At 44.5% G+C, this 71,870-nt stretch overlaps 2 protein-coding genes and 2 pseudogenes across 5 annotated transcripts in view; 2 read left to right on the forward strand and 2 right to left on the reverse strand.

Annotated features, from left to right (window-relative positions):
* The first annotated feature begins 12,142 nt into the window (after positions 1-12,142).
* CENPV (centromere protein V) lies at positions 12,143-22,915 on the forward strand. 2 transcript variants are annotated; one of them, XM_055140661.1, is made up of 5 exons: positions 12,143-12,582; positions 16,430-16,528; positions 18,263-18,368; positions 21,383-21,497; positions 22,477-22,915. In XM_055140661.1, the coding sequence occupies exons 1-5, from the start codon at positions 12,230-12,232 to the stop codon at positions 22,599-22,601; spliced, it is 798 nt and encodes a 265-aa protein (XP_054996636.1). In that variant the 5' UTR covers positions 12,143-12,229; the 3' UTR covers positions 22,602-22,915. The 2 variants fall into 2 exon arrangements, with proteins under 2 accessions (XP_054996636.1, XP_054996637.1); XM_055140662.1 differs by having other exon boundaries at positions 12,148-12,582; positions 18,263-18,332; positions 22,477-22,907.
* An 11,043-nt stretch (positions 22,916-33,958) lies between these two features.
* LOC101554419 (histone H3.1-like) lies at positions 33,959-41,327 on the forward strand (annotated as a pseudogene).
* Positions 41,328-55,648: 14,321 nt separating this feature from the next.
* PIGL (phosphatidylinositol glycan anchor biosynthesis class L) overlaps positions 55,649-71,870 on the reverse strand; it is an 80,624-nt gene continuing 64,402 nt past the window's right edge. Inside the window, exons 4-7 of one of the 3 annotated variants that reach the window (XM_004616303.2) lie at positions 65,525-65,592; positions 62,099-62,130; positions 59,263-59,396; positions 57,317-57,550 (exon numbers count right to left, since the gene is read on the reverse strand). In XM_004616303.2, the coding sequence (XP_004616360.2) occupies positions 57,452-57,550; positions 59,263-59,396; positions 62,099-62,130; positions 65,525-65,592 (333 nt within the window). In that variant the 3' untranslated portion in view covers positions 57,317-57,451. Of the gene's footprint in view, positions 57,551-59,262; positions 59,397-62,098; positions 62,131-65,524; positions 65,593-71,870 lie in introns of all 3 variants that reach the window. The other 2 variants (XM_055140190.1, XM_055140188.1) reach the window with 2 other exon arrangements.
* LOC129405370 (small Cajal body-specific RNA 13) lies at positions 61,644-61,936 on the reverse strand (annotated as a pseudogene).

The raw sequence follows: 71,870 nt of genomic DNA on the forward strand, positions 1-71,870 counted from the left end.
GGGATGGGCATGAGGGTCAATGAGAAAGTGGGGAGGCATGAAATTCAATTCATAAAACTTTTATCTAGGTGAACAGGTGTAGGAATGGGAGGGGTAAATGCCTTGGAAGACATATTTATTGATCGTTTTGAAATAATTGTAGAACAACACTGGTTTTACTATAAATACTAAGTGTACTTAGTATGTAGGAAAATAAATACCAATAATTTGGAAGCCCTAGAACTTACAAATTAATAGGAGGGGATAAAGAAAATATTCTTCAACTCAATACAAAGGACTCAGAGCAAGTGTTAGACCTGGTACAAACCTTCCACGATAGGGTCCTGCTCTGCCAGCTACTCAACAACCTCCGGGTGCACTCCACCAACCTCAAGGAGATCAACCTGAGGCCACAGATGTCCCAGGTACTGCCCAGAGATGGAGGCAAGTGCATGTTTGTCAATGTGCAGATTATTACAACATGACAGTCTATCAAAAGCTTACATTCGGTAGCCTGGGAACACCTGTAAAGGCGATTAGAGGTCCCCCAAAAGCCTACATCCCTCTCCAAGAACCTGGAAAGCTACTGAGAGTATCCCACCTGCACAGCAGAACCTGGCAAGCTACTTGTGGTGTATTCAATATGCCAAAAACAGTAACAAAGACGATCCTCATTCCCCTGACCCTGAAAGAGCCCCCAATACATCATCAGGCTACACTAGCATGCGACGGACGAATGGAGATGTTACTGGCGCCTGCTCAAGCAAATAGATGAACAACGGGATGACAGTGATACAGTGCATACAAAGGAAAACAATAGAGGGGCTGGAATGGTAGTACAGTGGGTAGGGCATTTGCCTTGTATGTGACCTGCCCAGGTTCGATCCCAAGCACTATACATTTCGTCCTGTGAGGACCACCAGGCCTGAATGCAGAGTCAGGAATAAGCCATGAGGACTTTTGGGTGTGGTCTAAAAAAATACACACACACACACACACACACACACACACAATAGCAAGCAATTTAAAACACAAAGATTTCAGCTTAATATTGCAAGGAAGCTTAATTCTCCTACTTAAAAACAGACTGCAATGAACTTGTTAAAATTTTACTTCTTAGGAACTGGAAGATGGTCCTAAGAGGTTTAAAGTGCTTGCCTGGTGTGCACAAGAGCTCCAATTCAAGTCCAGGCATGAGTTAAGGTGGATGTGCCAAGATGACCCTTACAGCTCCACAGCACGGGATCCCTTGTGAGGTGGAAAATTCCACGTATTAGTTACCTATTATAATTTATTTTGGTCTTTTGGGTCGCACCTGGTGATGCTCAGGGGTTACTCCTGGCTCTGCACTCAGAAATTACTCCTGGCGGTGCTTGGGGGACCATAGTGGTTGGCAGAGATCAAACCTGGGTCAGCCATATGCAAGGCAAATGCCCTACCCACTGTTTTATCGCTCTGGACAAATAAAACTGGCCAAGCCTCACACATCTCACACATGAGTGAAGTCCCACGGAACCCAGGTAATTGGAACTTTGTGATCTTGGACTCTGGGCTCAATGGGACCCGGGAGCAGAGATCCTCTGCCTGCTTCCCCCAATCTCTGGTGACCCAGGGGTCACACCCATAAACCACCTCCTGTCAGCGCCAGATAATCTCATTGGCCACCCTCCAGAACTCACAGGTGCTTCTCCTGGAAGAGACCATAAATTGATGCTCCCATAACCATGCCACCAGACTCCATGCCAGAGGCTGTTTCCACTCAGGGTGCCCCAGAGGGGGGTGGGTGAGAGCCCTCCCCACCCCAAGGGACCCAGCCCGGGCAGCAGACCTCTACTACCCAACCTCCATCAAGCACCAGGCCACTTTCCACATGCTTGGGCCGAGCCTCACGCATGAGTGAACATATATTCCTGGGCCACGAAGCACATCATCATAGAGGGAAATATATATATATATGTACATATATATATACATATATATATATATATATATATGCCTCTCGGAGAGCCTGGCAAGCTACCGAGAGTATCCCACCTGCACGGCAGAGCCTGGCAAGTTCCCCGTGGCGTAGTTGATATGCCAAAAACAGTAACAATAACAGGTCTCATTCCCCTGACCATAAAAGAGCCTCCAATTGTTGGGAAAGACAAGTAAGGAGAGGCTGCTAAAATCTCAGGGCTAGGATCAATGGAGACGTTACTGGAGACCACTCGAGTAAATCGATGAATAATGGGATGACAGTGATACAGTAACAGTTTTATTTGGGGGGGGTGGTGGTATTTTAGGGCTATAATCAGTGGTGATCAAGGCTGGCTTCTGGCTCTATGCTCAGATGTGCTCGTGGAGACTGTATGTAGTGCCAGGGATGGAATCAGGGTGATTGCATAATATACAAAGCAAGTGCCTTAGCTCCTATACTATCTCTCTGGTTCCTAATTATCTATTTTCTGTTTGGGAGCCACACCTGGTGTGCTCTGAATTGCTTCTGGTGGGCATGGATTAAACTCTCACAGACCTTTCCCCCACATGCAAAGCATACACTCAGAGTTATCTCTGCCCCCTCTCAGTACATTACTGTGGATTTTTTTGTTCGTTTTGTTTTGTCTTGTTTTTTTTTTTGTTTGTTTGTTTTGTCACTAGGTTTTGAAGTACCTAGTGACCATAAGAAGTGCTAAAAATTGGTCTAGAGTCAGCTACATGCAAAGCAAATGACTTACCCACTATACTATCTCTCTGGCTCCTGATTACTTATTTTTAAGTAAGATTTTTTTTTAAGGAATGGATTAGCTATAGGTCCTATAAATATAATTAAAAAATAAAGTGGGATCACCAGATCGAAGGAAAGAAATAATAAAAATTAGAGCAGAAATTAATGACATGGAAACCAAAAAGACAATCCGAAAGATCAATGAAACAAAGAGCTGGTTCTTCGAGAAAATAAACAAGGTTGATAAACCGCTAGCAAGACTCACAAAGAAAGAAAGAGAAAGAACCCTAATAAATCAAATCAGAAATGAAAAGGGGGACATCATAACAGAAACCAGTGAGATTCAAAAGATCATTAGAGACTACTTCGAAAGTCTATATGCCACAAAACAGGAGAACCTAAAAGAAATGGATGGATTCCTCGATTCCTACAATCTCCCAAGACTGAACAAAGAAGACTTGGAATACCTGAATAGACCCATCAATGTTAAGGAAATTGAAACTGTGATCAAAAACCTCCCCAAAAACAAAAGCCCAGGCCCAGATGGTTTCACTGGCGAATTCTTCCAAACATTTAAAGAAGACCTGCTGCCTGTTTTCCTCAAACTTTTCCAGGAAATTGAAAAAACAGGAAATCTCCCAAACAGTTTCTATGAAGCACACATCTCCCTAATACCAAAAGCAAACAAAGACACCACTAAGAAAGAAAATTATAGACCAATATCCCTGATGAACACCGATGCGAAGATCCTCAACAAAATACTGGCAAATAGGATCCAACAACTCATCAAAAAGATCATACATCACGACCAAGTGGGATTCATCCCGGGGATGCAAGGATGGTTTAACATTCGGAAATCAATCAACATAATCCACCATATCAATAAAAGCAAAGATAAAAACCATATGATCATATCAATAGATGCAGAGAAAGCATTTGACAAGATCCAACATCCTTTCATGATGAAAACCCTCGCCAAAATGGGGTTTGGAGGAACTTTCCTCAAGATAGTCGAAGCCATCTATCACAAGCCTACGGCAAGCATTATCCTCAATGGGGAAAAACTAAGGGCCTTTCCTCTGAGATCAGGCACAAGATAAGGATGCCCACTCTCACCACTCCTCTTCAATATAGTACTGGAAGTATTTGCGATAGCTATTAGACAAGAAAAAGAGATTAAGGGCATCCAGATAGGAAAGGAAGAAATCAAACTCTCACTATTTGCAGACGATATGATACTATATCTAGAGAAGCCTAAAACCTCTACTAAGAAACTCTTAGAAACAATAGACTTATACAGTAAAGTTGCAGGCTACAAAATCAATACCCAAAAATCCATGGCCTTCATATATGCAAACAATGAGGCAGAGGAAAGGGACATAAAAAAAGCAATCCCATTCACAATCGTGCCCCAGAAAATCAAGTACCTTGGAATCAGCTTAACCAAGGAAGTAAAAGACCTCTACAAAGAAAACTACAAAAAGCTACTCCATGAAATCAAAGAGGACATGAGGAAATGGAAACATATACCCTGCTCGTGGATAGGGAGAATCAATGTTGTCAAAATGGCAATACTCCCCAAAGCATTATACAGATTCAACGCGATCCCTATAAGTATACCCATGACATTCTTCAAAGAAATGGATCAAGCAATCTTAAAATTCATATGGAACAACAAACGTCCAAGGATAGCTAAAACAATTCTTGGGAAAAAGACGATGGGAGGCATCACCCTCCCCAACCTCAATCTTTACTACAAAGCAGTAACAATTAAAACAGCATGGTACTGGAACAAACGCAGAGCCGTAGACCAATGGAACAGGGTGGAATACCCTTACACACAACCCCAAATGTATGATCATCTAATCTTTGATAAGGGAGCAAGAGATGTGAAGTGGAGCAAGGAAAGCCTCTTTAACAAATGGTGCTGGCACAACTGGACAACCACACGCAAAAAAATGGGCGTAGACCTTGACCTGACACCATGCACAAAAGTCAGATCAAAATGGATTAAAGACCTCAACATTAGACCACAAACCATAAGGTACATTGAAGACAAGGTCGGCAAAACCCTCCACGATATTGAAGATAAAGGTATCTTCAAAGGTGACACAGAACTAAGCAATCTAGTAAAAACAGAGATCAACAAATGGGACTACATTAAACTAAAAAGCTTCTGCACCGCAAAAGATACAGTGACCAGAATCCAAAGACTATCCACAGAATGGGAAAGGATATTTACACAATACCCATCAGATAAGGGGTTGATATCAATGGTATATAAAGCACTGGTTGAACTCTACAAGAAGAAAACATCCAACCCCATCAAAAAATGGGGCGAAGAAATGAACAGAAACTTTACCAAAGAAGAAATACGAATGGCCAAAAGGCACATGAAAAAGTGCTCTGCATCACTAATCATCAGAGAGATGCAGATCAAAACAACCACAAGATACCACCTCACACCACAGAGACTAGCGCACATCCAAAAGAACAAAAGCAACCGCTGTTGGAGAGGATGTGGCGAGAAAGGGACCCTTCTACACTGCTGGTGGGAATGCCAACTGGTTCAGCCCTTTTGGAAAACAATATGGACGATTCTCAAAAAGTTAGAAATTGAGCTCCCATTTGACCCAGCAATACCACTGCTGGGAATATATCCCAGAGAGGCAAAAAAGTATAATCGAAATGGCATATGCACATGTATGTTCATCGCAGCACTGTTTACAATAGCCAGAATCTGGAAAAAACCCGAATGCCCTAGAACGGATGACTGGTTGAGGAAACTTTGGTACATCTATACAATGGAATACTATGCAGCTGTTAGAAAAAAGGAGGTCACAAATTTTTTATTTAAGTGGATCGGCATGAAAAGTTTCATGCTAAGTGAAATGAGTCAGAAAGAGAGAGATAGACATAGAAAGATTGCACTCATCTATGACATATAGAATAACAGAGTGGGAGACTAACACCCAAGAATTGTAGAAACAACTACCAGGAGGTTGACTCCATGGCTAGGAGGCTGGCCTCACATTCTGGGGAAAGGGCAACTCAGAGAAGGGATCACCAACTATAATGTAGTCGAAGGCCATGTGGGAGAAGGGAGTTTCGGGCTGAATGAGGGCTAGAGACTGAGCACAGTGGCCACTCAACACCTTTATTGCAAACCACAATAGCTAATTAGAGGGAGAGAACAGAAGGGAATGCCCTGCCACAGTGACAGGGTGGGGTGGGGGGAGATGGGATTGGGGAGGATGGGAGGGATGCTGGGTTTACTGGTGGTGGAGTATGGGCACTGGTGAAGGGATGGGTTCCCGAACTTTGTATGGGGGAAGCATAAGCACAGATGTGTATAAATCCGTAACTGTACCCTCATGGTGATTCATTAATTAAAAATAAATAAATTTATTAAAAAAATAAAGTGGGATCATTAGCTAAGTTGAGATCAATTTTGAGTTTTTTGTTGGTTGGTTGGTTGGTTTCTTGACCATATCCTGCTCAGCTTAGAACTTACTACTAACTCTGTGCTCAGGAACCATTGGACAAACTATATACGGTGCCAGGGACTAAACCTGAGTTAGCTGCAGGCAAGACAAGTACATTACCCGCTCCTCATCAGGTAAAGTTAAAATCAAGACCATACATATTAAAAAGTGAAAATATAGTTATTATGGCTAAAGCACTTATCTTGTAAGACAAGGCTGAGAGTTTGATTTCTAGTGTCACTCAGATGCATCAAGAGTAATGCTGGCAGCTCTGTGATCTGTGATCCACAGCTATTTCTGCCCTCACCACAACCAGGTGTGTATAAACACCATAACTAAACAGGTTTCTGAGTGTTCTACTGTAACTTCTTACCTTTCATTTTAATCTTATCTATATGAGCATTTCCTCTTTTCTCCTTGTGAGCCTAGCCAAAGGTTTATCTTTTTTAGCCTTTTGAAGAACCAGTTTTTTTGGTTTTTTGGTTTTTTTTTTTTTTTTTTGGTTTTTGGGTTACACCCGGCCATGCACAGGGGTTACTCATGGCTTTTCACTTAGGAATTACTCCTGGCAGTGCTCAGGGGACCATATGGGATGCTTGGAATCAAACCTGGGCTGGTCGAGTGCAAGGCAAATGCCCTACCCACTGTGCTATTGCTCCAACCCCGAAGAACTAGGTTTTAATTTCATTGATTCTTTAGATTGTTTTCTTAGTTTTTACATCAGTATCTGCTCTGGTTTTTATTATTTCCTTCATTCTGCTAGTCTTCAGATTCGTTTGTTATTTTTCTCCAGTCATCGAAGTGGTCATCAAAGCCCTAGTCAAACAGGGCATTCAAACTCATCAGGATCCTCTGTGAGCTGTATTACGAATTCACCACCAGGATCTCACCATTCTACAAGGAAGTGATCATCGTTGTAAAGAGAGGGGTTCGGCAGGGCGATACCATTTCACCGAAACTCTTCAGTGCCACCCTCAAGAACGTCATGCAACATCTGGAATGGGAAAGAATGGGAGTGAAGATAGACGGTTGGCAACTACACCACCTCCACTTTGCTGATGACATCTTTCTAATAACACCAAACATTAGCCAAGCACCAAATTCTGGCTGACTTCAACCGTGAGTGTGGAAAGGTCAGACTGCTGCTGAATCTCACAAAAAAAAAATGTTCATGAGAAACGGACTAGTTCCTGAAATCTGGAACCATTTACTCTCAACAGAACAAACATCTCCAAATGCAGCAGTTATGTGTACCTAGGTCAAGAACTCAACATGACGAATGACCTGGCACCTGAGCTGCGCAGGAGGAAAAGAGTGGCATGGAATACCTTCAAGAGCGCTGAAGAAGTTGTTAAGTGGACAAAGAACCTTCGGCTCCAGGCACATCTTTTCGACTCCATTATTCTTCCTGCACTAACATACGCCTCAGAGACCTGGGCCCCACACAAACAGAATGAGAATGCTATTCGGGTTTCCCAAAGAGGAATTGAAAGAGCTATGCTTGGAGTATCACGTTTCATTCAAGTGAGAGAAGAAGTGAGTTCCGGCCCCCATTGATGATTGAGGATCAGGGACACTGCCTTGTTTGCCAAGGTGTCGAAAATCAGATGGGCTGGACACATAATGCGATTTGGAGATGACCGCTGGACTACAGCTGTTACCAACTGGATTCCACGGGACGTCAGAAGAATGCCTGATCGCCCACTAACACATGGTCAGACTTCTTCTTCAAGACCCTGAACGAATGGTTTGAGGCTCTTTGTGTTCCTGGAGTGAGCAGACGCCACTGGGCTACAATAGCACACGACAGGGATGAATGGAGACGTTACTGGCGCCCGCTCAAGCAAATCAATGAGCAACAGGATGATGAGTGATAGAAGTGATTGTTTCTCCAGATATTTAAGCTGTGCATTTAGGTTGTTGATTTTATCTTTTACTTCTTTCCTATTATAGGCCTGTATTACTATGAGTTTCCCTAAGTACAGCTTTTGCTGTGTCACATAGATTTTGATCATTTATTTCCTCATTATCATTAATTTCAAAGAATGTTTTCATTTCTTCTTTAGTTTCCTCTTTGATCCAGTACTTACATAAACATGTTGTTCAGTCTCTAGGTGTTACAGTTTCTCCGCACTTATTTTTTATGGTTAATTTATGTCTCCCTGGCATTGTGGTCTGATAAGATGTCTGGTGTTATTATTATTATTTTGAATTTTTGTAACTCAGATTTATGTCCTAATATGTGCTCTATCCTGGCAAATGTTCTATGTGCACTAGAGAAGAATATGTATTTGGCTTTTTGAGTTCACATCCAGGTGAACTCAAACTGGAATCTCATTCACCCTCTCTCTTGCCCCAGCCAGGCTGCTGGGTGGGTCAGCTCCTAGTCACGTGCAAGTATTACCGTACCCGTTCCTCACATTGTGGGCAGGTAGGATACCACAGAGTCCAAATTCACAGATAGAATACTTCTTCAAATCTCAGTTAACTTAATGGAGTAATTAGTTGAAGATCTTATTATACTCAAATATCACTCCATGGTAAGGGAAATAATCTGAACAACAGAGGTATAATGTGAGCAGTAGCCCTCTGGTTTATACAAGCAGAGCAGATCAGTACTTAGGTAACTGGGAATCTAAAGCGCCACCGTCAGCCCTTAAACTCAAAGAACAATGGGGAAGCAAAGGATCTCAGCGGCTCCACTGGGACATACTCCATGCAAGTTCTCAAAGTCATCAAAACTCTTAAGCTTGTGTTGTTGGTGAAATTTACTGAAATTCAGTCTATCTAAAATAGTATTAGGAATAAGTAAGCAACCATAGCCATCATGTCCTATCATTTCCCTCTCTAAAACTTAATGAGTTCTACCAAGCACTAAATACCCATTTCTCTCCAGAACTGTGACGCTTAATTAGTAGACATTTCTATTTTTCCTATGAAGATAGATATTCTGGGGTGCTGAAACCAAGTAGCAGTTCTGAAGCTTCTTCAGAGCTTAATTATCGTTTGGTGGAAACATCTGATAGGTGAGCATTGTAGAAAAAGAATGTGCCAATCTCATAAAATGGATTTAATATTGTTCATGATATCAAACACATAAAGACACCCCAGTAAAAAAAAATTGCTATATAAAGAAGGATATATTGTTTTCTCCAGAGTGTATATTTTTTTCTTCTTCAGAATATAAATGTTTTGGGACCAGAGAAATAATACAGTGGGCAAAGTGTTTGCCTTGGTTTGTTTCCCAGCACCACATACGGTCCCTGTGCCCTGCTAGGAGTGCTCTCTGAGCACTATTGAGTCTGGACCCAAAACAAAATAAACAAAAAAACATAAAAACACTATAGCACTGTAGCACTGTTGTCCAGTTGTTCATCAATTTGTTCGAGCAGGTACCAGTAATGTCTCCATTGTGAGACTTGTTACTGTTTTGGGCATATCAAATATGCCATGGGGAGTTTGCCAGACTCTGGTGTGTGGGTGGGATACACTGGGTAGCTTGCCAGGCTCTCCGAGAAGGGCAGAGGAATTGAACCCAGGTCAGCTGCATGCAAGGCAAACGCCTTACCCACTGTGCTATGGCGCCAGTCCATAAAAACTGGAGAGATAGCACAGCAGGTAGGGCGTTTGCCTTGCATGCGGCCGACCCGGGTTTGATGCCCAGCATCCCATATGGTCCCCTGAACAATGCCAGGAGTAATTCCTGAGTGCATGAGACAGGAGTAACCCTTGTGCATCGCCAGGTGGGACCCAAAAAGGAGGAAAAAAAAGCAATATAAATATGTTTACTATTTTCCTGGACTATGCAAGCAATACAAGTCAATATCGACATTTAAATCAGTTTGGGGATGTGACTTGGCAGAGCCCTTGCCTTGCATGTATGAGGCCCTAGATTTGATTTCCAGCACTGAAAAATAAATCATACAGAAATGTACAAGTTAGAATGTGAGAGGCCCTAGTTATTCTCTTCCTCTCTAAATAACCAGTGTAAATATTAATTTAGAATATTACTAGACTTCAAAAAAAGCTACACATTTGTATATCTTAACAAAAATGGGATCAGAGGATGGAAACATAGCTTAGTGGTGGAGAACTTGACTAGCATGTACATGTCCTTGGATTTGATTCCTTAGCACCAAGATTAAAAAGAAAAAAGGTTTCTCTGGCCTGAGGGAGATGCTCAAAGGTATGAAGCATGTGTTTTACATGCTTAATCACTGGCACAATATGATCCTCTCTTCCTGGTGTCATAGGGTTCTCTGAGTAACCAAATTTAGCAGGATATGGCCCAAAAACCTAGAGGAGGAAAAAGGAATAATTTCATATGCATTGTTCTGTAATCTTTGTCATACGGTAGCCTATTTTAATTTCAAACATTTATCAAAATGTCCCCTTTGATACTGTCTTGATTCCCTTGTGTGAAATGTTTGTCATAGTGTCATAATAATCCCTTGAATCATTGCCATAATTTAATTCTGTATTTTAAATATAAGTGGTTGGGACTGGAGAAATAGTACAGCAGGTAATGTGCTTGCCTTGTATGTGGCCTGCCAAGTTCGATCTTCGGCATTCCATATGGTTCTCAGAGCACCACCAGGAATGATGCTTGGGTATAGAGCCCGGAGTTATCCTGGAGCATCTTTGGGGTGGCCCCCAAAGAAAACAAAACAGAAAGCCTAAGGGCATGATAAACAAGAACAGAATAAAGAGAAAAGAATTAAGGCAGAAAACAAATAGTAGAAAAAGTAAAAGAATAACTTATTTGACTACATGCATAAAACAGCAACTAATAAGTTTAGAAACTATCTGGGTTACATCATTAGTCTGTGTGATTTTTGTCTTTTTTTTTTTTTTTTTTTGCTTTTTGAGTCACACCTGGCGATGCACAGGGGCTACTCCTGGCTCTTCACTCAGGAATTACCCCTGGCGGTGCTCAGGGGACGATATGGGATGCTGGAAATCGAACCCGGGTCGGCCGCGTGCAAGGCAAACGCCCTACCCGCTGTGCTATCACTCCAGCCCCGTGATTTTTGTCTTTTAACTGGTGCGCTGCTTAGCAAAACCATAATAATAAAATTTAGGGGGGTGTTCAATCACAGTTAAACATCTATTAAAGATCAATATTCTCAAGACTGATTCATAATGATTTAAGTACTTTAACTAGGTATTTTATGCATATTGCCTTAAACACTTGTTAAGACTAAGTTGAAGATGTGTGTCAGTGCGCACTTGGGGCTCTTCTGGGTAGAGGAGGAGTTATTCCGGATTCTGCTGGGGATGGAGCTGGGGTGGGTTGCACGCGACCGACCTGGGTTGGATCCCCAGCATCCTGTATGGTCCCCCAGCACAGCCAGGAGTAATTCCTGAGCATTGCTGGGTGTGACCTGTCACTGTCACTGTCATCTCGCTTGCTCATCGATTTGCTCAAGCGGGCACCAGTAACGTCTCCATTGTGAGACTGGTTGTTACTGTTTTTGGCATATCGAATACCCATGGGGAGCTTGCCAGGCTCTGCCTTGCGGCGGGTGGGATACTTTCGGTAGCTTGCCAGGCTCTCCGAGAGGGGCGAAGGAATCGAACCTGGGTTGGCCGCGTGCAAGGCAAACGCCCTACCCGTTGCGCTACCGCTCCAGCCCAAAAAGAAGGGGGGTGGGGTGGGGGAAAGGACTGATTTCGACTCTGGAGCAGGTAGCTGGAGCGCGGCATTTAAGAGCATTAGCTTCTTTGGGGTGCACAGTGGTTCTTGCAAGGTATGTGCTGTGCAAGCAGCCCACCCCGAAGAGGCGGCAATTCAAGGCCGACCCGGATCAGCAGGTAGAGGGAAGCGCGCTGGCAGGTGCCACTGGGCCCCGAGGTGCAGTCCAGTTATGCTGCGGGAGGCCCAGACGGGGCCCTGCAGGTGGTCTAGGGGCGCGGCCCCGGGCGCCGGCAGTGGGTCGGGTCGGCGTCGGGGCACGCAGGCGCAGCGCCCCCTGGTTGGGCCGGCGGCGGGCGGGCAGGAGCGCGCGGAGCGGCGGGGACGCGCTCACAGCGAGGCCTGCGCCAGGCTGCGGGCACCATGCGGCGGGCACGGAGCAGCGCCGCGGGCCCCGCGCTCCGGCAGAAGCGGCCCTCGGCCCCACGCGCCCCCGCTGCCGCCCCCGCCGCCCCTGCGCCCGGCGGTGCCCGGCGGTCTGCTGGCCAGGCCGCGAGCGGGAGCCGGGCCGCGGCCGCGCAGCCGTCGGCCAAGCAGCGGCGGGCCCAGGAGGCGGGCCCCGGGGAGCCGCCGCCCGAGCCCGCGCCGCCGCCCGCGACCCCGACGCCCTCGGGGTCCGCGCTGGACCTGGGGGAGCAGCGGGAGCGCTGGGAGACGTTCCAGAAGCGGCAGCGGCTCACGTTTGAGGGCGCCGCCAAGCTGCTGCTGGACACCTAGTGAGTGCGCCGGCCGGTTCTGCGGGCCCGCTCGGTGCCGGGCGGGCGGGCGGGCCGGGAGTGGGGCCGACACAAAGGTCTCCGGGAGGGCGACCCCGCCCGACCGCGCCGTTACTGCGCGGGGCTGGGGAGGCACAGAGGCGCGGGGCCGAGGAAACGGTCAGTAGTTTGGAGTCTGCGGCGGGAGAAACCCCCTCATTGTTCCCGGCTCCCCTCCGGGCGAGTGGGCTGGCGGGGGATTGGTCCCGGGATCCTGTGGGGCTGGCGGGGGGGATTGGTCCCAGGATCCTGTGGGGCTGGGGGGGGGGGGTATTGGTCTCGGGAATCCTGTGGGGCTGGCGGGGTATTGGTCTCGGGAATCCTGTGGGGCTGGCGGGGGGGGGGGGGGAATTGGTCCCGGGATCCTGTGGGGCTGGCGAGGGATTAGTCCTGGGATCCTGTGGGGCTGGCGGGGGGATTGGTCCCGGGATCATGTGGGGCTGGGGGGGGGGGGTGTTGGTCTCGGGAATCCTGTGGGGCTGGCGGGGGATTGGTCTCGGGAATCCTGTGGGGCTGGCGGGGGATTGGTCCCGGGATCCTGTGGGGCTGGCCGGGGGATTGGTCCCGGGATCCTGTGGGGCTGGCGGGGGGGATTGGTCCCGGGATCATGTGGGGCTGAGGGGGGGGGGGTATTGGTCTCGGGAATCCTGTGGGGCTGGCGGGGGATTGGTCTCGGGAATCCTGTGGGGCTGGCGGGGGATTGGTCCCGGGATCCTGTGGGGCTGGCGGGGGGTATTGGTCTTGGGAATCCTGTGGGGCTGGCGGGTTATTGGCCCCGGGATCCTGTGGGGGAGCGGGCTGGCGGGGGATTGACCCCGGGATCCTGGGGGAGCAGTGGGGTGTGTGTGTGGGGATTGTTCCCCCAGAGGCGCCCAGCGGAGGAGGCGTCTTCGGTGTATGCTCGGTGCTCCTGGCGCTCACCCCAAGTGATATTGCGGGAAGAAAACCCTCTCAGATGTCCAAGGAGGGCTGCATGTCCGCGCCGTTAGAAACAAGTTTTTGGTACCTGGCCTGGGTTGTCTCCACCTTTGATTTCATTTAGACCCCTACCTGTATATCAGTGGTATCAGAGAAGTTGTTTAGTGGCCCCCTTAAATGTCTGTGTTGGTGGGTTTGGTTTTTTGTTGTTGTTATTGTTGTTGTTGTTTCTGGGTCACACCTGTCGAAGCACTGGGGTTACTCCTGGCTCTGCACTCAGGAATCACACCTGGCAGTGCATGGGGGACCATATGGGATGCTGGGAATCAAACCTGGGTCCAGGGAGTGCAAGGCAAACACCCTACTCACTGTGCTATCACTCCAGCCCCTGTATTGGTGTTTTACGAATGAAAAACAACCAAAACTTGAGGGGGGAAATGCCCAATAATTTTCTTCTAATTACCCGAGGATTACTTTGTCTGTTTCAAAAAAAAAAAAATTTCTCTCAGAATGGAGCCTTCTCAAGAAGTTTTATGTGCGCTTCACTTTTTGATCATAGACTGAACAATATTTTGGTTTTCAGTTGGGGGTCACATCTGACACTGCTCAGGGTCTATGTCCAGCCGGGTGCTGGGGATTCGCTCCTGGTAGTGCTTAGGAGACGAGCTGGGACCTTTAGCATGCTAAAGCATGAGTTCCACCTGACCCTCAGCAGCAAAATTTTTTTTAATATCCATCCCTCAAATATTTTTTAGCATCTCAGGTGTGCCAATTACTGCTTGATATGGAATATATAAAGATCTTTGAAACTGTAAAACTCAAACTTGAAGTAAAATTTTAAGCAAACCAATAGTAACACAAAATTTAAAATGTTGACATAAAAAGACAATTTTTACCTATTATATTGGCATGAGTACATACATTATTAAAAGTAAAAGCCCCACTAAATTTAAATTAACTTTATGTAATAAGAATATATAACCTTTTTTGCTAAAATGTCATATGGAAAAAAGTAGGATTAGATAACAAATATTTTATTTTGGATCTCTTTGGGCCTTGATATTATAGTACACTTATTTTTAATATTAAACTTTATAATGTTTTAATTTTTTACATATTTACGTGTATGTAGAAAACTTTTAAATATTTTAAATTAACTGAATTTATCCTTAATTATGTTTTGTTTGAGGGCCACACCCAGCTATGCTTAGGGTTTACTCTGGCTCTTTACTCAGTGATCACTCCTGACACAGGGTTCAGGGGACCAATGTGGTGCCTGCAAGTGAACAAAGGTTGGTCACATAGCCTTACCTGCTATACTATCTCTCTGGCCCTGAATTTGTTCTTTTTTAAAAGATAGAAATAATTTTATTCACCTCTTCTAGTAACATTTTCAATTTTCTAGAAATCCACATAGGGGAATAATGAAAAAAAAATCTTGCAAAAATCATTGCACTCTTTATTATTTTGTCTTTCTTGTGTGGATTTATTCTTAATAACCAAATAAGTTGGTCCAGAGCAATAGTACAGTGGGTAGGACGCTTGCCTTGCACGCAGCTGATCTGGGTTAGATCTCTGGCACCTTGGGGCATTAAGTTCCCCAAGCCTGCCACGAATGACCCCTGAATGCAGAGCCAAGAGTAAACCCTGAGCACTGCTGAGTGTTCCCCCACACCCCCCAAAAATTTAGCAAACAATTTTAAAATGTTGGCAAACTTTTTGTTTGAGAAAGAATAGTGAAATATTTTCTTATTACTCATAAGTGTATTGCCCTTTTGGAAAACAATTAGATATTTATCAGATCCTAATGTTCAGTTAAGTACCTGACTTTTATATGTTTTAAGAGGATTAAAATTATATTACAAATCCATATACATGAGAAATACAGGAGGGGGATATAGAAAAAATTACCAAACAAACAATTGGGAGTGCTTATTTGGCTCTGGGCTACTTGGGGGACTATATGCAGAGCCCCTGCTATGACTCTTGGCCAATCAGGTTTGTGATTCAATGTAGGAGTCCGAACCTCTGTACCACCCAGCAGAGCTCAGGGGCCACCAAGACCCACACCCACTGGTTTCAGGGGGCCTCCAGGACTGCACCTGGCAATGCTTGGGGAACCTTGTGGTGCTAGGGGTGGAATCCAGGTGGACTACGTGTAAGGCACGCATTCTTGACCACTGCACTTTTTCCCAAGTTCGTGAATCAAAAAGAAAAAAAAAATCAGTTAAATATCCCTCTCTTAATTTTCCTTAGCAAGCTATACTATCTTTATTCAGTTCTTTAAGATATTTTTGGGTAATTTGTTTGATGACTGCTTAAGGTTAGAAAAGCTAGGATCCATGTCTATTGTATCTTGTTTACTGCTTTCTCCCTAGTCCCCCCAAAATGTCAATATGTATTTGACATATAAACAAAAATGTTTAGGGATTAAGATTCTCCACCCAATTCCTATGCTTGTTTTGAAATTTAATAAAATGTATGAAAATAAAGAGCTCGTGACAGGAAGATACTAAATCTTCTCTTTGTAAATTGAGATAACCTCTTCGAAACAGAAATTCAGCGACCAGAGAGATGTGCAGTGGGTGAGGCACTTACCTGGTTTATGGTTGACCTGGGTTCTATCCCCAGCCCACATATGGTCCTCAGAGCCCCACCAGGAGTGATCACTGAGCAAAGAGCCAGTATAATTCCTGAGCATCACAGGGTGTGGCCAGGCTGCTGCCCCTCTCTCCTCCCACTGAACAACACAAAGCAGTAATGCATCTGGATGTTGGATGGGAAAGACTTTGTCCATCTTGTCCAACAGTGAAGAAAAAGTGTGAGTAGTGCAGTGAGATTCTTCCCAACTCTTTAGAAATCTTATCTCTGTGGTTTCCTTCTCATTTAGTGAATATCAGGGCCTTGTGAAACACGCAGGAGGCTGCCACTGTGGAGCAGTTCGTTTTGAAGTTTGGGCGTCAGCTGACTTGCACATCTTTGACTGCAAGTGAGTGTTTCTCTTACCAGGTTAACTTAAAAGGAGTAAAGTGCTGAAATGCATTGCTCCAGAAATCACCCGGGGAGCTGGGGGAGAGCTGAAAGAGCATTGGCTATAAACATAATTACTGAGGCCAGTGATGGGTAAACTCTTACTATTCTTTTGTCCTTTTATACGTGCTTGAAGTTTTTAATAATACAAATTCTTAGAATGATGGGGAGACTAAAAATCACTTGAGTTTACTGTGTGTATGCATGTGTCAGTTGAGGGTGGGGATGAAAGAGGGAGAGAGAGGGAGCGAGGGAGGGGGAGAGAGAGAGAGAGAGAGAGAGAGAGAGAGATTGAGATTGAGATTTCAATCCTACAGCATTGCCCTGAGTGACACAAAGCAACATCCTCTGACAAAATTAATCCTCAGACTAATATTGCTGGTGGGTCAGGGAAAAGATTAGCAGAAGATGCTTAGGCTGGGCACTGAAAGAAAAGATTTGGCAGTTTCAGAGTTGGGGAATAGTGTGTGTGAGCCTGGAACCCTGACACTGCTCTTCGAAGAGGCAGCTAGCACTGCCAGGAGCTGGACAGCCTGTGCTTCAGCACCATCCCAGCACTGTGACCCAGCAACGACCACAAGCTCTGATTTCTGGAGCAGCACTTGCCATGTAGCTAATTATTCAGCAGTATTCAGCCTATTTTGCCCCTAGGTATTATGGTTACTTGAATTATGTACAGTACGACAGTGCTACAGTGCTACAATAAATGCCATGGATTTGCTTGAGTGAGCTAGTTTGAATTACTCAGACTCTACTATATTACTCACAGTGCAGGCCAGATTGGAGAATAAATACCACAGGGTAATTTGCTAGAGGACTCTACTAAATTAGAATCATTTAAAAGGTAGACTAGGGCTGGAGCGATAGCACAGCGGGTAGGGCGTTTGCCTTGCACGCGGCCGACCCGGGTTTGATCCCTGGCATCCCATATGGTCCCCCAAGCACCGCCAGGAGTAATGCAAAACCAGGAGTAACCCCTGAGCATCGCTGGGTGTGACCCAAAAAGCAAAAAAAAAAATAAATAAAAATAAAAAAAAGGTAGACTAATAAATTGAGACTTCTGGGGCTGGAGAGATAGCACAGCGGGTAGGGCGTTTGCCTTGCACGCGGCCGACCCGGGTTCAAATCCCAGCATCCCATATGGTCCCCTGAGCACGGCCAGGGGTAATTCCTGAGTGCAGAGCCAGGAGTAACCCCTGTGCATCGCCAGGTGTGACCCAAAAAGCAAAAAAAAAAAAAAAAAAAAAAAAAAATTGAGACTTCTGAGACTATTTCACTTGGAGCTAGACTTTCTGTGATGTGAAGATGGGGAGAGGAGAACCTAAGCTTGCCCATTTGAGTATGAATATTTGAAAAGCATTAAGATTGTATCAGTGCCTTAATGTTTTCCAAATGTCTCTGCAATCTAGCAGTTTCCTTTATCTGGGGGGTGGGTGGGTGGGTGGGGAGGATCGGGTTAGAAGTTGTTTAGGCAACTGACCCTGGGACTTGCAGGCCCTTTTATTCATGGAGTCCAGAGGCCCCAGATGGCCAATCCATCTGCTGAAGCTCCCTTCTCGGGATGACGCTGAAAGGGGTGAGCTAAAAGGGTGACCTCTGGGTGAGCGGCTCTTAGAACATACAAGCTCAGACCCCTTCAGGACTCAGAGGTTGTAGAGGGATATTTACAATCTGGAATGTGTTCTTTTTGTAGCTGCAGCATTTGCAAGAAGAAGCAGAATAGACACTTCATTGTTCCAGCTTCTCGCTTCAAACTCCTGAAGGTTAGTGCAGAGGACAGACTGAGTGCAGAGTCTTTGGTGAGCAAGAGTGTACTTTGGGGTACAGATTGTACCTGTGGGGTACAGAAGCAGAGAATGTGTCAGGGATTCTTGTAGGGGAGGCTTTAAATTCCTTTGAAATGTAGATTTTATGTTTATTTTTAAAAAGGTCATGTTGTTGTTGCCATGGGTGCTAGGGGTGCTAGGGATCGAACCCATGGAAAGTGTTCTACCACACCCTTGGTCCTTCTTGGCCTGGGGAGATATAGTACAATGGGTTAGGCACTTTCCTTGCACATAGCCAGCCCAGATTTGATCCCTGGTATCACATAGTGTGCCCCAAGCTCTACCAGGAGTTATCCCTGAATGTAGAGCCAGGAGTAAGCCCTCAGTATAGACAGGTGTGGCTCAAATCTAAAACAAAAGAAGAAGGGGATGGAAAAGCAGAAGGAGAGACAGAAGCCAGGGAGATACAGTGCAAAGGGCTGGAGTCTGTGCTTGGCATGCAGGAGCCCCAGGTTTGACCTGAGCACTGCCAGGATGACCTGAGCACTGCCAGGAGTGGTCCTAAAACAAACAGAGTCAAGAAATGTAAAGACTAGGGGCTGGAGCAATAGCACAGTGGGTAGGGCAAATGTTTGCCTTGCATGGGGCCGACCCGAGTTCAAATCCCAACATTCCATATGGTCCCCTGAGCACCGCCAGGAGTAATTCCTGAGTGCATGAGTCAGGAGTAACCCCTGTGCATTGCCGGGTGTGACCCAAAAACCAAAAAAAAAAAAAAAAAAGAAATGTAAAGACTAATTCAAAAGTTTAAAAATATTTTTAATTGTGGTTACATTGATTTACGTAATATATTTTTTCAGGAGTGTTTTCTCACACCTCTTCAAAAGTAGGTTGGCATACCATGGCCACCACGAGGTACTGAAATTTCTCCACCTCCATCTGTTGAAGCCCCTCTACCCTTTGTGCCCCTGTCTATCGCCTTCCTCGCTCTCAGTTCTGCAACTTAAACTCAGGTGTTGGTTTAAGCACCTCATGGGTGCTAGGGGTGCTAGGGGTGTTGGTTTAAGGTGATTCCCAAGTACCTCCTGGCATGGTACTTGGGGATCACACCCCCTCAGGGCTCTAGGGATCATGTGCCAAGGCTCGAACCCAGGACTCCAGCAGCAAAGCATGCTCTCCAGGTCTTTGAGCTGGATTCCTGGGTTCAAGAATCCTCTTTCTTATACTTGAGCAGTATTCCATTGTGTATGTATGTACACTATGTATATATGTGTGTATATATATATATATATATATATATATATGCAGTGTACTACTTTTTTGGGTGCCAGGGATTAAACCCAGGGACTCAAACATTCCAGACATGTGCCCTGCAACCAAACTATATCTTCAACACAGGTGAGTAGTAAGCTTGTGACTGGGTAAGAAATAGAAAAAGGTCTAAAAGTAGTAAGAAACTTCTATTACTTTCAACCACCCAATGTCCCTGGATTTGAACCATTATTTTTTGGAGAGCTCTTCATATTCACATCCATGCCAGCAGTAATCTTCATGTGTATATTGATATGCATATAAACTACCTATCTACAAATAGAAGTGAGGGACAGAGATATCTCAAGTAGTAAAGCATATCCTTCACAGGTTCACAGGTACATACTGAATTTGACCCCCAGTACCACATGACTCCCAAGCACTGCCCTGGTGTTCATAAGAACATCCAGGGGTCCAAAGCAGTAGTATAGCAGGTAGGGAGCTTGTTGTGTATGTGACTAACCTGGATTTAATCCCTGACACCACATAAGGTCTCCTGAACCTTATCAGTAATGATCCCTGAGCACAGAGCCAGAAGTAAATCCTGAGCAACAATGGGTATGGTCCCAAAACAAAACAAACAATCCGAACAAAGAATTTCCAGGCCCCGGCACCACCTACCCGGGCCTGTGCACTGAACCTGTCAGACCTTCTTTCCAGGCTGATCATTACCATTAGTGTCTTCTGTCCCTCAGCTCCTGCATCACTGGGTGGCCCCTATTAAGAGAAATAGAAATGGTGGTATACTAGACAAATCAATTTGTACCTTGCTCTTTTATTGATTTTATAATGAAGTGTAACTATGGAGATTGTTCCATACTGATATTAATTAGCAAGTAGAATTGCCTCATTCTTTTCAAGAGTTGTAGAATATTTAATTTTATTAGTTTTTAATTTTATTATTTCACCAGCCTTCTGTTGATAGACATTTTCAGTATTTCCAATCTTCAGCCTTTATAAATAGTATTTTAATATTTCTACACATTTGTATTAGATAAATATGGAATCCTATAACTCTAGAAAGTTATCATCTAACTTTTTGGAAATAGAATTTCTGTGTTCAAGGATTTAGGCATTTAAATTTTTTGGTAGATGTTGCCAAATTTTACCAATTTATATTCTCATAACTAATACATAAGTGCATATTTATCATTATTGCATTCACTTTTAAAACTTTTGCCTCCCAGCATTGAAAAGAAATGTTCATATATAATGTACATCATTTAATGGTTAAAGAACATTTTTTTTCTGTTCTGCTTGTTCATGTCCTCTTCCCAGTTTCCTGTTTCATTATCCATTAGGGAAATTAATTCTTTGTCTCAGATAACTGGATACCTGGTAAGTATTCTCTTTCTTAGTGTGTGCTTTGTAGATTAAATCAGCACTCTGGTAAGCTGCCTTCCACCATCTAGATAGGCCTCAGGAAGCAGGCATTTCATGGGGAATTTCAGCAGAAATTGCTGACTTGCCATAATCAGGGCAAGCTGGAGGCTGTAGTGCTGTGAGTAGACCTGAGAGAACCTGAGAGGTGTCCTATGCTAGCATGTGACTTCAAATGTGTTCCTGTCCTCAGATAGCCTCTTCATCTTTGGGCTGTTGGGCGTGTCCTTAGAAACCTGAAAACCTGACAGAAAGCTTTCCCCCACTGGGGGTTGTAAAAGATTGATTTCTTTTAAATAACCCTCCAAAAAATCCCTTTGTAAAAAGAGAACACTTATTTTTCTGTTTTCATCCAGGGAGCCGAGAGCTTAACCACATACACGTTCAATACACACAAAGCACAGCACACTTTCTGTAAGAAATGTGGTGTTCAGAGCTTTTACACTCCTCGCTCAAATCCTGAAGGCTTCGGTAAGTGAAAGGAATGGGCCACAAGCTCAGGTGGCAGGAGGGGTCATGGCGTTGCTCTGGGTTAACGTGGTGTTGGAAAGCTAAGCGCTGGCATTCAGCTTCCTGCTGAGTATGGTTCTTCTGCATACATATTTTCAAGAGCAGACTCCTCAGCAGAGCTTTTCTCAGTGATTGAATGTAAAACTGGATCTGGCTGTTGAGAAACCAGACAGATCCTGACTTCTCCTTTACTGGTACTGCCAGGGCTCAGTGCCAAGGGGGATGGGGAGGACAGTGAAGACATTGATCATACACCAATAAATGTTTTTGTTTGCTAGGAACACTAAGCAGGAGAACCTCTCAGCCCCTCTTTGGTCCTGTGTGGGAAAAGCCTGAGGGATGTTACTTGGAATGATATCAGTTGCAGTATGAATTGAGTGGGAATGTTGGCTGTATTTCTGAGGCAGTTGTCCTTCATGTAGGTGCTGCCTCCAGAATGGTTGAGGGGCACTGGGACTGTCCATCTTGAGTTTTATGTTTCGGGGGCTCATGGCATTACCCTTGTCCACCTCACCCCATTTCCTGAGCAGCTCCTGTTTGTTCCTCATCTGTCTCATGAGATCTTCCCGCCTTCCTTGAGGAATAGCAAAAGCTTTTGCTGAAGTATTAAAAAAATGTCTAGATGGGAAAGTATTTGTTAAAAGTTATTTAATTGTTAGAAAGCAATTTATTCCCTGAATTGTGAATTTTTCAAATTGCCACTCAGAGATCACTCTGGCTTGAGTGTTTTCTTTTGTACTTTAGCTTGGGACATAAAGATGTTCCACTTTGGCCATTCTGATCTCCTGAGAGTTGACAGTAATCGAGGAAACTGGCATAGTAAGCTTTAGTTACCACTTGAAAAGCCAGATTGGCAAGTGTGGGTTTGTCTGAGAGAAAATGTGATACCTGGTCTCACTCATCCTTGGAACCCCTCTTTTTTTGTCTCACTTTCCTTTAGGAATTGCCCCACACTGCCTGGATGAGGGCACCGTGCGGAGTGTAGTCATTGAGGAATTCAATGGCAGCAATTGGGAGAAGGCTGTGAAGGAGCATAAGACCATCAAGAACATGTCTAAAGAATGAACCTACACTTCTCCTCCCTGAGAAGGAGGAACTGGGGCTACCACCTGGCTCTCCCTCTACGCCTCAGTGGTGCTCGTGAATGTGACTGATCCAGTCTGCCAGTTCTGCTGGCCAGCAGATATCTCATTTTGCTCTAGTTACCACTTTCTGTAGGCAGCTCTTTGTCCCTCCTTGAAAAATCAAAATCAAATTTTGTCCCTCCATCAAAATTTGATGTAGGCTTGTTGACCTTTCTCTACCCAACTTTTGTGTGATCTTTTAGAAAAATAAATATTTTTAACATTAAAGAGGTTACTATGGTTTATCATTTTCTTTGCACATCTATTTTACTTCTGAGGTCAAATCATTTCATAGATCTTTGCTGAGCACAATGGTGAAGCTATATTGGGAGAGAGATAGGGTATAGATTCAAAGTAGAGCATTTGAGCATCCTTTTTCTTTGATAGGTAAGTCAGGGGCCAGAGGTGGGAAGGTGCTTGCTTTGCACACAGCTGACTCTACCTGGAATCCTGAATGAGTGAGCACTGCTGGGTAATCACAAACCCATCCACCCCTCCTTAAACAAACAAACAAAAAAGATAAACCAGCTAATTTACCATTTGATCATGTGAATGTTTAGATTATTGTCTCTTCTCTTCCCTTTGTTGCTGCTGCTGTGATAGCCAGCAGTCATACATGTTTGGTTGTGGTGCTGGCCAAGGGTCACATACTGTCCCCTGCCCACTGATTATTACACACTTCTGTCCCAATTTCTGGGCACACTAGGGGTCACACTTAGTTGGGGTGCTACAGCATATTCTGATGGTAGTGATTTCCTGGGGTTGAACTGGCTATAGTGCTCACACCTTTTTTTAAACTTTTTTATTTAGTCACTGTGAGATAGACCCTCACAAAGCTGTTCATTATTGGATTTCAGTCATACAGTGCTCCAACACCCATCTCTCCACCACTGTATATTTTCTAGTACCTGTGTTCCCAAGTTCCCTCCCATCACCCCCTGTGTAATCTCCAGGGCAGCTAGGGAGCCCCGACGGCTCTCTCTCTCTTACTGCCCACATTCGGTGGTGCCTCTTGCCCACCCGACGCAGCCAATGCCATGGACAGATGAAGGAGGAAATGAGGTTGGTGGTGATCAGTTGCCGTTTATTCCATTCTCCCCACGCACCTGTTCCAGTCTCACTGAGCCCTCATTCTAGTCTTACACTGCCCCTCATTCCTGTCTCCTGTCTCTCCTGCTCATGTCCCTGTGTTCCATTTTGCTGCTTCGTCTCTCCCCACACCTGCTCCTGCATTCTTCCCCTACATTCTTCTCCCTGTCCCCCTTGCTAGTCTCTCTATGCTCCCACCTTGCTGCCCTGCTCTCTCTCTCATCTCTCTCTCTCTTCTCTCTCCAATTCCTCCCACATTGAGGGTAGCAGAATCAACACATCAAAAGCCCTTCCTGATGGCCCATCAGGTTCAAGGGGTGTTGCTCCTCTCCTTAGTCTATTAACTTAATTAACATCTTAATTAACATCTTAATTCTACTTCTTAATATTAGTTATGTTGTATGAACACAGAGATACATTGAGCTTGTAGGGTGCTCTCCTGGGGACATCTCGTTATAGATCTCAGACTACAGTGCTCAGGCCAGATTAATCTTTCCTCCTAACCCTAGCAGGGTCCTAATCCAGTTATTACTTTTTGGATCATGACAGAATTTGTTCATAACCATGCTTTTTTTTTTTTCGCTTTTTTTGGGGGGTCACACCTGGTGATGCACAGGGGTTACTCCTGGCTTTGCACTCAGGAATTACTCCTGGCAGTGCTCAGGGGACCAAATGGGATGCTGGGAATCTAACCTAGGTGGGCCGTGTGCAAGGCAAACGCCCTACCCGCTGTGCTATCACTCCAGCCCCTGACCATTCTCTTATAGTTAAGTATTATGGTTCTTTGGCCAGGCCCATTTTGATGCCAGGGTAGCTCACAGCTTGCTCTGGGTTCGTCCAGTCCCTCATCGGGACCCTGCTTTGGGGGTACTAGGAAGTAAGGGCAACTGAGGCTTAAGTTGAGAGAACAGATGCCCGGGAGTGAATATCATTTGGAGTCAGTTAACTCCCAAGTTACAAAAGCATAGCATTAACTGTCTTCCTGTGTCTATACAAAAAAGGACATTGCTCTGAATTAACTATACAAAGGTCTTACAGAGAAGAGAAAAGCAATATTTACAAGTCAACAGAGCACAAAGAAAGAGGTTACAAATAAACACAAATGGGAGCACTGTGATGTGAGTAACTCAACCTAAGCTTCCTGTGGCAAGGCAGAAAGGACAAACCAATGTTATCCTGTTATCCTACAACCCCCCACCCCCAACCTCCTACCTGCATCTATGGCAGGCGCTTTTCTTCTCTCTCTCTCTCTCTCTCTCTCTCTCTCTCTCTCTCTCTCTCTCTCTCCCCTTTTGGGCATTGTGGTTTGCAATATTGATACTGAAAGGTTATCAAGAATATCCCTTTACTTATTTTTAACACTCAGTTCTTGTCCAGCATGATCATTCTATTATTGTCATACCGGCCTCTTCTATCTTACCTATCCTCCGCCCCACACAGACCTGTGATTAGGTCCAACCATATTACCAGTCCTCCTAACTCCTGTTTTCCCTTGCCATGGATTTTAGTCATATATATATATATATATATATATATATATATATACACACACATATATATGTATATATAACGTATCACAAATGAATGCAGTCATTCTATATCTGTCTTGCTCCTTCTGACTCATTTCACTCGCATGATACTCTGCATATTCATCCATTTATAGGCGAATTTTATGACTACATTTTTCCTAATAGCTGCATAGTATTCTATTGTGTAGACAGAATAGTTTCTTTAGTTTCTTTGTCTGTTTGTTCTCAGGCACTCAGGTTTTTTCCAGATTCTGGCTATGGTGAATAGTGCTGCAGTGAACACAGGAATGTGGATGGTTTTTCTGCTGCGTGTTTTTGGGTCCCCAGGGTATATTCCCAGAAGTGGTATTGCTGGGTCAAATCGGAGCTCAATTTCTCGTTTTTTGAGAAATGTCCTTTTCAAAAAGGCTAGACTAGTCAGTATTCCCACCAACAATGAAGGAGAGTCCCTTTCTCCCCAACATTCACACCAATGCTGGTTACCTTTGTTCTTTTGGATGTCTCTGTAGTATGAGATGGTATCTCACTGTTACTTTGATCTGCTGCTTCCTGATAATTAGTGATGAAAAGCATTTTTCAAGTATGCTTTTTGCTCAAAAAATTAGAAATTGAGCTCCCATTTGACCCAGCAATACCACTTCTGGGAATATATCCTGGAGATGCAAAAAAAGTATAGTAGAAATGACATCAGCACTTGTATATTCATTGCTGCACTATTTACAATAGCCAGAATCTGGAAAGAACCCAAATGCCCGAGAACAGATGACTGATTAAAGAAACTTTGGTACATCTACACAATGGAGCTGTTAGAAAGGATGAAATCATGAAATTTGCATATAAGTGGATCAACATGGAGAGTATCATGTTTAGTGAAATGAGTCAGAAAGAGAGGGACAGACATAGAAAGATTGCACTCATTTGTGGAATGTAACAGAATGGGAGACTTACACCCAAGAATAGTAGAGATGAATACCAAGAGGATTGCTCCACGGCTTGGAAACCGGCCTCACATGCTGGGGGAAAAGGCAGATAGAGAAGGAACCACCAAGTTTGGGGTGCTTGGAGGGCCTGCTCAGGATGGGAGATGCATGCTGAAAGTAGACTATAAACTGAATGATGGCCACTCTATTGCAAACCACAACACCCGAAAAAAGAGAGAGAGCAAAAGGGAATGCCCTGCCAAAGAGGAGAGGGTAGGGTGGGAGGGATGCTGGGAACATTGGTGGTGGAGAATGGGCACTAGTGAAGGGATAGGTACTCGATCATTGTATGACTCAAATGGAAGCACGAAAGTTTGTAAGTCTGTAACTGTACCTCATGGTGATTCATTTAAAAAATATAAAAAATAAAAAAATAAATAAAAATAAATGTGCCTTTTGGCTTCTTTGAGAAAGTTTCTGTTCATCGCCCCATTTTCTTATGGGATTGGATGCTTTTTTTCTTGTAGAGTTCAACCAATGCCTTGTATATCTTTGATATTAACCCCTTATCAGAAGGGTGTTGAGTGAATATCTTTTCTTCACACCTTTCTTTAGGAAGGGAGCCTCTCCAGCTGTTCTTGGGGCCCAAGGGGCACACCAGTGGAACCCATCTGTTCCTTTGTGTGTGTGCTGGGGGCTCCAAAGCAGTGCTCAATGACACTTGGCCAACTAGGGCAGTGAGTTCAGTGCTGGCCCCCAAGGATATGGTGCTGCTTATACACTGTAGTGTGGGGGACGCCCAGGACACACTCAGCAGTGCCCAGGCAGCCATCGGTGCCAGGGGTCAAACTGGAGTCCCATGCATGCAAAGCATGTACCCTGACCCTGTGCTAATTCCCCAGCCTCTGTCTCTTTCACTTTTTTAAGAAAGTAATATAGCATTATAACAGTATATATTTTTAAAGTTTATTTTCATAAAGTTGTTCACAATAATTACATCCAATATTTCAACACCAATCGCACCAGCATTACACCTTCCCACCACCATTATTATTTTGTATTGCTTGTTATGAATAGTATGAGATGTCTGTAAGGGTCTACCTCACAGTGATTCAACAAAAAATTAAAAAAAATAGAATGCTATGTTGCTTAGCTGCAAAACTGATAGTGCACTCCTGGGATTATAAAATTTTAAATAATTTGGGTCTGGAGACATCTCTGCAATGAGCTGCTTTGTTCCAAGGTTCATTTGTGAGTCTCTGGATCATGGACATTGATACGCTCAAATGGCACCTGGAGGCAGTTTGTGGGCATGACAACCAGGACCTCACAAGGGCAGAGAGATGGAAAGGGGTGGCTCATTCCTGGCTCCTGAGGCCCAGAGTTTTCAGTCACTGTTCCCACATGCCTGTGTTTTTCAGTGGGTTCATTCACTTGTGTGGGGGGCTTGGAAGTAGCCTGTGAAAATCAGCCATGAGGGTGGCGGTGATTGGGTTCTGAAGGTTGTGCGTGCCTGGTTCATTTGAAGGTGGAGGGCTGACACTGTCCACATCTGAAGTGCCCTGGTGAGATAGCTTCTTATTATATAAACATCTCTATTATACTACTTTTGTAATTGTTTTTGTTTGTTTCTTTGGTTGTATTAGGAATTGAACCCAAGGCCTCATACTTTGCTATGTATGCTATGCACTTTACCACTATAATTTTTGGTTTATGGTACATAGCACAGTGGGTAGGGCGTTGCTACCTTGCACGTAGCCGACCTGGGTTTGATTGCTTCATCCCTCTTGGAGAGCTCGGCAAGCTACCGAGAGTATCCTGCCCGCACGGCAGAGCCTGGCAAGCTACCTGTGGCGTATTTGATATGCCAAAAACAGTAACAACAAGTCTCACCATGGAGATGTTACTGGTGCCCATTCGAGCAAACTGATGAACAACGGGACGACAGTGTGACAGTGCTACAGTTACATATAGCTCTTTATTTAGAAATTTTTTTTAAATTGGCTTTTAAATTTTGTATTGGTATGAGGAAGGGGGTTCGCACCTTATCCTCAAAATAGATAACTATTACATAGAACACTTAATGACTAATCTATACCCTGATTTAAAATTCCATTTATTAAATGGTATGATTTCTGGACACGTTATTTGTTCTTTTGATGTTTTGTTGCATAGTGCCACAAATATCATAGTTTTAATGCCCTGAAGTGTAAAAAACTAAAGCTCGCCGAGGGGTGAGTGCACTCTCAGGCTCTCCGGGAGGCTCTGTCTCACCACCCGTGCTCTGGAACCGCAGTGTGTGGACTAGATCGGGACGGCCAGTGGTCAAGGAAAGGCGAAGAAAGAACGAGGACCAAGCTGGTTGCTGATTAGTTACCGTTTATTCAATCTTCCATCTTTCTCATCTCCCGCACTCCCAGCTCCGGCCTCTCTCTGGATCTACTCCACTCCTTTCTCTAGTCTCTCCTTCCTTCTCTCTCTCTCTCTCTCTCTCTCTCTCTCTCTCTCTCTCTCTCTCTCTCTCTCTCTCTTCTGCCTTCCTTGGGCTTCAAGCACTCGGATTTACATCCCAAAGACTAGGCTAGGCCAGAGTCTCTGGATCTACTCCACTCCTTTCTCTAGTCTCTCCTTCCTTCCTCTCTCTCTCTCTCTCTCTCTCTCTCTCTCTCTCTCTCTCTCTCTCTCTCTCTCTCTCTCTCTCTCTCTCTCTCTCTCTCTCTCTCTCTCTCTCTCTCTCTCTCTCTCTCTCTCTCTCTCTCTCTCTCTCTCTCTCTCTCTCTCTCTCTCTCTCTCTCTCTCTCTCTCTCTCTCTCTCTCTCTCTCTCTCTCTCTCTCTCTCTCTCTCTCTCTCTCTCTCTCTCTCTCTGCCTTCCTTGGGCTTCAAGCACTCGGATTTACATCCCAAAGACTAGGCTAGGCCAGAGTCTGGAATCTACAATGTCAAGTCAGGCCTGGCTAGCACCTAAAATCTGCATGTCAAAGACCAGCCAGGCTGCTTGTGAGAAAAGGAAAACTGCCTCTGAAATTATTTCCAGAAGGCAGCTGAAAAAGGGAAAATATTCCTGTCTGCAGTGCTGGTCTCCAACACTGAAGTTTTATGATGTGTTTTTAAAAACTGATGTGGAGACCTGGACTAGAGGGTAGGTCACACACCAGCCTGAGGGAGATGTGCTTTGGAGCCTCTAGTGGTTGCAGCACTAATGGGAGTTGCATCCCCCTGCCTGAGCACCTCTGAGAATGATCCCTATTAAAACATCATCTGAGGGGCTATCTCCTCTTAACTATCATTTTCTGTTCTCCTTATCGTCCAGACGAATTCAAAATAGGAGTATCAAGTACCATATAAAATTATGTTTGAATATTGATGAAGAGTATAATATGTAAGCTCTAAATTGGAGAGAACACACTTCTTACAGCACTGTTTCATCACCTAGGAAAGTAGCTTGACTCACTAGTTGGTTCATTTATGCCTCTCAGTCAAGTGTTTTAGATTTATAATCTTATAGGTCTTTATACATTTATACTTTGCAGTTACCTATTGCTGGTGCAGAAGAATGTTGCTGTGTTTTATATGTTAATTCTTATCCAGCCACTGGAGTCCCTAGCGACTGTCAGGATATTGCAGTTACTCAGGACCAGTCCGATGTGCTTTCTGGGAACTCACACACTGGGCTTTCCTGCTCAGCAACAATGCTGCCACCAGGTGATACTCAAAATGACTCAGGCCCAATTAATGGGAGAAACAACACTTAGGCAATTCTGAGCTGGTAGGCCCTGCTCACCAGTCCCAACCCCCTGAGATACTGCCCCTACTCAGACTTTATCAGATTATTCAGCCTTTAAATATTGTTTGCTAAAATTCCATGCAGATTTTCCCAATAATATTATCAACTTGAGACAGGAAGAACTTTGGCAGGAGGTCGGGGACACAGGGATACAGAGGAAGCCTTGACTAAGACCTTTACACTTTGATTAAACTGGAACTATGTTTCTATTGTCCTTCTTTGAGGAGCAGTAGAACTGCTCTTCATAAAAAAATGAATTAATTTTAATATAGATAAAAGTCACAATTGTTGACACAGTTCTGGAGTTGCAAATTGATTAGATAAAAGTTCCAATATTAAAACCAATAAGGATAAAATATCAATTATGTGAAAATTGTTATAGCTGATCATGGATTGTTAAAGCCTTGTCTAAGTATTTATTAAGCTGTTTATTGCTAGTTAAGTCTTCTGTATTGTTTTTGTTAGCTTCAATGTTACTTTCCTGTGTGTTCAAGAAAGAAGAGAGGGCCTCAGCGGGGGGGGGGGGGGGGGGGGGGGTGGCGCAGGGCTCTATCTCTCCTGCTGCCCGAGTTCGGTAGTCTCATGCTACTTCCCCCACCCCGGGAAGGCTGATGGAGATGGGCAGGTAAGGAAGGAATGAGTGCCAGGCTGGTCGTGTCAATTGCAGTTTATTCCAATCTCCATTCCTGTTCTTCCCTCTCTCAGCCCTTCTGCTTCTGTCTCTCCCAAGCCCCGCTCACTCTCACTTCTTTCACCTTGTGCTCTGCTTCTGTGTCTCCTCTGCTTTTGCGTGTTCTCCTGTGCTTCTGTGTGTTCCCCCTGATGTAGGCAGGTAGATAGGGAAAGGCCCTTGGCAATGAAAATTGAGATTTAACAGAGTCTCTGGGAAGGGGACTCTTAAGATGTGCAGATTCAAGAAAACAAAAGACCCGGAAGAAACCATCAGCAGACCCTGAGGACAATAGACCCCTCCCCAGGGGGTTCCCCAAAGAAGGCCATCACCACTCCCAACCTCCCTGGTAACCTCCTTAGCAACGGACTTTTACCTGGGAAGAAGCCCCCACGTGGGGGCAGGTTGGAGAAACCCTATAAAGGCCACCTTGAACAAAGGAAGTGCGCGCATATGTTGCCTGAGCCCATGTGCTGCTTGTGCCATGTGGCCGAGCACATGTGTCGCCCGCATCTCCCCCCTTGAGATGTGTACTTTCATGCTTTCGTGTCCAGTGCTAGGGTGTGTGTAGAGCTCTCTCCATCTTTGGAGGAGCCCGCGTTCTTTCTTGAGCGCGTTACTCCTACTGGTTTTCCTTTTCCACTTATCCCTTCCTCCTTCCCTAAGACCTTCTAAATAAAGTCTGTTACTTCACTGCTTGTCTACTCCTGAAATTCTTTTCCGCGAGCGAGACAAGAACCCAGTAACCCTGGGTCCCGGGTGTTTGAGGTGGTTGGAGAGAAAGTGACCGTCTTTCTCCTCCCCGCTTCACGAAAGTCACCCGTGGGGCCCACCGACATCACCCCTACTTCTATGTCTTCTCCCCACCTTCTCCTACAGTCTTAGTTTATATAGCAATCACATAGGGTGGTAACACAAAGGTGGGTTGGAACATTAACAAATCAACAAAGAGGTAAGACCACTCGTCAAGGACAAAATCTCATCTAAGAATATTCCTAGATCTGCTCAAGGGTGGGATCCAAACAAGAGTGTGTCACTTTCTTCTTTCTTCAACTAGCAATCCACTTAAATAGTTGTAGTAAATCTACTTCTAATGTTTCTAGCAATGTCATTCTGGATGAGCACAGTAAGAGATATAAACTTAAAGTTTGGTTCTTCCTGAGGACATCTCACTATACATTCCAGATGACAGTCCTCAGGCCAGGTTAATCTTCCTAACCCCGGCAGGGTCCTAATCTCATCGTTACCTTTGGGTCATGACAGCATTTGTCCATGATCATGCCCTCAACTTATAGTTGAGTATTGTGGCGCTTTGGCCTGGCCCATCTCGATGCCAGGGTAGCTCACAGCTTGCCCTGGGTCCATTCCGTCCCTCAACGGGACCCTGCTTTTGGGGTGCTAGGAACTAAGGGCAACTGAGTTGAGAAAGCAGATGCCCAGGAGTAAATTTACTGGAGTCAATCAACTCCAAGTTACAAGAGCATAATATTATCTGTCTGCCTGTGTCCATACAGAAAGGACACTGCTGTAAGGTAAACTATGCAAAAGACACTAACTTACAATACAAGTTCAGAGTTCTTAGAAGGATCTGATCTTACAAGATATCAGAATCTGATTAGGGAAAAGGTGATTAACTGGTTGGGAAGGAGGGTCCAGAGAAGAGTTTGCAGATAAACAAAGGAATGGGAGTGTCCCGGGAGCACTGTGATGGGTGTAATCGGATAAACCTAAGTTCCCTGCAGCAAGGCTGAAAGGATAAACTCAAAGTGTTTTCCTACACTTTCTCATCTAATTTGGTGTGCTGTATTTTTCAGTATTGGGGGAAGGGGGAAGCGGGAAGGGGTGGGGAGTAGGAGGGCTGCCACCCTGACTCCGAAAAGACACCAGAGTTCTCAGCCTGAGCATTGGGTACCTAAAATTATTTCCAGTTTGGTGTCTCTGCAGAGAATGTTAGTGAAGTGGTAGAGTTGAACCCTTGGCATGGCTGCAGTGGTGGTGTGGTGGGTGCAGCTGCTGGGGCTTCAGCAGAATGGGTACCTGGCCCAGCCACCTGCCAAGGGTCCCCCAAGTGTTCTTCCATTAATTAATTAATTAACATTGATTTTAGCTGCTTGGCATACATCTTCTTGGAGACTGAGTTGTGATTCGTTAGAGCAGGGTCAGTGGGTGAGCCAATGTGGCAGTAGCTGTGGGAGATGGGCCAAACAGGGCTTCTCAATCTTTTTCCACTCATGAACCCAGTTCACATATAAGAAATTTTACTGGACTCTGGCTTGATATTATCACTGTAGCACTGTCATTCCGTTGTTCATCGATTTGCTCAAGCAGGCACCAGTAATGTCTCCATTGTGAGACTTGTTGTTACTGTTTTTGGCGTATTGAACACGCCACGGGTAGCTTGCCAGTCTCTGCCATGCGGGCGGGATACTCTCTGTAGCTTGCGGGCTCTCTGAGAGGGACAGAGGAATCGAACCCAGATAGGCTGGCTTGATAGTATACAAATCAAATATTTATTGATAATAAATCATATGGAAACTCCTTTATTTAAACATTGTGGCTTACAAAGTTATTTATGATACATTTGTTACAGGCATTCAATATTCCAACACTAATCCCACTGTGACCTTCCCTCCATCATTGTAACCACCGCCCCTCCCCCCCGCCCTCATCCTGCCTTCTTACAGAGCAGGCACAAAATAATTTATTTCATTTTTCTTGCTACAACTAAATGGAAAATGGAATTATTAAAAAAATAAAAGAAGAGTTGGAGGCCAGTCGAACCCTCGTACTCCCCTGATCCCGGCTCACCATCTGGCTCTGGATGACGTGCGAAAGCACGCCAGGCATGGAATTCTGAGTGTGACCCTTGCTGGAGCTCTGCGCATGATTCCTGCTGGACATCACTGGCTGCTTTGCGGGATTAAGACAGAGTTGCGGGACTGGAAAAATAGCACAGCGGGTAGGGCGTTTGCCTTGCACGCGGTCGACCCCGATTCAATTCCCAGCATCCCATATGGTCCCCTGAGCACCGCCAGGGGTGATTCCTGAGTGCAGAGCCAGGAGTAACCCCTGTGCATCGCCAGGTGTGACCCAAAAAGCAAAAAAAAAAAAAAAAAAAAAAGACAGAGTGGGGTCGGCAGGGCGAAGAAAAGCTGCAGCGGCCACAGCATCACCACCTCCCCTGCCGGGCCAAGTCACAACACCATCCCATCGAGCATGGAACAGTGACAGTAGTGCGCACAAAGGCTTATCTACACTGAAGGACGCTGTCCGCCAACCACCAAGTGACTTGGGACTCGGCACAGATGTTCGGCCTGGCACAGACCCTATGCGATGGGATCTTGCTGTACCAGCTATTCAACAACCTCTGGGCGCGCTCCTTCAACCTCAAGGATATCAACCTGAGGCCGCAGATGCCCCAGGCGTGTCCCGAAGACACAGGCAAGTGCGTGTTGTCAGCCTGCAAATTGTTACAGCAAGCCAGTCTCAGGAGCTTACATTGGTAGACTGGGAACACCTGCAGGGACCATTAGAGAGTGCCTCTATTTCCTTCTCCCCCACAACTCTGGAGAGTCTGGCAAACTACTGAGGGTATCCCGCCCGCAGGGCAGAGCCTGGCAAGCTACCTGAGACCTACTAAATATGACAACAGTAGCAAAAGTGGGTCTCATTTCCCTAACCCTGCAGGAGTCTCCAGCTGAGTTGGGAAGGACGAGAGGGCTTGCACCAAGCAGACGGCGTGCAAGTCAGCGGGCGGGAAGGCGCCCCGCAAGCAGCTGGCCACCAAGGCGGCCATGGGCGGTGTGAAGCCGCACCGCTACTGCCCTGCACCATGGCGCCGCTCCCAGAAGGCCACCGAGCTGCTCATCCACAAGCTGCCGTTCCAGCGGCTGGTGCACGAGATCGTGCAAGACTTCAAGACAGACCTGCGCTCCCAGAGCTCGGCTGTCACGGTGCTGCAGGAGGCGTGCGAAGCCTATCTGGTGGGGCTCTTTGAGGACACCAGCCTCTGCGCCATGCACGCCTAGCGCGTCACCATTATGCCCAAGGACATCCAGCTGGCCCGCCGCATCCATGAGAGAGGGCATAAAGTTTACAATGCTAAAATCTCAGGGCTGGGACAAACGGAGAAGCTACTGGCACCCGCTCAAGTAAATCCATGATTAACGGGATGACAGTGCTACAGTGCTACTTCCGTAAAAGAAAAATTGTGAAAATTGTTATATCTCCCCATGGAGTCATTAAATGCTTGTCTGAATGTTTACTGAGCTGTTCTTGCTAGTTGAGCCTTCTGTGTTAATGTTTTTGTTTATTGAGCTTAGTTGACTTCTAAGTTACCTTTAATTTGGTGTGTCTCTACTATGATGTCAGTATTGTAGGATTTGGAGGTGTTGCTTCAGAAACTCCAGAATATTTATTTGGGCCATGAGTTTACATGGCAGCAGCTGTGAAATGTGGATGTGGCTGCTGGGGCCTCTGAAGGGGGGTAGGGAGGTAGGCTTCTCACCCCCACTGTGAGAAGACTCCAGAGATCTCAGCCTGAAGACTGGTTTACTGGAATTTTTAGCAGTTTGGCGTCTCAGAGAGCGTAGCCATACAGTGGAGTTGGGCCATTGTCAAGGCGACAGCCATGGGGTGTGAGTGCGGCTCTGGGGCTGCCACAGGGTGGGGATTCAACCTTTCCCACTCCTCAGGGAGCCCCAAAGTTTTCAGCCTAGAGACCGCTGTACCTGTGAATTTTATTTTATTTTATTTTTTATTAGTGAGTCACCATGAGGGTACAGTAACAGATTTATACATTTTCATACTTGTGTTTCCCTCATACAATGTTCGAGCACCCCTTCCTCTACCAGTGTCCATTCTCCACCACCAGTGAACCCAGTATCCCTCCCACCTCCCAATCCCATCCCCCCTCTCCCCGCACGCCCCCTGCCTCTGTGGCACGGCATTCCCTTTTGTTCTCTCTCCTCTCTCTCTCTCTCTCTCTCTCTCTCTCTCTCTCTCTCTCTCTCTCTCTCTCTCTCTCTCTCTCTCTCTCCTTTTGGGTGTTGTGGTCCGAAATAGGGGTATTGAGTGGCCATCGTGTTCAATCTATAGTCTACTTTCAGCATGCATCTTCCCTCCAGAGTGGGTCCTCCAACCAGAGCTTAATGTTCCCTTCTCTATCTGAACTGCCTTTTCCCCCAGAATGTGAGGCCAGCTTCCAAGCCATGGAGCCAACCTCCTGGTACTTATTTCTACTATTCTTGGGTGTTAGTCTCCTACTCTGTTATTTTATATTCCACAGATGAGCGCAATTTTTCTATGTCTGTCTCTCTCTTTCTGACTCATTTTGCTTTCCATGTTGATCCACTTATATTCAAAATTCATTACTTCATCTTTTCTAACAGCTGCATAGTATTCCATTGTGTAGATGTACCAAAGTTTCTTTAACAAGTCATCTGTTCTCCAGCATTCGGGTTTTTTCCAGGTTCTGGCTATTGTAAACAGTGCTGCGATGAACATATAAGTGAAAATGTCATTTCGACTATACTTTTTTGCTCCTCTGGGATATATTTCCAGAAGTTGTACCTGTGAATTTTTGAGGCTTGTTGATCTCTTCTGAGATTTAATAATGAGTCTGGAAAGCTGGGCCGATGGATGAGTTTACATGATGGCTGTTGTGGGATGTCAGGAAGTTTATTTTAAAGCAATTTTTAAAACAAGTTGAATAAACCACATGGGGTTGTGACCCACAGTTTAAGATGGCAGGTCCTAGAAAACAAACAACCTAAGAGTTCTTTCTTTCTGGTATTTCTCTTCATCAGTAAGGTTTGATGGGCTCACTGTCATGAACCATATGTTCACTTTACATATACCTCATTGCTCTTCACCACTGACAGACCAGACTCTGAGGCTGGGCATGCAATTATTAGTAAACACTTGAAAGATCCACTGGCATGTGGGAGAAAATATTCAAATTTTATTTATCATTTTAATAAATTATTCTTGTTTTATAATGTACTATAATTGTGTTATGTTTTGTGTTTTATAATAGATGTACATGTTGTTAAAATTCTGAATCAAGAGATAACTGTTTTAATTTTGAGAGGAATAGAAAGGATAAGGATGCTAAATTCCAGCTGATTATAATTGAGAGTTGTATTCACTATTTGACCTCCGATTATAAGACCAAACTAGTCTTCCCCCCAGTTGGAAATAACAACAGCCTCTGCCTTGTTTGCATAAATTTGTGTATTCAAAATCCAATAAAATTATTGCCTATTCTGTTTTCCCTCTAATCAGTGCTACCCACCACATATGCATATATGCCTTCATTATTTATTCACTTATTTTTGGTTTTTAGGGCACACTCTCTGTTGCTCAGGCCTTACTCCTAGATCTGTGTTCAGGGATTACTCCTGGTGGATTCTGGGGGGCACATGAAGTGCCTGTGTTCAAAACCAGGTCAACTGAGTTCAAGGCAAGTACCCTACCCACTGTACTTTGGTCCTAATGTGTAGTACCTTTATACTAGTTTCAATTTCTGTAGATAATACATGTTGCTGTTTTGGTGTGATCACTGGCCCACCTGTGGTAACCCGAGGGTCCCCTGGTGCATTCAGGGGCCGATCACCATCTTCCCCAGCTGGCCAAAGGCAACGGATAAATTAAGGGGCCACAAACTGGTTGGTATTCAGTGGCCCTTATTCAAGTCTCACAGCATGAGTTATAGAGAAATCATGAAGGGTTGGGCGTAGCAATAGGTGTGGTTGAACATTACCATAAACAATAAACAGATGTAAAGCCCTCCCTTGAGGATACCCAAGGGCAGAATTCCATCTAAGGGTGTATTGCTTTCTCCTTTCCTTAGCTAATAATCCATTTAAATGGTCATCTTAAATTTACTTCTTAAGGGGCTGGAGCAATAGCACAGCGGGTAGGGCATTTGCCTTGCACGTGGTCGACCCGGGTTCAAATCCCAGCATCCCATATGGTCCCCTGAGCACCACCACGAGTAATTCCTGAGTGCAGAGCCAGGAGTAACCCCTGTGCATGGCTGGATGTGACCCCAAAAGCAAAAAAAAAAAAATTACTTTTTAATAATATTTCTAGTCATTTTGTATGGACACAGTAAGAAATATATTAAGATTAAACAGTGGCTCTTCCTGGGGACATCTCGCTATATATTGCAGATCACAGGCCAGCTTAGTCTTTCCTAACTCCAGCAGGGTTCTTGTTCAGTTAACTACTTCTAGGGTCATGATAGCGTTTGTTCCATGACTGTGCTCTTAACTCATTATACTTCTTATGGCACTTAGCCTGTCCGTTTTTTTTTTTTTTTTTTTTTTTTTTTGCCTTTTGGGTCACACCTGGCGATGCACAGGGGTTACTCCTGGCTCTGCACTCAGGAATCACCCCTGGCAGTGCTCAGGGTAGCTTGTCCGTTTTTGACACCAGGGTAGCTTATGTCCTGGGTCCACCTAAGTCCCTCACCTGGACCCTCTTTTGGGATGTTTGGTACTAAGGGTAACTGTGGCTTAAATCGAATAAAAATGACAGATTCCCAAGAGTAAATATTATTCAGAGTCCATTGACTCCCAAGTCACAAAAGCATAACATTAACTGTCTTCCTGTGTCTATACAAAAAGAACATTGCTCTAAAATAAACTATGCAAAGAACATAAAGGAAAGATAAAAGCACTATTTCACTTACATATACAAAATCCAGAGCCCTCAGAAGAATCTGACTTTACAAGTTACAGGGTCTGATTCGGGGATATAAATGATTAACAGATAGGGGAAGAAGAGCACAAAGGCGAGGTTAAAGGCAAACACAGGATTGGAAGTGCCTGATGGAATTGGGTGTGCCTCAGGAGCACTGTGATGGGAGTAACTCAATAAACCTAAGCTTCCTTTGAGGAGTAAGGTCAATCCAAAGTTAAATATCACTGTATTATTGTCACTGTCATCATGCTATTCATCGATTTGCTTGAGCGGGTGCCAGTAATGTCTCCATTTGTCCTAGCCCTGAGATTTTTAGCAGCCTCTCTTTACTTGTCCTTCCCAATGGCAGCATTGGAGGCTCTTTCAGGGTGAGGGGAATGAGACCCATCATTGTTACTGTTTTTGGCATATGAATACACTATGGGGAGCTTGCCAGAATTTGCAAGTTAAATATAAAATGCTTTAAAAAAATAAATAACATGCTTAGAACTATAATCCAATAAATACACACACATGGAATTGCAGAGTTAAAGGGAAGGTGCATTTCTAAGATTTTTTATGGTTTTGGAGCCGATCCTGGAAGTACTCAGGGGTCCACTCCAAGCACAGTGCTTGGAGTAGCTTCTGGTGGTGCTGGGAGGACCATGCAGTGCTGGGGATAGGAGTAAGGGCTCTCACTCACAAAGCATGTGAGTGTTCTAGGCCTTTGAGTCATCTCCCTAGTCTTATTTCTAAGATTTTGAACACATTGATTTCTACAAGACTCACAATCTTGTAGAAGTCAGTCTTGGAGTCAGTTTTCTTGCATGCAGCCAACTAAGGGTTTGATTCCCTGGCATCCCATATGGTCCCCTGAGCCCACAAGGAAAGACCCCTGAGCATAGAGCCAGGAGTAAGCCCTGAGTATTGCCAGGGGTACCCCAGCTCCAAAATAAGTTTCTACAATCTTATGTTTCCTCTAATAGTTTGTATGTGAACTACAGAATTATAATTTCTAGACATCTTTTCAAATTAGATCAATGAAAAAAACATTTCAATTTTACTGTGGTGGTGGGGGGGTCACAGTGGTGTTCACTGCTCACCGAATGCTGGGGTCACAGCCAGGGACCAGACACATGCAAGTCTTCTGCCCGCCACTTGAACTATATGCCCAGTGGGATTTTCTTTTCCTGTAGAAATGTGTTTTAATTTTCACACAACTGCTTGTGTGCACATAAAAGAGAGAATTACCTCAAGTCCTCTGCAGTCTTTTTCCCCCTCTGAAAATCTCTTCCACTCTAGTCCAGGCACCCTTCAAAGAGTGCTTTAACCCATACAGAGAAAAGGAATTTTTGCAGGGAGGGGGTTGGTCCATACTCAGCAGTTCTCAGGGCTTGCTCTTGGCTCTACACTCAGGGATTACTTCTGGTGTGCTTGGGGGACCATCTGGGAAGCTGGAGATAGAATCTGAGTTGGCTGCCTGCAAGGCAAACACTACCCAGTCAGTGTACTATTGCTCTGGCCCCAAAAGTCATTTTTTTTTTTACTTGTGCTTTAATTTGCATGTTATGGCTACTAATAAAGTTAATTTTTTCTACATTTATTAGCCATTTAAATGTTATCTTTTGTAAATTTTCCACTTTAATCTATTTTTTTCTTTTGAGGTATTTTAATGGAATTTTAGTTGAAAATTCTTTTTTTTTTCTTTTTGGGGCTCACCTGGGATACACAGTTACAAACCTGTTCATGGTTGGATATGTCATGCAGTGGTCCAACACCCAGCCCTCCACCAGTGTGCATTTCCCAGCAGTGGGAACCAGTGTCCCCAGGTTCCCTCCTACCACCCCCAGTTCCCTCCCCACCACCATCTTCTTCTCTCTCTCTCTCTCTCTCTCTCTCTTTCTCCCCCTCCCTCCCTCCCTCCCTCCCTCCCTCCCTCCCTCCCTCCCTCCCTCCCTCCCTCCCCACTCTCCACTCTCCTTTTGTGCATGATGGTTGCAATACTAAGAGGAAGTTCAGTATTTTTATCAGGATGGTACAGCTGGAGTGGCTTTTTTAACTGGGTGGCAGCTTTGCGGGTGGATGTGACTGCCGGGGCCAGCCAGAGGTTAGGATTGTCCTCTCTAGTACCCCTTTTCAGAGAGTTACTCAGCACTCCCCTGATTGACTTTTCATTGTTTTTCAGTGGGGGAGGGGGGCAGGATGGGGCAGCGGCTGGCTCGTGCTCAGGCGCAGAGCTGGTGTTCAGACTAGCTAGACAGACACCTTAGCCTCTGTTCTGACTCTCCAGCCCCCACCTACGTTTTCTAAAGGATCAAGGATGAGACACAAGGATAAGAATGCACAAGGATAAATGTGTATCCTTTCATTTATCTATATTTCTCCTTATGTCCTACAACATAAAAGATACGTAAAGACATTTCAAGCTTGAAATGATTAAGATTATTTATTTAAACAGACTATAGTGAGACAAGCACTGCACAGAGAAAATTAAGATAAGAAAGGATCATGTTGGGGCCAGAGCAATAGTACAACAGGTAGGGCGTTTGCCTTGCATGTGACCGACCAGGGTTCCATCCCTGGCATCCCATATGATCCCCTGAGCACTGCCAAAAGTAATTCCTGAGTGTAGAGCTAGGAGTAACCCCTGAGCATCACTGGGCATGACCCAAAAAAGAAAAAAAGATGACCCCCCACCACCAAAAAAAAGGATCTTCTTAAAATCCAAATAACAAAAAATGGGGCCAGAGAGCTTAATGGGCTGGAGAGTAAGCACCACTTGGTGCCCCCCAAACAGCCAGGATTGACCCTCCAAGTTGAGTTAGGAGTAGCCTACAAGTTCAGTTAGGAGTAGTCCAAAACAAACAAGCAACATGACAAACAAGGGCTGGAGCAATAGTGCAGCAGGTAGTGTGTTTCTGCTCTCTCACTGACTCTTTCTCTTTCCTTTTAGGCGCCGTGGTGTGCAATATTATTACCGAAAGTTAATCATGTATATCGCTTTAATTTCCTTTCAGCACTTGGATCTTGTCTAGAGAGAGCATTTCCAATTATCATTGTCAGAGTGGTCCCTTCTCTGTCCTGACTGCACTCCCCGAGCTTGTGGCAAGCTTCCTACCATGGACCAGTCTCGTTGGCCTTTGGATTTCTGCTTTTCTGCTGTTTTGGGGTATTATTCTCCCGTTTTTTTTAAACATCCCACAAATGACTGTGCTCATTTTATGTCTGTCCGTCTCTTTCTGACTCATTTCACACAACACGATACTCTCCATGTCCACTTATGTATAAACAAATTTCATGACTTTATTTTTCCTAATGATTGCATACTATTCTATTGTGTAGGTGTACCATATTTTTTCATCCAGAACACTTTATGGCTTGGCAGTTTGATGAGATTCAGTTGTGGAGCTGGGGATGAAAGCCAGGGTGGTCACATGCAAAGCAAGTGCCCTGCACACTGTACTACTGCTTTGACCCCTGCAGTATCTTCATCACACTTTTCTTTTTTGATAAATTTGGAAACAGACTTAATTCTCAACTTAAATTTTGTTTGAAGAGAAGTTTTGCCACAAATGCAGAAATGAAAGTCTTTGTTTGATTAAATTTATCTCATCCCCTTAGAGCTGTAGATTTGTTTCATTATATGTATTAGACAAGTTTCTAATAGCTATAACATTTTCAGAATCAGTTAAATTGGCTCATAAAATAACCTCTTTGTTTTCTGGGAGCTCCAGCACTGAGTCAGAGTTTATAAAACTGATCCAGAGTCTTGGGCTGGGGCTGGTACCGGCTCCGGCTCGCGCTCCGCCGAGATTCGAACCGGGTGGCCATGTGTTTGCATGGAGGCTTTGCTGCTCAACGACCAAGATCCAGAGCCAGCTAGATTACTTCTGAACCCAGCAAGTGCTCGAAGCCGTGTCCCCAGACTGTGAACTAAGCTTTTACCCCACGTTGGCTAAGGGGGGAAATATCCTTCCTCCTTGGTTTTTCTTCCCTCTGGGGGGAAGCGGCGTGGTGTACGCCATCTTATGGACGTTTAAACAGGTATGAACTTGGTGGCACGGGAAAAAAAAATGTGTTTTGAACTTGAAACAGCGGGATGCTTGGGCAGTCTCGGGCTGGGGCTGGTACAGGCACCGGATAGCGCTCCGCCGAGATTCGAACTGGGTGCCCATGCGTTTGCACGGCCGCTTTGCTGCTGAACGACCAATATCCAGAGCCAGCTAGATTACTTCTGAACCCAGCAAGTGCTTGCAGCCGTGTCCCCAAACTGTGAACTAAGCTTTTGCTTTATGCTGCCCCAGGAAGGGAAATGATGAAATTTCCCACTTAAATCTCCGTGTACGTAATTACTAAAACACAGAAATCCTAACCCGCGCGGCCGCAGTAGCGACCTATTATCTCTTCATTCTCATTAGTGGAGAACTAATTATCAAATGTTTCCTTGTCAATAGGGCCATATTTTGGGGGTATAAACTCCAAGAAGAATAGTGAGTTCTGTGTTGAAATCCCAACAACAATAGTGAGTTTTGGGTTGAAATATGGAATGTAATCAAGGTAAAGAGAAAATGAAGTGAATTTTATCAGTTATGGAGGTGGGGGTTGGGGGTGGGGGGTGGGAGGTGTACTGTTTTTTTCTTTTTTTTGGTGGTAGAATATGGGCACTGGTGTAGGGATGGGTGTTTGAGCATTGTATAACTGAGACATAAGCCTGAGAACTTTGTAACTTTCCACATGGTGATTCAATAAAATAAATAAAAAAAACCCTGATCTAACAGATGCCAATGAACAGGTAACCAATGAATTTCTGTATAAAGCAGCAAGTCAGTGAGCTCTTAATCATTTTTAATACAAAATTGTCCAATCTGCTGTCTGCTGTTCAATGAATTTCTTCTGATTTTTCTAATGCCTCTATAAACATTCACTCAGACTTTTTTTTTTTCTTTTTCGGGTCACACCCAGCAATGCACAGGGGTTACTCCTGGCTCTACACTCAGGAATTACTCCTGGTGGTGCTGAGAGACCATATGGGATACTGGGAATCGAACCTGGGTCGGCCACATGCAAAGCAAACACCATACCTGCTGTGCTATCACTCCAGCCCCTCACTGAGATTTTTGTAACTAAATGTTGATGATGAATGGCACAGTATACAGCAGAAATTCAGAACCACTTTTCCAAAATATGCACGAAGAGTTATGTAGTCCCCCTATCATCACAGAAACAACCTTCAGAAACAACTAAAAATGTATTACTCAAGGGGATTCCTTTTTATTTAAAAAAAATACTTTCACAATACATATCAATTGCCCATTAGTATCTGTTTGCAAAATTTTAGCAAATAATTTTTGGCATGTCTTTCTTTTATGAATTACATGCATGCTGAAAGTAAGGCTTCATTTCCTGGCAAAGTTGACTCATCAAGCTGTATAGAGAACTGGGAATTCTAAAGTATTCACACGACGAGTCTTCAATATCTTCAACTATTTCATTAATTCTTCTTTGCACTATATAATTTTTTTTTTTTTTTTTGCTTTTTGGGTCACACCTGGCGATAGACCGGGGTCACTCCTGGCTCTGCACTCAGGAATTACCCTTGGCGGTGCTCAGGGGACCATATGGGATGCTGGGAATCAAACCCAGGTCGGGCCGCGTGCAAGGCAAACGCCCTACCCGCTGTGCTTTCTCTCCAGCCCCTATATAATTTTTTTTGCTTAAATATTTTTTTTTTGGGTAATGTCAGAGACTGGCTTGTGTAACACAGTGTATAGTGAGTATTTCATCACATGTAGCTGGTAGAATTAGTTCTTCACTAACAGTATGTAGTTTTTCTGAACTATGGAAAACATAGTTTTCCAGTATTTAGCAACCAACAATATGTATGCAACATGCAACCCATCATCATTTTTCCCCCCCACTGGCTCCCCATTTTATTATTATTATTATTATTATTATTATTATTTTTATTGAATCACTATGTGGAAAGTTACAAAGCTTTCAGGCTTAAGTCTCAGTTACATAATGCTCGAACACCCATCCCTTCACCAGTGCATATATTCCACCACCAAGAACCATGGTAAACCTCCCCCCCCACCCCCCAGCCTCCCACCCCGCCTGTGTAGGTGATAAATTTCACTTTACTTTCTCTTTACTTTGATTACATACAAACAAAAAACTCACTATTATTGTTTGGAGTTTCCCCCACCAGAGTCGGACCTGCTGGAAAGAAAGCAACTGATAATTTGTTTTCCATTGCTGAGAATGAAGAGATATGAGGTCGTGTGGCCACAGTAGCGGCCTCGAGGTTTTAGATTTCTGTATTTTAGTGACTAAGTCCAGAGGGCTTTCTGCCAGAGGTTGCATCATTGCTAGCTTGTACCTCTCTGCTACTTTATATTCCACATATGAGTGCAATCTTTCTGTGTCTGTCTCTTTTTTCTGACTCATTTCACTCAACATGATACTTGCCATGTTGATCCACTTATATGCAAATTTCATGACTTCATGCTTTCTAACAGCTGCATAGTATTCCTTGTGTAGGTGTACCAAAGTTTTTTTAGCCAGTCATCTGTTCTCGGGCATTCGGTTTTTTTGCAGATTCTGGCTATTGTAAACTGTGCTGCGATGAACATACAGGTGCAGATGTCATTTTGACTATACTTTTTTGCTTCTCTGGGGTATATTCCCAGCAGTGGTATTGCTGGGTCAAATAGGAGCTCGATTTCTAATTTTTTGAGAAGCGACCGTATTGTTTTCCAAAAGGGCTGAACCAGTCGGCATTCCCACCAGCAGTGTAGGAGGGTTCCTTTCTCCCCACAACCAGGCCAACAGCGGTTATTTTTGTTCTTTTGGATATGAGCCATTCTCTGTGGTGTGAGGTGGTATCTCATAGTTGTTTTGATCTGCATCTCCCTGATGATTAATGATGAAGAGGATTTTTTCATGTGCTTTTAGCCATTTGTATTTCCTCCTTGAGAAAGTTTCTGTTCATTTCTTCGCCCCATTTTTTGATGGGGTTGGATGTTTTCTTTTTGTAGAGGTCAACCAGTGCCTTGTATACCCTTGATATCAACCCCTTATTGGATGGGTATTGGGTGAATATCCTTTCCCATTCTGTAGATTGCCTTTGTATTCGGGTCACTGTGTCTTTTGCGGCGCAGAAACTTCTTAGTTTAATATAGTCCCATTTGTTTATTTCTGTTTCTACTTGATCAGGTCCATGTCATCTTTGAAGATACCTTTGGCTTTAATATCGTGGAGGGTTTTTCCGACCTTGTCTTCAATGTACCTTATGGTTTGTGGTCTGATGTTGAGGTCTTTAATCCATTTTGATCTGACTTTTGTGCATGGTGTTAGGTCGAGGTCTAAGCCCATATTTTTTGCATGTGGCTGTCCAGTTATGCCAGCACCATTTGTTGAAGAGGCTTTCCTTGTTCCACTTCACATTTCTTGCCCCCTTATCAAGGATCAAATGATCATATATTTGGGGCAACCCATCATCATTTTGTTTGAAAACTACTAGAAAGAGTTTTGCCAATGTTTGCTGTATCAAAATTTTTATTTTAGTGCTTAAAAATAAATCATTATCTTTCTTATCAGCACAAACTTCTCAAACATGTTTGTAGTCTTGAAGACTTTATAGATTCATTTGACAAAGTGACTTTCGCAAATCAGGCATATCCATAATGCATTATTTGCAGGCTAATGAATAATGCCATACTTTTTTTTTTTTTTGCTTTTTGGGTCACACCTGGCGATGCACAGGGGGTACTCCTGGCTCTGCACTCAGGACTCACTCCTGGCGGTGCTCAGGGGACCATATGGGATGCTGGGAATCGAACCCGGGTCGACCACGTGCAAGGCAAATGCCCTACCCGCTGTGCTATCGCTCCAGCCCCAATAATGCCATACTATAAATATTCAATACTATTTTGTCTACATTTTCCCAAGGTTTAGTCATAATGTTATCTTTTGAAAATAAAATCTAGGGGCTTGAGCAATAGCACATCGGGTAGGGCGTTTGCCTTGCACGCAGCCGACCCGGGTTCAATTCCCAGCATCCCATATGGTCCCCTGAGCACCGCCAGGAGTAATTCCTGAGTGCAGAGCCAGGAGTAACCCCTGTGCATCGCCAGGTGTGACCCAAAAGCAAAAAAAAAAAAAAAAAAAAAAAAGAAAAGAAAATCTAAGTGTGTATTCATAGTAGCACTGTCGCACTGTTGTCCCACTGTTTATCGATTTGCTCAAGTGGGCACCAGTAACATCTCCATTGTGAGACTTGTTGTTACTGTTTTTGTCATATCGAATACTCGGCCGACCTGGGCTCGATTCCTCTGTCCCTCTCAGAGAGCCCGGCAAACTACCGAGAGTGTCCCGCTTGCACGGCAGAGCCTGGCAAGCTACCCACGGCACATTCGATATGCCAAAAACAGTATTCACAGTACATGTATAAAATTACCAAGAGATGAGACAATTTCAATAGCTGGAAAAGTGAAATTTCTCTTATTGGAACCAAAATTTTTTAATAATTGGATTAGGATAGGGTCATAACATTCTACTATATTCTAGATTCTAATAGAGTCTACTAGATTCTCCAGATTCCTAGAGAGCAGAGAGCAGCAGCCCAGTGAGGAAGCATGCCCCTCCTGGCTGCCAGGGCTGTTACTAGGGCCCTGGGTCAGTTAGAGCCTCTTTGTGTGCAATGTAGCCATAGCCCTGGGGACACGTGTCTTGGGAGAAAAAGTCTCTGGTAGGGAATGTGAGGTGAATGCCCTTGGCACTGTAGAGGGGAAAGGGCTGAAGATTTGTCTCTATAAAAATGATCCGAAGAGGATGTGGGGAGAAAGGGACCCTTCTACACTGCCGGTGGGAATGCCGACTGGTTCAGCCCTTTTGGAAAACAATATGGACGATTCTCAAAAAATTAGAAATTGAGCTCCCCTTTGACCCAGAAATATCACTGCTGGGAATATATCCCAGAGAAGCAAAAAAGTATAGTCGAAATGACATCTGCACTTATATGTTCATCGCAGCACTGTTTACAATAGCCAGAATCTGGAAAAGACCCGAGTGCCCTAGAACAGATGACTGGTTGAAGAAACTTTGGTACATCTATACAATGGAATACTATGCAGCTGTTAGAAAAAAGGAGGTCATGAATTTCGCATATAAGTGGATCAGCATGGAAAGTATCATGCTGAGTGAAATGATTCAGAAAGAGACAGACATAGAAAGATTGCACTCATCTGTGGAATATAGAATAACAGAGTAGGAGACTAACACCCAAGAATAGTAGAAATAAGTACCAGGAGGCTGACTCCATGGTTTAGAGGCTGGCCTCACATTCTGGGGAGAGGGCAACTCAGAGAAGGGATCACCAAGTATAATGCGGTCGGAGGCGATGCAGGGGAAGGGTGATTCGGGCTGAATGTAGACTAGAGACTGAACACAGTGGCCACTCAACACCTTTATTGCAAACCACAACACCTAATTAGAGAGAGAGAACAAAAGGGAATACCCTGCCACAGTGGCGGGGTGGGGTGGGGGGAGATGGGATTGGGGAGGGTGGGAGGGATGCTGGGTTTACTGGTGGTGGAGAATGCGCACTGGTGAAGGGATGGGTTCTCGAACTTTGTATGAGGGAAACATGAGCACAAAAACGAGTAAATCTGTAACCAAAAAAAAAAAAAAAAAAAAAGATCCGAACTGGAGTGACAGCACAGCGGGTAGGGCGTTTGCCTTGCACGCGGCCAACCAGTGTTCGATTCCCAATATCCCTTATGGTCCCTGAGCACTGCCAGGAGTAATTCCTGAGTGCAGAGCCAGAAGTAACTCCTGTGCATTGCCCAGTGTGACCCAAAAACCAAAATAAATAAATAAATAAAAATAAAAAACAAAAAAATATAAAAGAAAGAAAAGAAAAGGTCCAAAGGCAGCCCCTTGCCCAGCCGACTCCCGGTCAGCACAGCTGCAATCTGTGCAGAGGAGCCTCTCGGGCTCCTCAGGCGCCTTGCCCAGACAAGGGCGGCTGGGGGTGCAGTTTAAGGCTCTAAAACTGCTGCAGCCCTGGAGCAAATATCTGAAGGCTATGCGGTTAAGTTCAACAAAGAATGAAACGAAAAATCACACAATCAAGTAAGAACCCAGTTGACTAAGATTCCCTGGGACAGGCTGCTGGGCTGTGGTGGAGGGCGGAGCATGAGGGTTGATCTGTGTCAGAGACCTATAAATAGCTCCTCCTTGTGATTTCAGAGGGCAAGTGGTCACCAGTTCTCACTTTTGACCTGCAAAGACTGAAATTTCATTCCAGGACCTCTCTCCCTGGACTGAAATGACAAGCTGGAAGAAAGCTGAAGACCCTTGATCAGACTTCTGTCAGAATTAGGCTTGCCTTGCTCTGTGAAGAAGCCAGGCACAGAAATCTATGAGCCCGTGAAAAAATGAAATCTACAGGAGAGACATCTCAATCTTTGACCAGAGTCCTAGGAAGATCAAAGTAGGAGTAAAGGGACTTCACAACCAGGAATCACATAAACAAGCTAAAGTTTAATTGCCCTGATGGCTTGCCTCCCTGTGTGCAAGATAACAGAAACATTCCAAGACAGAAAAACCAGGAGTTGATGCATCATTCTACTGACGACACCATAAAGTCCGGAACCCTTGGTAGAACTTTCTGGACTGTTTGATCACTGTCATGGCTTACCTGAGCTCTCTAAGAATAAAATCTGTCCGACTGTCCCTGGGTTCATTTCCTCATTTTAGTAAACTTTTTTTTTTAATCTAATTTCATTTGTGACTTACTTCAGTAAACACCCAGAGGAGCAGAGACTGCTGGGTTTCCTACCACTCTGTCATACTTCCTGAAGGACCAGAGGGGCCAGACACAGCACAAAGAGCAAACGGGGCTCTGGAAATTGGGATAGATCCCACTCTGGAGGCAGCCCAAACTAAAGGATTGCTGAAGAGAAGAGACTTCATCAGAAACAAAAAGTTCAGGCTCTGGTTCAGATAAAAAAAGAGTCTCTCATAAATAACATATATGTGGGGGAAAAAAAAAGAAGGAAAGCAAAATCGGAGCCAGGGCAATACTAAGTACTAGAAGACTATTGAGGGTTGTCAGGTACCCCCAGGCATACTGGCAAGTAGGGCAACACTCAAATATGTTCACTACCGAAGAAAATTAAGTCCAACATCAGGCAAAAGGTGGCCTAGGATGAAAATATGAATATTCATCAGCTGACAAACTTCCCACCACTCAGATCCACAGTGACTGAAAACCTCCTTTGCCTCAGGGCCTGAGTGTTACCTAGTCCACCATTTTGTAGATATAGGAAGTCTCCCTCCAAAAAGTCCCAACACACAGCTCAGGTGCTTCTGGGGTCTATGTCTTCCAGACTAATATTCACTATAAAACAAGCACTAACAGCACTAACCCTATCAAAGTGCGGGGTGGTGCTTGGGTATATGTTTCCCGGCAGTGTCCAAGTTAGTAATGTGCAATACCAAGTACATGATGCACCTCAGGAAAAAAGCTTCTTTAATTAAGTTTGATTTTTTAAAAAATTGTTTTTGGGGGGCAGTGTTCAGAGCTTACTCCTTGCCCTGCACTTAAGGATCACTCCGAGTGGTGCCTGGGGGAGACCATATGAGGTGATGAGGATTGAACCCAGGTTGGCTGCATGCAAGGCATGCACCCTATTGCTGTATTCATCTTTATAGTCTCTAATTAAGTTTTTTTTTTTTTTGGCATGTGGCACTGCACTGGACTATGTCCCAGGCATGCAGAATATAAAACATTGCTTTATTTTTCGTTTTCCTTCTATACTTTACTTACTTAAAAATAGTCTATATACAGCAAAACAAAAGAATCAGAAAGTAAGACTCAAATCCCACCACCTAGAAGCAACAATTACACCACCACCTAGAAGCAACAATTACACCATTCTTTTGCAGGGGAGGAATGTGAAGGACTGAACATGGGCTACTCACAGTTCCCTAATGGGGAACCAAACTGGTGTTGGCCACATGCAGGGCATGCTCTTAACCCCTATATTACCGCTCTGGTTCCATACTCTACACATCTTTTTAACCTGCAGGATTTCAAAATATTTCAGAGGGTAGGAGATGGTTCAAAGGCTTGCAAGGGGAGACTCTGGGTGTGGCCCATGCACTGCAGAGCCCCGCCCCAACATTGCCAGGTGCAGCTTTAGAGGAGGCTCCTGGGCACTACGGGGGTGGTCCTGGTGACTCCCCCACGACTGGCCTGAATGATGTCATAATACCGGCCCCAAGTATGAATCCGACCTGTCCAATGGGGCAGAGTTGTCCAGGGTTTCCTGAACACTGCTCAGGCAGCTCCTGAAACATTGAGGGGGCACTGGAGAGCTAGCTTAGTGGGCTGGAGGGCATATCTCATGGATTAGGTCTGGGTTCGATCTAATGATCAAACCACATGATCCTCTGAGCACTGCCAGAGGACCCCATGCAATGGCCTGGGATGCTTCAAGCATGACCAGGTGTGCTTATGAAACAGACAAAAACCAGAAACAAAATGTTTTTGAGTAGGTAATATACGCATAGACTGGGAACACCTGTAAAGGCAATTAGAGGCCGCCCCAAAAGCCTCTGTCCCTCTCAGAGAGCCCGGCAAGCTACCGAGAGTATCCCACCCGCACAGCAAAGTCTGGCAAGCTACCCGTGGCATACTCAATATGCCAAACACAGAAACAACAATGGTCCTCATTCCCCTGACCCTGAAAGAGCCTCCAATACACCATTGAGCTACACTAGCACGCGACAGGGACAAATGAAGATCTTACTGGTGCCCGCTCAAGCAAATCAATAAACAACGGGATGACAGTGACACTGACAGTGACAATATATGCATGTGATATAAAATAAAATACAAAAGGGGCAGAGGGAATGGGGAAGACAGCTTAAAGAGATGAGGAAACTTCTGCATGCAGAAGTTCTAGCTTCCATCCCTGGCCAAAATAGTATGACAGAATAGTATGGTGGGTAGCAGCTTTACTTGGCACAGAGCCGACCATGCTTCTATCCTTGGCATCCCTTATGGCCCTCTGAGCAGCACCAAGAATTATTCCTGAGTGTGGAACCAGGAGTAACCACTGAGCATCACAAGGTGTGGCACAGAAACAACCACAAAAAAACAAGCGTCCAGGGCCAGAGCCACAGCACAGTAGGTAGGGCACTGGCCTTGCACACAGCTAACCCAGGTTCAATCCTCAGCATCCCATAGGTCCCCCCAATCACTGCCAGGAATAACTCTTGAGCATCACCAGCATCACCCAAAAAGTAAATAAATGAAATAAAAGTGTCAACAGCTCCGAGTACCCTCCATATGAAAGTGTAGTAGTTTGCAGAAAGCCAACTTCCCCTGGTTGGAATGTGGATAGACCGACTCCAGACTACTGTGAGAAAGACAAGTCACCTTTCTGGAAAGCAATTCTCAGTCTGCCCTAAGACCTTTTATAATCCTCATACACAAAAGCCTCAAGAGAGTGGGGCTGGAGTGATAGCACAGCGGGTAGGGCGTTTGCCTTGCACGCGGCCGACCAAGGTTCGAATCCCAGCATCCCATATGGTCCCCTGAGCACCGCCAGGGGTGATTCCTGAGTGCATGAGCCAGGAGTGACCCCTGTGCATTGCTTGGTGTGACTCAAAAAGCAAAAAACAAAACAAAACAAAAGCCTCAAGAGATATTTTATTTTTATTATTTTTAAAACTTTTTTATTAAATCACTGTGAGATCCTTACAAAACTGTTCATGATTGGATTCCAGTCATACAGTGTTCCAACACCCATCCTTCCACCAGTGTACATTTCCCAGCACCAGTGACCACAGGTTCCCTCCATTACCCCCCACTCCCTAACCCCTGCCTTCCTCTATGGCAGGGATTAAGAAATATTTTTTAAATCAATAATATAAACACAAAGATAACCATAGTATTACTAATATACCAAAAAACTAGGGAAAAAGTCAATGATGTGATCATCTTTAATAATGTAAAAAATACCCAAGACACATTAAATTTTGACAAGCAGGTTATGGGGGTGCAGGGCTGGCTCAGCTGGTTCAGAGCATCTGCCCTGCAGGCCTGAGGTACCTTGAATTCAATGTCTCTGGCTCTGCTGTGTCAGATCTCAAGCACCACAACAAAATGTGCGGTCCTGAGCAAGCACCACAGTTTAGAAATGAGCGTGACCACTGTGAGTAACACATCCAAGTGTGTGAACCACAACTGAGTGTTTGGTACCCAGTCTGCACAACAATAGTAAAGGGAAGGTGGAAGTTCAAAAAGCAGTTATGAATAGTTGAATTTCATTTTTGTTAAATATATACCCCCATGCCTGGCTGTCTTCACTGGGGCCCCTCGGAGCGGGCGGGTTGAGTTTCCCTCCCAGCCTCAAGTAGAGCCCCAGCAGCAGATCACCTCTGAAACCCAGCCACAGCCATGCTCAAGGTCCCTCTCCACACGTTCAGAGGAGCCTCATGCATGAAGGAACCAGCAGAGGAATCCAGGTGTGCAGGACCCGAAGCTGAGATCTCCAAGGGTGCTGGGACAGGGAATGGGCCTCCTCCACCCAGACCCCATTTTCCAGTACCTTGGCAGCCACACCCACAAACTGCCCCTAGCTCTGTGTAATCCCATCAAGGCCAAGATCCAGAGACTATAAAACAATGCTCCCAGAAGCGCGTGGCCACATTTGGCCAAGAGACCTCTTCTAGCCTAGTTCTCCCTCTCAGAGAACCTGGCAAGATACTGAGAGCATCCTGCTCACACAGCAGAGCCTGGCAAGCTTTCCGTGGCATATTCAATATGCCAAATACAGTAACAATGATGGGTCTCATTCCCCTGACTCTAAAAGAGCCTCCAGCACCACTGGGAAGAATGAGTAAAGAGAGGCTGCTAAAATCTCAGGGCTAGGATGAATGGAGACATTATTGGCCTCCACTTGAGCAAATTGATGATCAACAGGATGACAGTGATACTGTGATACACATAATAATATAAAAATAATTCTCAAGGGGCCAGAGCAATAGTACAGTGGCTTGGGCCTTGTACGTGGCCAATCCGGGTTCAATTCCTCATATACCATATGGTCCCCTAAGCACCACCAGGTGTAATTCCTGAGTAAAGAGCCAGGAGTAACCCCTGAGCATTGCTGGGTGTGACCCAAAAACCAAAAAAACAAAACAAAACAAAAAATAATGATCAAGCCATAGAGGTAGTATAGGAAGTAAGGCTCTTGTTTGCCTTGTGTGTTACTGACCCCGGCTCGAATCCCAGCACAGCATATGGTCCCACAAGGACTTCTGAGCACGAAGTGATCCCTGAACACCAGAGGCAATAGCCCCAAAATAAATAAATAATAAATAATACATATAGCACAGTGGGTAGGGCATTTGCCTTGCATACGGCCGACCAGGGTTCGATTCCTCCACCCTTCTCGGAAAGCCTGGCAAGCTACCGAGAGTATCCCGCCCACACGGCAGAGCCTGGCAAGCTATCTGTGGCATATTCGATATGCCAAAAACAGTTAACAACAAGTCTCACAATGGAGATGTTACTGATGCCCGTTCGAGCATATCAATAAACAACGGGATGACAGTGCTATAGTGGCAGTGCTACATTAAAGTTCTAAATGTCTAACATTAAAGTTCTAAATGTCTAGCATTTAAGATTGGTTAAGTAATTTGTGAGTACACCAGTAAAATAGAATATCATAATACTATTTTTTGTTTTTGGCTTTTTTGGGTCACACCTGGCAATGCACAGGGGCCACTCCTGGCTCTGTACTCAGGAATTACTGGCTCTGCACTCAGGAATTACCTGGCGGTGCTCAGGGGACCATATGGGATGCTGGGAATCGAACCCGGATTGGCCGCGTGCAAGGCAAACACCCTACCCACTGTGCCATCTCTCCAGCCCCACATAATACTATTTTTAAAAATAAGGCAATGTGAGAAATATTTTCTTTTTTTTTTTTTTTTTTGTTTTGTTTTGTTTTTGGGTCACACCCGGCGATGCACAGGGGTTACTCCTGGCTCTGCACTCAGGAATTATCCCTGGCGGTGCTCAGGGGACCATATGGGATGCTGGGATTAGAACCCGGGTCGGCCGCGTGCAAGGCAAACGCCCTACCGCTGTGCTATCTCTCCAGCCCCTGTGAGAAATATTTTCAAGATACATTGTTGACGGAAAAAAATTATATGCAGGAGTGCTAGGGAATGCGGCCATTACTGAGGGGGACATCTATTCACATAAATATGTGCGTAAGCAAACAGCATATCCTTGGTAACTGTGTTTGCCCCCGAAAGGGGCTTGGGTGGTAGGAGGGGAACACACACCTCTTGCTTTCCCCCTCTTGTGGGGGCGATGTCCAAGTTCAGAGGGCTTGGGGACATGGTGCTGCTCCAGCCCTTGGTGGTAGGGATTAGCCGGCCACCCCAGCTCTTCTGTGGGTTTTCAGGGTTACACTTAGAGAAGCACAGGGACCCAACCTGGATCAGCCATATGAAAGGCATGCACCTCGACTCCTTTACTATCTCCCCAGTACCCCACCTTCCAGCCCCATTCTGTCACCACTTTTAAAGTAGATAACATTCCCAGAGTTGCATTTCCAATTTCATCTTTATGGCCAATAGCTCATCATTTGGTCCTAGAAGGCGTTCAATATAATAATGACTCAGCAAAGTGGAGCAAGTTTGGGTGAAGAGATTCAAGAAGTTGATTGCTACCTAGTGACTATGGAAACAGCAATTCAGGCCTCTATTTGACAGGCGGGGAGAACAGTCGTTTGGATAATACACCCAAGATATGTTCTGTCGACATTTGACTTATGCAACGACCTCTGTGTAACACCCACGCATTCTCTGGGTCTGAGAGTAAGAACAGCTCAGCTTTCCTCAGCACTGTCTGCATGCCACATCCTTCTTTCTGTGCCTCAAGTATCATCTCTGAGCTGGAGCCCTCAGATCTCATCCTGGTCATTCTCATCTTCCACTCGGGCTCACCATTCTGCGGAAACAGTGCTCCCCATCATGGAGCCACTTCCCTGTCTGAAGCTACTTTCCTGGACCATTAGCTTCCAACCCACCTCTCAGAGCACTTCATATTGGATGTTAATTTTTTTTTTTAATTTATATTTTATTGAATCACCATGAAAAAAATACAAAGCTTTCAGGTTTAAGTCTCAGTCATATAATGATTAAACCCCCATCCCTTCACCAGTGCACGTGTTCCACCACCAAGAACCCCAATATACCCCCCTCCCACCCCTCGCACCTAAGTAGCTAATGATCTTCACTTTATTCTCTCTATACTTTCAATACATTCAACATTTCAATAGAGAACTCACTATTATTGTTTGGAATTTCCCCCCAACAATCAGGCCTGCTGAAAAGGCATCATTTAATAACTGTTTTCATTGCTGGGAATGAAGACTCTATGAGCTCGTGCAGCCACTGTCAGAAATTTGGATTTCTGATATTTTAGCTCAGTTCACAGTCTAGATGCATTTCTGTAAGAAGCTGCTCTGGGTGCCAAAATGGGTTAGAAGACCTCTCGGATCACAGTCTTTAGGAGCAGAGGGTCCTCGGGTGTTAATTTTAAGACGTCTGACTCGAGTGTTTTCAGGATAAAATGATTCTTACTTCTTTCCCTACTTTTAGCTTCGCCCAAAGGAGGGAGAGCTGAGATATTGGACTGTGAGTCCTTTGAGGTAAATCTACATGAAATAATAACTACCTGCAAGTTCTTGTGGGAAACTGTTCACATAATCACACAAGGATGTCAAACACCTAGCACAGAGCCTGCTCTTACTAAAAATGAGTGTAAGAGTGCTCAGAAACCACTTCAGATGCAATAATGAAGTCTCTAAGAAAGTTCTCAGAGCAGGCCAGGGCTGCACTTCAGTCGTAGAGCAGATCTCTCACATATGTGAGATCCTGATTCAGAACCTGACACCCTCTGCAACCTCCCAACTTCCTCCCAAAAAACAGTGTCTAGCATATGGCCAGCACTTAAGCTCCTCAGCCAGGTGTCCTCCAAATCCAAGTGTGAGAGACTACGAAGATAAATGAAGGTGGTTATGGTTGAACTAATGAAACAGCCCGCTCTGGCAATAGTGTAAAAATATTTCATTATTGCATCTGAAGTGGTTTCTGAGCACTCTTACACTCATTTTTTTTTTTTACACTTAAAATTTATCTTTATTTCACAAGATCTAAATTACATCATTTCATCCCTTCTATATATACTTTTAACACATACAGGTGCAATGCATATATTTTTCCCTTCAAGTGCTGAGTATCTTAATGAAAGATAATTAGAACAAATCACCATTTACCTTAATTAGTATATTATGTTATATATGCTAATTGTGGCTTTATTTAAAGTTAAGTTAAATTACTCTAAACATATAAAAATTTAAGAAACTATTTTATAAGAAACTATAAAAATATTATAAAATCTAATAATGGGAAGGAACCTGGTATGAAGATAAAATGTACTTTCTCCAGATATATCTATAAATATTATACTCCATGCATACTTATTTCCTTCATGTCATAATTCGAAGACTTTTATATATTGTCAAAATGTCGTTAATATGATAAATATGGATCAATAAACAAAAAATGTTACCTTTAAAAACAAGAGATGGATAGAATCCATACCTTTTTCTTCATTATCCTTATATCTAGTGCTCAAAAATTCAAATATACATCTATTTGAATTATCATCACAATCTCATAAGTTGCCACTATTACCACCATTCAAGGGGGGAAAAAGTCTTACACTCATTTTTAATAAGAGCAGGCTCTGTGCTAGGTGTTTGACATCGTTGTGTGATTATGCGAACAGTTTCTCACAAGAACTTGCGGGTAGTTATTATTCTCAGCTCAGTTTCTTTGGTGGTTACTGTGAAGAAGCTGGTGTCTGGCAGCATGAAGGCCACCCACCATGAGCAGAGCTTCGAGGTCACCCTGTTGGGGGCTCTTTGGCTCCGGAGATGAGCTGGCTCCAGACCAGACTCTGGACTTCCTGGTCCTGTTCTCCTTGATTCCTGGACTAGGATAGTCTCCAGGCTTCAGAGGAAGTGCAGAGAGTTGATTCTCATGTACCGGGAGAAGAGAACATAGAGGTGGCGGAACCAGAGCAGCTGACTGCGGTGGCAGGACATGGCTCTCTAGAAGAATCCAGAAGGTTGTTTCTGTTATTTTCTGTCCCAAGTTACTCCCATACCCCCTGCAACAGCCCTCTCTGCCTTCTTTTAGAGCCACAATAAGTCTCCAGGTGTATCTAGCTGACCTCTCCCTCCCTTCTTACTCTCCTCTTACTCTGATAGCAGCAGGCGATGGGGCAGCACCTGAGCACTCAGTCTCCATGCAGCACCTCAATTTCAATCACTCTGGAGTTGGGTACTCTGTCACTGTGTTTCTTTTGTTGCAGGTTATCATCTACAGCAAATGGAGAACTGAGATCTGGTACTCCAGCTACCGAGTGACTCTGGGACCTGCAGCCTCCATTGCTGCTGCTGTTCCTGCTGTGGCAATGGCGCCTCTTGAGCTCCATCCCTGGACCTGGCCTGGAGCCTGCATCCCTAATCTCTGTCCCAGTATCTCATAATGCAGCACATGCACATGAAGCACATGTTTAATGGGAAGAGAGCGGGAGTACTGGGCTCCTGTGCCACTGACTGAAGGAAGCTGGACAGTACAACCACTTCTTAGTAGAATGAGCAGCTAGACTGACAGTACAATGAGCAGGGCTCTGGCCTTTGCAGTTATATCCTTGCCATGCCATACACTTCATGTAATATAAGCCCTGACCACCACTGGGTATGCCCTCTGCAAAAAAGAAAGGAAGAAAGGAAGAAAGGAAGAAAGAAAGAAAGACAGAAAGAAGGAAGGAAGGAAGGAAGGAAGGAAGGAAGGAAAGAAAGGAAGGAAGAAAGAAAGAAAGAAAGAAAGAAAGAAAGAAAGAAAGAAAGAAAGAAAGAAAGAAAGAAGGAAAGAAAGAAAAGAAGGAAAGAAAGCACAGTATCTAGTGAGGGAAATAGCTATTAGTATATTATTCAGACCTAGTGTAGTTCTTTTTTTAAAAGACAGATAATAAAAACAGATTTGGTTAAATATCAACAAATAAGTCTCTCTAGGTGTCTGTTTTTCTCCATCATAATTAAATTGTTTTATTTCTTCATTTATTTATTTTCAGTACCAGGGATGAACCCAGGGCCTCTGGTGAGGCATTAGCTTTGCTTCTGGACCACGTGTGCTGCTGTCTTTCTTACACATGCAAGGCAAGTCTCTAGTGCTGAGCCATGTCCCTGGTCCCTAAATAGTTTACAGATCTATATATGTAAATCCATAGATCTCTAAATCTATGGGTTTATATTTAGATCTGTGAAAAGCTCATATATATAAAAAAAAAAGCTGATATATCTGTGGTAACATACTTTATATGATAGAGCTCTATAGCCACAGGATATACTCAAGAAAAATATTTTACATATTAAATAGGAGATGCAACTAAATATTTTGTGGAAGGTCACACCTGGCAGTGCTCAGGGGCTCCTCCTGGCTCTGTATAGGGGGATTGCTCTTGGGGGTGTTCTGGGGACTATGCAGGAGTGGGGGTTGAACACAGGCCTCTTGCTTGTGAAGTACATGCTCAGCTCAAGGGGTTACTCGACAGAATCAGGAATCGCTCGGGGGTGAAGCGGGGAGATGAAGGCCCCTGAATTTAGTGAGTCCCGAGGTCTAGCCAACAGCGTTAAAACAGATGCTAAACCACTATGCAAGATCCTTGGTTAGGTCTCTACAGAGGTAGGTTTTGAGAAGTCAGAGGTTCTGAGAAGTAGATCTAGATGGGAAGTGTCCAGGAACTTACAATCCTCACCTTGGCACGTGCCACTTCTTCGCTGGTGAGCACGAAGAGGACATCCTGGGTCTGGCGCAGGGAAAAAGGCAGGTCTAGAAAGGAGATGTACTTGCGCACCATGTTCACCGACTGCAGTGTGAGTGCAGAGCACCCTGGGCAGGGAGGAGAGGAGCAAAGTCTAGTTCCTTCCAGGCTGTTTCCTCCCTGAACATCCTACTCTGTTAGGGCACACACCACGCAGGACAAGGCAGCGACCATGGAGCTGCTGGAAGGTAACTCTGTGCACTGAGCTGTTCTTTGCTCATTGATCTCAGTCTGGAAGAGTAAATTCCTGCCTGACGCTTTCTTCCTGCTAGCAAGGCTAGTGGGCTGGTGGAGGTTGGAACCTGGTTACCTCAAGGTCAAGGACAAAGGGACAGAGACTGAAATCACCAGGGACCTGGTTCCTGCTGTGCCACTGAAAGTCTGAAACTTGTGAAAGCTGGTAACCTTTGTAAGCCTCAGTTTCTTAGCTGCGGGTGTTGAGAGGGGCCAGGGATGCAACTCAGGCATGGTACTTGCCTTACATGCATGAAGCCCTGAGTTTGATCTCTGGCAGTGAAACAAACAAAAATAGGAGTTTAATAGAATAACAGCATCGGGAGTGTGGGATGTCTCTCTCAAACAGAGACCTAGGGACCAAATGATTTACAATCTTGTTCCAACGATTCAGCTTGGAAAGCTCAGTAAGTCCACACAGAAAGTGCATATGGTACTTATGTCTACATTCATACAATCATCATCTCACTTCTGTGAGGGCTGGGTGTTATCTCCACTGGCTGGGGAAACTCCATATATGTGTCCTTCAGTAAATGGCTGATTGAAGGTCAAATACCTTCCACTGAGTGAGGAGGAGGAAAACCCTAGTTTAGGTGATTAACCCCCAGAAGCTACCCAAGCCTGCTACTTAATTGGGGGATGGAGTTAGAGTTTGGATGGACAAACTCTAAGAAGTAGAGTGGTGGAAATATCTATGCTTTTTTGTTTGTTTGTTTGTTTTTGTCTTTGGTGAGAGTACACACAACTAGCGGTGGTCAGGGCTTACTTCTGGCTCTGCACTCAGGGATGACTCCTAACAGTGCTCAAGGGACCATATAGTATTGCAGGGATTGAACTGGGACTGGCTCTATGCAAGGCAAGTGTGCTACTAGCTGTACTATTGTTTGAACCATGTTTCTAAGTGTGTCTGTGAAGGTGCTTCTGGATGAGATGAGCATTTGATGGTGGGCTCAGAGAAGCAAACTGTTCTCCTCAAAGTGGATGAGCATCAGACAGTCTGTTGAGGTCCTGAATGAAATAAAATCAGAGGGAGACTTTTCTTCCCCCAGCTCCCACCCCATTCAGTGCCTGGGATCAAACCCAGGTACTTCATACATTTAAAAGCAGGGGCTCAACTTGTGAGCTACATCTTCTGCTTTTTGGCTGGCTTCTTTTTTCCTTATTATTATTATTATTTTTTTACTTTTGACAACACCCACCAATCTCAGAGGTTACTCCAGGATCTGCACTCAGGAATTACTCCTGGTTGTGCTTTGGAGACCATATAGGATGCTGGGGATTGAACCTGGGTCAGCCATGTGCAACGCAAGTGCACTACCCAAGGTACTATCTCTGGCCTTCTTCCCTTATTTCCTTCCCTCCTTCCTTCCTCCCTCCCTCCCCCTCTCTCTTCCTTTTTTTCTCCCTCCCTTCCTTTCTTCTCTCTTTCATTCTCTTTTTCTTTCTTACACCCAGCAGTGCTGAGGTGTTGAGATCAAGCCTGGAGTTCCTGCAATGCCAAGCATGTGCTCCCAGTCTGGGAGCAATATTCCCTGCCTTTTCCTGGCTTCCTGAGCTGGGCTATTGGTCATCTCTTGTTCTTGGACTGGGAAAACTAAGTTTACACTACAGAATCCCAGGGATTTGGAATCTGATCAAATTGCATCTTGACACCCTGGGTCTCCCACTTGCAGACACCAGAGAATTGGATTTCTCAGGCTCCATCACTACACAAACCAATTCCATACTGTGTGTATATATATACAGGACACAGAAGAGGAGAAGAAAGTCATCTACATGTTGTTAGGAAATCATACAGATTATATAGGTTACATGGATATCATCTCTAACTGGCTCTGTACCGCTGGAGAATCTGACTAGCACATCTGCTTCCCCTCCCCCAGGACTGCACTGGCTTCAGGGCAGTTCCCAGTGGACGCAACCTGGGCACCTCCCCTGAGGCACATGGGGGTCAGGAAGTATTTCCTATTTCTTCTCCCAATCACTTCTACATAGTCAGAGGCAGCCTTCTCTATTTAAGCATTTTACCTTAATTTCTCTCTCTCTCTCTCTCTCTCTCTCTCTCTCTCTCTCTCTCTCTCTCTCGTGGCAGTCCTTAGTGCCCAACAGAAGCCACTCTCTCTGCTGAACAGCATCCTGACTGCAGGGTTTCTCCTGCTGTTACTTATAGATGACAATATGGCCCAGTCGCCATCGCTGTGGCAGCACCCAAGCGCTGTGGGAGGAGAACTGCACGTGAGTTGCTGGGACTAGGGCAGTAATGCCTCAGCATCTTCTGGAAGATGCTCTTTCTGCAAGTCTGGTGTGCTTGAAGGGTGTCGATCTTTTTCTTATAGGGACTAACAGGGGCCGACTGTTCCACAGTCAGCAGTCTGGGGATGGTAGTGGTGGTGGCGGTGGCATGAGGGTCACAGATCAGACTCAGGGCCTCACATATAGTAGGTCCCTGTTTACCATTGTAACTGTTGACCCACTCCCCAATAATTATCTTAAAGAAACAGTAAGCTTTACAATAGTGACTTATGAAAGGCCTTACCTTTAGGTAACTTCCCTTCAGAATGCAAGGACCTGGAGGAGAGAAAGGATGAGTGACTGGATCATTTTTAGTTCCTTTTTTTCTTTTTTCTTTTCTTTTTTTGCGGGGGCAGCCATTCCTGCAGTGCTCAGGAGACCATGAGGTACTAGGAATAGAACCCAGGCTTCCTGCATACAAAACATGTGCTCCAGTCGTTTCAGCCTTTGCAAAGTCACCATATAGCTTTCTGGACTCTATGGCTCTGGCTAGAGCTGAAATGACCAGGATGGGTCACTTTTTGAGGGGCAAACATCAGGAAGCTAGCAATGGCTTTATGCATCCATTATGAAGCACTCTGCTCCAAGTTTTATCTAATAGGTGACACTTTGTCCATTGGTGACACTGATCACTCAAAGTTTTCTTTTGTGAAACTGTAATGTGAGTATGGTGAAAAAATATTAGAAAACATTAAGTTACGTTGGGCTGGAGATGGTACAGTGGTCTCCTAGAACCACAAGAGTGATCCCTGAGTGCAGAGCTAGGAGCAAGTCCTGCAAACCACTGGGTTGGCCCAAAAATGAAAAAGAAAAGGTTTTTTTTTTTAAAGTTCCTTCTTATAGTTTTCTTTCTCCCTTTTATGTTTTCCATACCTGCCATCTACTAGGGTGGGCTGTCTGTGCTCACTGCCTGGAGAAGGGGGGGAATGGAGGGTGAAATAGGCAGTTCTGGAACTCTTGGGAATAGGTGGTTAAGAAGAGAAGAACTGACAAATCTACGGGCTTGAATGAGGCTGAGAAACAGGAGAAACCTCAAGAATCCCAGATCAGAGTGATGTGTCCCACGATCCTGGTGGAGCCTGGAGAGGACTTGAGTTTAAGGCCATCAGGGTCGCCAAGGAAAGATCTGGACACATGGGATCTTAATATGATGGAGAGAAGAAGCGCTGAACACTCTTGGGGGCATCACACTCAGAGTGAAGAAAGAATCTGCATGGAGTGAGCTGGGGAGGGGTTTGGAAACAGGAGCATGGAAGGGTCTTTTGGTGGACGAAGCCAGGAGGAGACTAAAACATGGCCGAGAGGGCCGGAGGGAGGACAATTCTGGGGAAGTCATGTGAAGTGAGTGATGTACTGTGCTGCTGCGTCAGAGCTCAGGTTGATTTATCTCAAGCACAGTGACTCCTCAGTGCATAGTGAGGGGCCAGAAGTGTTTAAAGTTTGGGGCATTCCACCCTCTCCCAAGGAAGACAGCCCAAAGCAGTTTTGTCAAAATGAAGTTGTTCTTGAGCTTCTTTGCAGAGACTGAAGTTGTCCTTTGTTTTCACCAAGTTCCATGATGGGACAATAGAGAAAATCCTACCAAACACACCTCAAGTGGTCCCAAAGTGTGCCTGTGAGGTTCTCTTGGTTTGTCTGTAACCGGCTAGTCTATTGCCATGTAAATACTGAGTGAAAAATGACAAGACCCAATGTGCCCTCAGAATTGGGTGGATTCTAGTCCTCCTGGGATCTCTGTTCACTGGTTTCAGAAATCTAAGGCTTTCATTCCCGGGTTACCTCATTGTCTAGATACTTGACCCCCCCCCCAAAAAAAAACACACACAAAAAAATCACCTGGGGTGTGTGTCTTTTCTGAATCTGAAAGGACCGAGGCCCACAAGCAACCTTTCTTCTTGCCGTGTGGTCCCTGGGGGCACAGTTAGTTCAGGAGAGAATTCCTGCTTCCTCTCTTTCCACTGTCAAGGGAACAGGAAGAAATCTCTGGAAAGTGTATAAATAAGAATGTCTAGCACTTTCCCAGTGACATACAATTAGGGATCAGGTCAGAAGGTCCTTATACTACTGTAGACCTCTCACATAGCAGATAGGAAAATGAGGGCTGATGCAATAGTAGAGTGGGGAGGGCATTTATTTGCCTTGCATGCAACCAACTCGGGTTCAATCCCCGGCATCCCATATGGTCCTCTAAGCACCTCCAGGAGTAATTCCTGAATGCAGAGCCAAGAACCACTAAGTATTGCTGGATGTGGACCCAACCCACTGCTTCCCATTCCCCCGCAAAGAAAATAACTAGGACTCAGGACTCCTGGATTTTTGTTCTCTGCCATCATATGGTCTGGTGTGCTGGGAAAACCACTTAACTTCTTTACTGAAATGAGATGCTGGGACTTGAGGAGTGAGAGATGAGGTTTTTCCAATTTCACGTTTCACTATTCCAGACCAGGAATGTAGCCTTGTTAAAGGAGTTTGTAAGTTTATAAGTTCACAAGTTTCCCTTCCCTACCTTTGTACCTAGGCAAGCTGCAACACTGTTGACAGTGCTCTGGAGAGGCATTTCTCTGGGTGAAATGTGGCATATGTTTGGGTGACCCTCAATCACTCATATCTTAGAGGTTTACATCCATCTGTGCTTAGGGAGACCAGGAGGTGCTAGGGAGGGAACCCAGGGCTCTAGTGTGCAAAGCATGAGCTCAGCCTTTTGAGTGATCTTTTCAGTTTGAGGGTAAATTATTTTTTTAAACTGGTAAAGTGTATTTATAGAAACTGTGAATAACAAATGAAATGTTATATGTATTACTTATTATGTAAATATTATATATGTTCTTTTCCAAAGAAATACTTCAGATAGTGTGCAAAACTTAAAACAGAAAAAAGCAAAGTGAATGTGGCTAAAGGAATAAAAAAATTGAGACAAGAAAATGCACAATTGGGGCTGGAGCGATAGCACAGCGGGTAGGACATTTGCCTTGCACACGGCCAACCCGGGTTCGATTCCCAGCATCCCATATGGTCCCCTGAGCACCGCAAGGGTGATTCCTGAGTGCAGAGCCAGGAGTAACCCTTGTGCATTGCCAGGTGTGACCCAAAAAGAAAAAAAAAAGAAAATGCACAATTATTCACAGAACTCAATTTTTAAAGTCTTGCACATGTGCAACATGGAATTGAAAACTTGATTCTAAAAGTTTTCTATGGTCAAAGGAATGAGAAAAATAAAATCCATTTGTCTTACCTGAGAGGTTAAAAACTGTAACCACGTAGGAGATGAAACATTAATAAGACTCAAGATTCCTTGGGGGAGAGGGGTGGAAAGTATAGCAAGTAAGGACCTTGCCTTGTATGTGACACACATAGGTTTGACACCCGAGCATCCCAAACAGTTCCCCAATCCCGTCAGGAGTAATTCCTGAGTTTAGAGCCAGGACTAACTCCTAAGGACTAACCCTTGAGCATGGGCCCTATGTGGCTCACAAAACAAACAAAAATACTTCTTGTAGGGAGGATATGGTGAGATGTGGTGATCAACGTAGTCACAATGCTGACTTGCAACAATTCAGTAAGACATTTCCCGGGGCTCAGATAATGGGTGGGAAAGTGCTTTAGAGACCATCTACCCTGAGAAAATGAAAAAAAAAAACCCTATCTCCACCCCCATACAGAGGATCCATACCTCACAGCTGTATACAGAGCGATGTGATTGTTGTGGCCGCTCACTCCCCTTGCATCAAAAGTCACCACCTGCAGAGAAATACAAGGCTTGTTTTTATTTCTGTGTGTCTTCTATTTATTTTTGGTTTGGGGGCTATACTGGCAATGCTCAGGGGTTACTCCTGGTTCTGTGTTCAGGGCTCACTCATGCCAGGCTTAGGGGACTATATAGGATGCTGAGATTAAAACCCGAGACCGTCAGTGCAAGGCAAGTGCCCTACCTGCTGTATGATCACTCTAGTCACTAATTTTTGTTTGTACTCTGTGTGTGTGTGTGTGTGTGTGTGTGTGTGTGTGTACCTGTGTGTGTCTGTGTCTGTAATTTTTCTTAACAGGAATGAATCTACAGTTGTCTTTTTTTTTTTTTCGGTATAAATCTTTCCTTTGTCAAACTGATTCTCAGGTACTTGATATTTGGGGTACAATTATAAATGGTTTAAAAATTTATTTTCTTGGGGTTTGAGAGGTAGTATAGCAGGTAGGGTGCTTGCCCTGCATGCAGCTGACCCACGGTCAATCCCTGGCATTCCATATGGTCCCCCAAGTACCACCAGGAAAGATTTTTGCGTGCAGAGCTAGGAGTAATCCCTGAGCATTACAGGGTGTGGCCCCTTGCCACCAAATAAAACAAAACATTTAAATATTTATTTTCTTCCTTATTTGCATATAAAAAGTTAATTGATTTCTGAATATTGATTTTGTAGCCTGGCACTGTATTAAATAGGTTTATTGTTTCTAGAAGATTTCTGGTGGAGTTTTCATGATTTTCTATCATGTCATCTGTGTATAGGCATAGTTTGACTTCTTTACCAATTTGAATCCCTTTCATTTTTCTTTCTTGCCCAATCTCTGTGGCATTTAATACTATATTAAATAATTTTTGTCTTGCCATTGATCTTAGAGGACAGGAAAGGCTTTTCACCACTAAGAATATTAGTTGTGGGGGGCCAGAGTGATAACACAGAGGGCAGAGTGTTTGCCTGGCATGTGGTCACTCTGGGTCTGATCCTAGCATCACATACAGTCCCCTAAGCCCCACCAGGAATGACCTTTGAGCACAGAGCCAGGATTAAATCCTGAGCACTGCTGGGTATAGTCCCAAAAGAAAAAGCATATTAGCTGTGGGTTGTGATATATGCTGTTTTCTATACTGAGGAAAGTTCCTCTATCCCCATTTTCTTGGATGTTTTTTATTATCATAAACGGGTGTTGGGTCTTGTTGAATGCTTTCTCTATATCATGAAAAGAATTAACATAATTAAAATGACAAGCCTACGCAGTGTACTATACATTACAATTCCTATTGACATTATCTGTGTGTGTGTACTGCTCAGGATTGAACCCAGGTCCCCTCACACACAAGGCAAATACTCTATCATCAAACTATATCTCAGATATCCCCCCCATAGCATTCTTTAAGGACATGGAAAAAATACTAATAAAAATTATATGGAGTAATAAAGCTTCCCTTCCTTGTAGAATGGTGAGATCCTGGTGGTGAATCTGTAATACAGCTCGAGGAGGATCCTGATGTACTGAGTTTGAATGCCCTGTTTGGCTAGGGCTTTGATGACCGCTTCAGTCTCAACAGAATCAAAGGTCTTCTTTAAATCAATGAACGTTACACAACAGAATGGCAGCAGAGGGTTTTGGCAGGGTGATACCATTTCACCGAAACTCTTCAGTGCTACCCTCGAGAATGTCATGCAACAACTTGAATGGGAAGGAATGGGAGTGAAGATTGACGGTCGGCAACTACACCACCTCCGCTTTGCTGATGACAACGTTCTAATAATACCAAACATTAACCAAGTGGCACAAATGCTGGCCGACTTCGACCATGAGTGTGGAAAGGTCGGACTGCAGCTGAATCTCACAAAGACAATATTCATGAGAAACGGATTACTTCCTGATGTTCCATTTACTGTCAATGGAATGAACATCTCTGAATGCAGCAGTTATGTGTAACTAGGTCGAGAATTCAACATGATGAATGACCTGGCACCTGAACTGCGCAGGAGGAGAGAGCAGTGTGGAACACCTTCAAGAGCTCTAAAGAAGTTAAGAGGATGAAGAACCTCTGGCTCCGAACACATATTTTTGACTCCACCATTCTTCCTGCATTAACATACACCTCAGAGACCTGGGCCCTATGCAAACAGGATGAGAACGATATTCGGGCCTCCCAATGAGGAGTAGAAAGAGCTATGCTTGGAATATCATGTTTCACTCAAGTGAGAGAAGGAATCCAGAGTTCTGACCTCCATCAACAAATGAGGATCAGGGATGCTGCCTTGTTGCCAAGGTGTCAAAATCAGATGGACCGGACACATAATGCAATTTGAAGAAGACCACTGGACTAGAGCCATTACTGACTGGATTCTTTGGGATGTCAAAAGAACGCCTGGCTGCCCACCTACAAGATGGTCACACTTCTTTGTCAAGACCTTGAATGTATGGTTTGAGGCTCTTCATGTTCCTGGAGCGAGCAGATGCCACTGGGCTACACTAGCATGCGAGGGAAAAATGGAGATGTTACTGGAGCCCACTTGAGCAAATTGATGAGCAATGGGATGACAGGTGATACAGGTGATACAAGAATAAAGCTTCCCAAATATCCAAAGTGGGGCTGGAGTGATAGCACAGCGGGTAGGGCCTTGCATGAGGCCAACCTGGGTTCAATTCCCAGCATCCTATATAGTCCCCTGAGCACCGCCAGGAGTAACCTATGTGCATCGACAGGTGTGACCCCAAAAAAGAAAAAAAAATCCAAAGCAACATTGAGGAAAAAAGAAGACAGGAGGCATTTCTTTCTCTGACTTTGACTTTAAGTTATACTGCAAAGCTACAATCATCAAAACTTTGTGGTACTGAACAAAAGGCAGGTTCTCAAAACAACAGAAAGGATTGAGAGCCCAACTAGACTTTCAACTTTGCAAACTTAATCTATGACAAAGGAACTGGGTACATGAAATGGAGCAAAAAGAAACTCTTAAACAAATGGTGGGAAAACTAATTAGCCACACACTAAAAAAAATTCTTATCTTACAACACACACAAATGTTAATTCAAAATGGATTATCAATCTTGACATTAGACCTAAATCCATAAAATACATAGAGGAAAACATGGGTAGAATTCTACACGATATTGACTTCAGAGGTATCTTCAATGATCTGATGTCATGGGGTAGGAAAACAGAAGCAAACAGACAAACAAATGGGACTACGTCAAACTAAAAATTTCAGCACTATGAAAGAACAATGACAAAATAAAAAGTCTTCTTACAGAGTCAGAGAAAATATTTGCTCATCATAAAACTGGAAAAACTATTTATAAATCTTATGCTTAAAATTTATAAATGACTGCTTAAGATTTATAAATGACTCACAAAACTTAATAAAACAAACAACCCTATCAAAAAAGGAAGGAGGAGCTGAACAGATATTTCCTCACAGAAAACATACAGATGGTAAAGACATTAACAATGAGGTATCACCGACACCAGTGAGAATGGCATACATCAATCACAAAGAGTAGGGAAAAACTGCTGGTGGGGATGTGGCAAAATAGGGACCCATATTCACTGTTTGTGGAACTGTCGTTGTGTTTAGCCTCTGTGGAAAACAGTATGGAGATTTCTCAAAAAATTCACTTTTATCACTTGTCATCCCATTGACCTTCAATTTGCTTGAGTGGGCACCAGTAACGCCATTTGTCCCTGTCGCGTACAAGTGTAGCCCAATAATATCTGCTCGCTCCAGGGACAGGAAGAGCCTCAAACCGTTCATTCAGGGTTTTGACGAAGAAGTCTGACCATCTCATTGGTGGGTGGCCACGTGGTCTTTTGACCTCCCGTGGAATCCAGTCGGCAACAGCTCTAGTCTAGGGTCATCTCTGAATTGCATTACATGTCCGGCTCATCTGATTTTTGACAATCGGGTAAACCTTGGCAAACGAGACAGCGTCCTTGACTTTCTTTTTTTGCTTTTTGGGTCACACCTGGCGATGCATAGGGGTTATACACTGGCTCATGCACTCAGGAATTACCCCTGGCGGTGCTCAGGGGACCATATAGGATGCTGGGAATCGAACCCGGGTAGGCTGCCTGCAAGGCAAATGCCCTACCCTCTGTGCTATCACTCCAGCCCTGCGTCCCTGATTCTTGACCGTCGACGGAGGTCAGAACTTCAGATTCCTTCTCTCACTTGAGTGGAATGTGTTACTCCAAGCATAGCTCTTTTCAATTCTTCTTTGGGATACCCGAATAGCATTCTCATCCTGTTTTCATGGGGCCCAAGTCTCTGAGGCTTATGTTAGTGCAGGAAGAATGGTGGAGTCGAAAAGATGTGCCCGGAGCTGGAGATTCTTAGTCCTTTTAACCACTTCTTCGATGCTCTTGAAGGCGTTCCACGCTGCTCTCTTCCTCCTGCGCAGTTCTGGCACCACTACCTCCACCACCACACTCCATGCTGCTTTCCGAACACTCAGGCCGAACCTCACGCATGAGTTCCAGAACCTCACGCATGAGTCCCACAGAATTGGGTAAAGCAGAACTTTCCAAACTTGGACTCCAGGCTCAACGAGACCCAGAAATAACAGAAATAACGTCCTCTGTCTGCCTCCTCCAATCTCTGGTGCTCCAGGGATCAAACCCAGATGCCCCACCCTACTGGAGTCAGATAAATACCTCACCAGCAGACCTCCACTACCTCCACTACCCAGCCACCGCCACGCTCAGGCTGCTTTCCGGACGGCAAGGCCGCAAACTTAATACCCATTTTCCATAATTTTCGCACCACATTTGATGTGCTTCAAATATGGTATGAATCATGGGAACACCTGTAAGGGCAATTGGAGGCTGCCCTAAGAGCCTCCATCCCTCTTGGAGAGCCCAGCAAGCTACCGAGAGTGCCCTACCCACACGGCAGAGCCTGGCAAGCTACCGGTGGCATATTCGATATCCCAAAAACAGTAACAACAATGGGCTCATTTGCCTGACACCGAGAGAGCCCCCAATACAGCAGCATTAAGAAGGATGAGCAAGGAGAGACTGATAAAATCTCAGGGATGAACTAGACTGCCAAAACAAAGAAAGACTAAAATGACTGTCTGTACTTTCAACACACATACACTGGCATCAGAAGCATCCATAGAGGACCTGATGGTGCAAGCGCAGAATATCAAGTATGACATCATTGTTCTGACCAAAATGAGAAGGCATCAATCACATCATGCCATTTTCGATACTGGAGAACTGTTCCTCGGAACATGTGACAACAGAGGCATCGGTGGCGTCGGTGTCCTTGTTAACATGAACTTGGCCATGAGCCAAGTTCATTTGAATGCCTGACAACCTGAATTGGACGATTATGCTTGAATAGATGTGGTTCACTGATGGCAGTTTCTATCTTCATTGTCTACGCACCAACATCTAACTACGATGAAGAAGAAATTGAGAAGTTCTACATGAAGCTGCAGAAGTTCTATAAAGAAGACCACACCTTCTACAAGATCATTGTTGGTGATTTTAATGCCAAGATAGGACTGAGAAAGTTGCCCGAAGAACTCCACATTGGGTCCCATGGGACAGAATGGAACGAACAAGGTGAGAGACTGTCTGAGTTCATCATGTTGACCAAGACCATCCATGGTAACTCACAGTTCCAGAAGGCTGAATCTAAACATTGGACATGGATGTCTCCCGGTGGATAGTTCCACAAAGAAACTGACCACATCATATTCAATGGAAGGTTTTGCCTGACTGATGTCACTGTTGTCCCAAAATTCCAAATGGGATCGAACCACCGTCTCCTTTATGGAAAATTCTACTTCACAGAGCAGGGAGAAAGGACTGCAAAGTTTAAGTTTAAGAAGAGAACTCCCAGAATGACCACCAACTGGGAGCTCTTTGGTACTATTGCAGCAACGTGGAAAGATGCCGTCATTGATAATATCAACGAGGAATAAGATCAACTGGTTCAGCAGCTCCACCTCAAAAAAACTAAGAATAGATTTTCATATAACTCAGCAATTTCATAGCCCAGCATCTACCCTACAAACACAAAATCATTAATTTGAAATGATCTTTGCACTCTTGTGTCACTGCAGTGCTAGTCACAATAGCCAAGAAACAACCCCAATGTTCAAAAATGGATAACTGGATGTGTGTGTGTATGTGTGTGTGTGTGTGTGTGCCCAATGGAATATTCCTTAGTTAGAAGAAAAGATGTAATATTGAAAATAAAAGAAAAGATGCAAGTGGGATGGTACTTGAGGATAGAATGCTGAGAAAAATAAGTGAAAAA

The sequence above is a fragment of the Sorex araneus genome, chromosome 5, assembly GCF_027595985.1.
Source record: "Sorex araneus isolate mSorAra2 chromosome 5, mSorAra2.pri, whole genome shotgun sequence".
Lineage (NCBI taxonomy): Eukaryota > Metazoa > Chordata > Mammalia > Eulipotyphla > Soricidae > Sorex > Sorex araneus.

Coding starts and splice junctions, on each gene's coding strand:
- CENPV (XM_055140661.1), top strand. CDS start 12,230: ATGCGGCGGGCACGGAGCAGCGCCGCGGGCCCCGCGCTCCGGCAGAAG. Junction 12,583..16,429: donor AAGCTGCTGCTGGACACCTA/GTGAGTGCGCCG, acceptor CTTCTCATTTAG/TGAATATCAGGGCCTTGTGA. Junction 21,498..22,476: donor CTCAAATCCTGAAGGCTTCG/GTAAGTGAAAGG, acceptor ACTTTCCTTTAG/GAATTGCCCCACACTGCCTG.